Here is a 70,290-nt window from a genome sequence, read left to right as displayed (position 1 = left end):
CGGGTCCGAGTACTTTCAGCACCAGGTTTATTAAGGTCATGTTGTTGCACTCAATAAAATCACCATCCCCCTCATGGCCTCTGCGCACCTCGAGCAGCTTTAATAACTCTGCCACCTGTTGAGGATTAAAGGTTTTATTGTTATCAGCCAGTAAACACAGCCCGACGCATGCTAGTGGTCTGCCTCAGCTGTGTGTGTGTGCGCGTTCATACATGATATCCAAACTTGTGAGTTATTATCAACTTCTCCAATTTTTTTAATTAAGCAAATTAATGTATTGGATTAATTCATCTGATTTTCAGGTTGATACATATGGTTCGTTGTCATTTTTTTATGTTGCATGTAACCTGTCCCATGGGCATAATTATTATGTGCCAAATCTAGGTGTGCTGAGATGTGCGGTACAACCTGTATGCAGTGCTGTGAAAAACTAAGTGCTCCCTGTGATTCATTACATCGTAGAACTACTTTTAATTGTTTTCTGTATGGATTTATCAGTCAGTCACATTAATGTAGAAGAATTCTGGCCCACTCTTATTGCTTGTTGCTTTATCTTTTTTTTTCTAGGTTAGATTTGCTGCTGTTCTTGGGATCATTTGGGTCATGCAACAGAACAGACAGCTAAATGTGGCCTCACATTTGGCTCTAGTACACTTTGGTATACAGAGGCATTCATGGCTGACTGAATGACTTCACCGTTACCGTGCGTGACACTTGGAGGGATATCATGCACAGCCATATCATGCACAGCCATATTTGGCCATATTGCTGGGTTTTTTTTTATTATTATTTCTCTGAAAACTGTATTATGTGATCACGGATTGAATCTGTTGGAACGCGTGAGAAGACTAACTGTAGAATGATGGACTTCAATTGTTTGGAAATGACTTTATAGCCCATCTCAGACTGATGGGCAGCAACAATTGCTTCTCTGCCATTAATGCTTATATCTTTCTCTCATTGGCGTTTTGTTAACAAGCATCTGAATGCTTCACACCAGCAAACTGCCAACACGTCTGCTTTTATAGAGGCGCTCACACTTGATGATGAACAATTAATTAAGCCCATTTGATCAGCAGCACCTGGCTGCTATTTACCCTGTTATTTTTTTTATGGAAGCAGTCAGTGCAGTGAGTATTTTACGGGACTCTGTCATACAGTGTATGAGAAAATGTGTTCTGCGTCACAACCAAATAATGCGTCTGGGTTTTAATAACGGACGCTGACAGCGCGAGGCAATTGGAGCAGAAACAATCAGCTTCATTGCCCAAAGCAATTAGATAATTATATTCATAAAGATTTCCTCATTTCATCTTATCAAAAGTCTGGATTTGGTGCTTTCCTCTTTGAGTTGTGATGGGACAAGACCAGCAGCTGACATGATTTACAGCTTAGTTTAGGAGAATTTCTATTAAAGCATGGGAATACTCAAACAGAGAAAACGCAAAAGAAAAGCTTTACCGTCAAAATGAGGTGGCCTAACTTAGAGAGGTCCTTTGTTTTGAATTTAGAGTAGCTCATCCCCAGCTTGTCATTTTCTGGGTTCAACCTTTAGTTAGAAGGAGCATTGGAAGAAAGAAAAAGTTGAGCAATACACATATGAACAGGGTAGAATCGTATATAAATGATGTTCATAATCAGGCAGTCACCTCGGGAGCCGGTGCCTGGGACAGGGGATTATGTGAAACAGCTGTGGTACGGAGTAGACAAAGTTAACCACTTGAGGAATGAAGAACAGCAGCATTGTTTTGCTGAAGTGTCCCAGGATGCCGACTACAGCAAAGGTCATCCCAGCAAAGTAGCAGAAAGTATCTCCCACAAACACAGATGAAGGGTACCTGTGACAAAACAGATTACAATCACCATGCTAGAGGGGGACTTGCACATATAGCTCTTTGTTTTTGATTGCAGAAAATATATGTTAACTTTCCCGAGTTCGGTAGACTTATCTTACCAGTTGTGGTACATAAGCGCTAATGTGGTGAAGAAGAACGGTATCATGAAGTAGAGGGAGAAAACGTGGTCATCGCGGTAATCTCCTAATAATAAGAAGAAAGTGCAAAGAACCACATGTTACACAAAATATGTCCAGCTTCTGCACACGTGTGACGGGAAACGAAAACGCATACCGCTGAGCTCCAGAAGGTTAAATATGATGATGGAGCCCGAGATAAACAGAGCTTGGCCTGATTCGATCCCGTTGATGCCTGCTAGGATGTTGATGGCATTTGTGCAGAATACAGCAAGCATTCCCATGTAGACATAGTACAGGATGCCTGCAGAAGAAATGACGAAACACCATTTAAAGGAAGACTTCAAAGCAGTGAATCCAGACAAAGAACAGCGGACAACCACACAACTCACCCAAATCCAAGTGCAGTCCGAGCAGTGCTCTGAAGGGCTTGGGCACCACTATGACAGTGTTGCCAAAGTTGGTAAAATAGACCATGAGCAGTGGCAAGGAAGCCATGGTGGGAAGCAAGAGCTTGTGTCTCCACCGGAGGTTGAGCACATCATCGGCAAAACCAAGGAAGATCATGCAACAGATGGCTAGAAGTGCACCGATGAGCTGTACAAACTGGCAAAAACAACGCACACAAAGGTCAGACGTGAGGTTCAGACTGGAAAGAAACACGGGGTCATTGCACATCAGTGTACTCACCTCATCATGTGGGAAGCCCATGCACTGATCTCCAACAAAGCAGCTGAGGAAAGGCACTGGGATGAAACAGAAAAGGATGATGAGGAAGACAGTCCCACTGATGACTCCTTGAGACTCTGGACTGTAAAGAAAGGGGAGTGAAAAGGAAAACAATTTATTATCATATTTTACTGAATATGTCATTTAAGCTGAAAGCCGTGTAGCTAAAAGGACAGACAGGGAGACGACTCACACTTCCTTTTTGGATGTTTTGTTTAGATCCACTCCGTATAATCTGGCTGATATGAAATGATCTTTGAAAGCCGGAATGAGTTTCAGTGTGGCCAAGCAGCCGAGCACAGACATGAAGCAGTTGATGACCAGCGGAAGGACGGGTATGGGTGACATTATTTCGGGCTTTTGGCGAATTGGTTTTTGCCAGATCAAAATCACGTTTGTAGCTATTGTGACGCCGCTTCCCTGCGGGCGGTCGACGGATTGGCTCTGACTGTGATCACCGAGGTACGAGAAACATATCAAGCCATCATTTCAGAACAAAAGGCGTCTCTGTAATTCCACGGTCAAAAAAAATCCACAAGTCTATAAGTCCTCGAGTCACAGTGGTAATCCATACCATCTGTCATTACGACTTGTAAATTTTATTAGCTCTGCATTGCCTGGCTGTCTAAACTCCACGTCTGACATTAGTTCAACCGTTAAGTCACACAACATACAACGAGATGGGACTTCCGATTGGGGTTTTCAAAATAAAACGTTATTGGCCCATAACGTCTCTCTCTCGAACCCGTTTTTAACGCTAAAATGAGCTTTCAATAGAATAAAATACCTATTGTGTGTAAGTTTCAATGTTTGCATTATTTACAGAATATCTGAAATTTTGATAAGTTTTTGAGAGATTTCTGTATACTCTTATTGTATAAAGTATACAGAAAATACTAACTTTGACTTCCGACATCTGTATTGACGCGGAAGTGAAATCTTCTTCTTCGGTACATATTTTTTCGCACATACGTCATTTTTATGATAAAATTCTGCCACCTGTTGACAAAACAAATGCTTTCTCTCTTTTGTATAATGTATATTTTTCTTCTGTTGCTGTTTAGTAATATTGTTGTAGGCTATAGGTTATGTTGCATATATTTATTTCTTCTCTATTCTATTCATTTTGATATTATAATAGTAAAACCTTCCCAAGTGAGGGACTTATCTCATCATATCATATCTTTAATCAATACTGAAAATTGATTTCATATATATATATATATATATATATATATATATATATATATATATATATATATATATGAAATCAATTTTCAGTATTGATTAAAGATATGATATGATGAGATAAGTCCCTCACTTGGGAAGGTTTTACTATTATAATATCAAAATGAATAGAATAGAGAAGAAATAAATATATGCAACATAACCTATAGCCTACAAAAATATTACTAAACAGCAACAGAAGAAAAATATACATTATACAAAAGAGAGAAAGCATTTGTTTTGTCAACAGGTGGCAGAATTTTATCATAAAAATGACGTATGTGCGAAAAAATATGTACCAATTTATTTGAAACTTTAAATGGCCGAAATTGAGAAAAGCGAATTGGTACTGTCTCTTTCCTATCAGAAAAGAGACAAAGAAAATCTGAGAACATAAAACCAACTGCTGTATACTCCAGTAAAGTCATGCTACACACCTTCAGCAGCCACTTTTTATGTATGCATGTTCAAGTGCTTGTTAATCCAAACATCTAATTATCTAATCACATGTCAGCAGCTCAAAGCATTTAAACATGTAGATGTCTGTGAAGGTTCTCAGCCATCCAGGTCATTGTAGTCTAAGGAGCTTGAAAATAAAAGTATCTGGACTTCTTTAAGTTACTTGAAGATGGTGAAGAGTCCCCGATGTAGACATCACGAAGACAGCCTATTGAAGTTCAAACTGAGCATTAGAATAGTGGAAGAAAGGTGACTGAAACTGGTTGTTGGTACCAGATGGGCTGGTCTTCACAGTCTGGATTTCAGTCCAGTAAAGGACATTTTAAGGGAAACCTGGATGAGCGAATGACAAGCCTGCAGCAACTGTGTGGTGCTATTATTTCAATATGAAGCAAAATCTCAGAGAAATGTTTCCAGCACCTTGTTAAACCTGCATCATGAAGACTTAAAGCAGTTCTGAAGGGTTAATTAGTGTTACAATTTGAAAAATGTTTTAAGTGATCTGATTACAGTAAAAAGGTGAGGTGTGAGAATGACTTTCCTGATATGAGAACTGCACCAAAGCCATTGAGATAAAGTAGCATTAAGGGAAGTGAGAGATCTGTAGCTCTGAATGACAAATGAGCTAAAAACTGTTCTGATGAACTGTGAGATTCAGATGAGATTCGACACAATACAAAATGTCTTTAGTAGTGAAGTATATATAGAAACAACACATAGTCATTACTAGTATCCACTTGGCTTGCTGCCTGTATATTGGAGCTTTACCCTGGTGGAAGAGAGTGTTTGTTCACTGCACCTTCAGATCAGGGAACAGGTCCTGACTGTCATCTGCGCTTTTGTGCCGAATGACAGTTTAGAGTACCCAGCTTTCTTGGAGTACATGGGTGAGGTGCTTGAGAATGCTCCACCTGGGCACGCCATCCTCTTAGTGGGAGACAATGCTTATGTGGGCAATGACAGTGAGACCTGGCGGGGCATAATTGGATGTAACAGCCTGCCAGATCTGAAGCCCTGTTCTGTTACTGGACTTAACAAACACCATGTCCATAAGTGCACATGGCACCAGGACACCCTAAACCGCAGGTCAATGATGAATTTTGTAATTGTATCATCAGATCTGCAGTCATATGTTCTGGACACTCAGGTGAAGGGAGGTGTGAGTTGGTAACTGATCACCACCTGGTTATGAGTTGGATCAGGTGGCGGGGGAAGATGCTGGATAGACCTAGGGCGCCAAAACATAGTGTGGGTGCGCTGCCAACACCCAGCAGAGGTCCCAGGAGAGCTTTGACAACGTTCCGAGGGAGACTGGGGACATTGAGTCTGAATGGATCATGTTCAGCACCTCCATTGGTGAAAGTTGTGCACTGAGCTCTGGCCGCAAGGTGGTTGGTGCTTGTTGTGGTGGTAACCCCTGAACCAGATGGTGGACACTGGAGGTGAAGGGAACCATCAGGCCTCTGAAGTCCCACAGGCTAACCAAGCCAGTTAGCCTGTGGGACTTCAGAGGCAGCTGATAAGTACCGACAGGCCAAGCAGAATGCGAATTGGGCAGTAGCTGAAGCAAAAACCCGGGTTTGGGGGGAGTTTAGAGAGGTCATGGAAAAAGACTTTCAGACTGCCTCGAAGAGATTCTAGCAAACTGTCAGGCGACTCTATTATTTGGTGGTGGAAGAAATACTTGAGGAGCTCCTTAATCCCACTGACACTTCTTCAGTGGAAGCAGAGTCCGGGTACGAGCGGGACGACTCGTCCATCAACGGGGCAAGGCAACTGAGGCAGTTAAACAACTTCCTGTGGCAAGGCCACTGGAGTGGACAAGGTTCACCAGAGGCCATAGGTAAGGGTAGGGACGTAGACTGACATATGGTGCATATGAGTCTTCGCCATGTGAGAACAGCATACAGTAAACACAAAGACATTTTGCCCTTCAATGACTTGGTAACTGATTATTTAGAAACACAGAACCTGATTTTGTATTTAGCTGATGAAAGTCACAAAAAGCAAACATGCACTATGAAAAATGCCTGAGCATTTTTTGTGTTGACTGTCACATCTATTTTATTTATTGCCTATAGCACATTTAAAGAACAAAGGCTGTCTTTTAAAGCGACAGGCACATTTATATTCCTGGTCTCCAAAAACAAACACTATATAAGAATTTGAAAGGTGTGTTTTGTTGTATTAACTAATTGTGATTTAGTGCTAATTAGAATGGGTTCAGAATTTGCAAATTAATGCTGATTCACCCCATAAGTCATGACACACTACTCTCCCTAATCTGGCTTTATAGTTTAAAAGTATTAGTATTGGTATCAGCGAGACTGGCCCTGTGTTTACTTGGTAGCAGATCGATGCCAAGTAAATAAGTATGGCACAGTTCTACATTCAATTGATAACATATTTTTAGATAATGAATGACATCTATCCTTATAAAGAATTACTTAGAGTATGATTCAGTATTAATGAGAACATGTGCTCATTTTGCGCAAACAGAAATTCTTGCTTAATGTTGAGAAATGGATGAAACCAAAGATTTCCTCAATCCCCACAGTACAGCATCTGGTTTGATTTGACAAGGTAAGAATGACAAACTGTGTTGTAATGTTATTTTGTACATAGCCAAAGTTTTCATACACAAAAGTAGGATTACAAAATTGCCAAAATTGTTATTTTCTTACATGAATTGAAATGATATATTAAACCTTTAAAATTACTTTAAGGTAATAAACCACAAAACCGTGTGATATTTTAAAGCACCTTCCCACTGATTTGGATATCTGAGATAAAATGTATCTCCTCTTGTTTTTTTTCTCTCTTCCCAGTGTGATATTTAATTTAATATCACATACTGTTGGTGTGCTTGCATCTGTGTAGCAGTCTTTTATTTTGCATGTTTACATTGTTATAGTATTCACTGTTCTCTCTGGCAATTGATTGCGTCTTTTGACAGTAATTGCCATATTTGTATTCGTGCTTGAAACATTAAACATTTATTTAAAAAAAAAAACCTCCACACACAAACGCCGTTTTGTGTCCTCCTTTTATTTTGAAAGGTCCGACCAGCTTCCGTTTTTTTGATGAGTCCGTCCCCTGCAGCGCCACCTGTCTGCCGATGCTGTTGTTTGTTAAATCGTCGCCGTGGAGGGGTTGCGGAGGAAGGAGCTGAGACCAGCGGAGATTTTAAATGCGCCGGAGCCCGTATCGCACAGGCGGAGAGCTGGAGGCTTGTGTTGGGATCGACAGATGACAACAAACACACTGAAGCATCGCTAAGCGCTCGAAGATGGGACAGACACAGTTGTTGTTGGAAGCGCTCCATATCGCCATGAACACGGCTTCATTTGTTTTCGATTACCTGCAGCCTGCAGCTCGGACCGCTTAAACTTCAGCTTGGTATGAAGCTACGTTATGTGACTTTTCTGTATATTATTATTAGATATCGTGTAGATGTTTTATATACATGCATGGCGCAAACGCAGTAGTTTTTTTTAAATATACAGCCTAATCTTTAATTTAATTTAATACAAATTTTTATTTTGACCTAAAAAAAGAAAAAAAAAGAAAATTGGTTCTTGTCGTTATAACCACGGTGTAAATTCTCCATTACCGGTAATCAACGCGACCGTCTGTTTGCTGCCACTCGCAGGCTGAAAGCAGCTGATCTGCTCACCACTCACAGTCCTGTTATTTCCATCTGGAGCTGATGATATGAGAGGCTGCTGGAGGCGGTGATGGAGCTCCAGGAGTTGAGCTGGCTGTGCCTGGTGGGTCTCTTCCTCGCTTCTTTGGTCATCGTGCTGGGATGGTTGTTCCAGTACTCGCTGACTGTGTTGCGGTTGTGGAGAGCCAGGAAGGCAGCAAAGCGACACAGCCGAGACCCAGCCTGGAGGCAGCACCCCAATAAGAGCTTGGCCGGAGCTTTGTGGGGCTTCCTGCTGAAGCTCCGCTCCGGCCGGGATGGACGACCCACATCTGAGGCCGGGGTTAAAGGCTTGTTGACCTCTCTGTTCTCCTTCAAGTCCTTCAGGGAGCTGTTTCAGAGGACCTGGGTCAAGGCTCTGAACGAGCAAGCTTGCAGGCATGGGGTGAGTTGAAATCTTTAAGCTTTTAATACATCATATTTAACAAGAGAGCTGATTAAACATGATGCCAGTGTGTGTGCACAAGAGGTTACTCCATTAAGTGGAGGCATAAATAGTTAAGCAGGAGCTGATACAGTCGGTGTGCTCATGTGCAGCTGGAAGTGTGTGTGTAGGCAGAGGAGGTGGAGGTGTGGGAGTTGGAGTGTCTAATCTGTAAGAGGATGGGGGGCAGAGCCTTGCGTAACAGCTCTGATTTAATGCACAAAAGAGTGGAGACGCAAGAGCAGTCAGCACAGCCACAGTAACACCCACACCTCATAAAAATAGTCTTATACCCTCATGGGAAGAAGTAGATGTGTGTTTGATCAAATCGGGAAAGAGGCAGAATGAAAAGAATGGCTGTGTCACCCTCCCTTCAGCTCGTAACCTTGGCCATCAGTTAGAACGCAGCGTAACGCATCAATGTTTGATTCAGTGGGTTCAGCACTGGAGACAGCCTGCCACTTTGTGTCCAGTGTCCCTAAAGGTCTTTCTCCCTTTAAGTCGTTCTTTCATCTGTGTGAATCAAAGTCAGACGGAGGTGGCTCCTCTACACCCCCCACTTTTAAAACCGTGCGTGTTTATCGAGAGATGAGTTGGCGGGGAGTTTAAAGGGGTCAGACAAGATCAATCACATGCATTGCACATCTGCAACAAACAGCACTTGTTTTCTGATTCGTGAGGGTCACCTAACCTTTGTTGTTTGAGAGCTCATCTGCAGATGTCCAGAGTAAACATCTTCCATAGGAGAGCATTTATTCAGAAATAATACCATTAAAATTATTACAATGCAAGTATTTGGTTTTCTTTAAAAGATGACCTGTTTTCATAACCGAGTATTTCAGGCACCTTTTCTTGTGACCCCAGACTGACCTCATGAGTTGGGATCAGGGCCTCACCATCTGTTTCAGGTCATTAATGGCATTATGTGACAGATAAGAATCTAAACATCTAAATGAGAGCACAGAGCTTTGAAGACTGCTTGCCTTGCGTTTCTTTGAATTGGAGGTACAATCACAGCCACTTTATTAGGTACACCTGCTCAGCTGTATCTTATTATCTTGTTAGCCAATTAAATGGCAGCATTTCGGCATGCAGATATGGTGAAGATAGCCTGTTGAAGTTCAACCTGAGCAATCTGAGTGGTTGCTGAAGGTAAAAATGCCTTTTTGATGCCTGAGGTCAGAGGAAAATGGTCAGACTGCTTCAAGCTGATAGAGGAGTAGCAATAATGCAAATAGCAACTTGTAACAACCAAGGTGTGCAGAAGAGCATCTCTGGGCTACAGCAGCAGAAGACCACACCAGGCCACTCCTGTCAGCTAAGAACAGGAATCTGAGGCTACAGATTATATAGGCTCTGGTCTGATGAGTCTCAATTTCAGCTACAAAATTTGGATGGTAGGGTCGCAACATGAAAATCCATCCTCCACTGTATGAATGGGATATTGTCTTAGCACACTTTGAGCCCCTTAGTACCAACTGAACATCATTTTAATGCCACAGCCCATTTAAGTATTTTTGATGATGGTTGCTTCCAGGATAATGCACTATGTCACAAAGCTCAGAACATCTCAATCGGATCTCTTGAACACGACAATGAACTCACTGTACTCGAATGACCTCCACAGTCACCAGATCTCAACCCAACAGAGCGCTTTTGAGATGCGGTGGGAGAGTCACATCTTGGATGAGCAGCGGATAAATCTGCATCAACTGCTATCATGTCAACATGGACCAAAATCTCTGAGGAATGTTTCCAGCCACTTGTGGAATCCATGCTACACAGAATTTGGGCAGCTCTAAAGGCAAAAGGTGTATCTAATAAAGTGGCAGAAAAGTGTACCTTCTCTGCACTTTGTACATGTTTTGTATGCAGGAGTAAGTCTGTTGAGCTTTCGATACCTGCTTTCATATAACCCCGTTTTGTGCTGATAGTCAGAGGTCCCTGTGGTGTAGTGGATCGTTTTTCTTCACTATGTTGCTGTCAGCCGAGTTATCTCACTATGACCTCGGCTGGCTGATCTGCTTTGACCTTTGACACTCTCATTTACTAAGACACTCAAACGCTGAAGTGAACCTTGGGTGAGCCTTTAGTGGCAGTTTCCAGGTGCTGAGCGTGCTGTATTTACCTTCATAAAAAGTTTTATGATTTTACAATAATTCAAAGATAAAAAGCACCGTCACCTGGCTGTAATTGCTCATAGCTCATTTATAGTCACATGAACTGTGTGTGTGCGGTCTGTGACCCCTGTACCAACTTATGAAATGCTTTCAGACCACAGTGAAGGGACTTTGAGTTTGACTAGAAAGGTGCAGAAAAGGGGTGAATAAAGTGTCTGAAGTTCACTGGGAGGTGATTTTATAACACTGGGCAAGCAAGTCAGTGTTGGAGGACACAGAGACGAGCTGGCTGTGTGTGTTTGTCCATGGGGTGTTTAGTTTGTGAGCCGAGTGTGTGAACCAGAGCTTCCCGAGTTCATTCATCACAATAAAATATCTGCTAGTCATACTGTCTGCAAACACAGCAAGCTGTTGTTCTAAATGTGTCTGGGCCATATGCAAATCAATGTTAGTTTCTTAATGAACCTTTGAACATTACTCTTAAGTACCAAATCACCAGTGTGCCTTGTTTCAAAGATAAACCCACAGGATGTAATCTAAGAAGCAGTCTTTGTCTTGAAGCTTAAAGGGCACATGCTTCGGTCTCCATAGTGTCCTTTTTACCATCAACAACAGGTGCATTGGATGTGACACTATTCAATTGTTCATTATTAAGTAGCATCGTGTTCTATTAGCCAGTTAAGTGCGTCTTAGCTGTATTATGTTCACCTCCCACGTAAAAACCAGACTGGAAAAACCTGCTGTAAGGAGCCGCGGCGATACGGCAAGCATTAAGTGGCAAGAAACTTGTCGCCTCGCATTCTTTGCTTCTCGCATACAGCGAGGCTCTGCCACCTGCCAGGCAGGTTTCTGTGGCCGCTCTGAAAACAGACACGTGAACATATATTACGGTCCCAAAGACTCATATTCTCCTCGGACGTGCATGATTGTGTTTCTACATCGGGCAAAACATGAGCTTCCCCGGAGGAACACAGCACCGGGGAAGTGGTGCTTCAGTGTCATCGTGGGGATTAGTACGCAAATCCTTTATAGCATTAACCTAAGTACTTTTCCGGCACTTAAGATTGATGGTGACAGAGGTCTTTAAATAATTACTATGCTGAAATTTATCCAAATAAAGGCAAGCTGACTGAGCATGCAAGGTCAAGTTGGAGCAACAGAAAGGGTTCATCAAACCTCCTGCCAGTCTGCAAGTTGTATTTTTATGATTTATTCTTTCCCAATAATTATTTTAATATATATGTACTAACAGTCCCCGAAAATTCCTGTGGAGATAAGCCCCAGTTAGCACTGATGGTCCCATTTCATCTGTTAAAAATGACCAGATTAACAATGTTTCTTTCATTCATCACAAAACTTCCTTCCTGTTGTATTTTATCACGAAGTGGATAAAAGAGGTGGACCATCATACATAAACTGGCATTTGGATGTCATCCTGTTGTTTCTTTGGAGCCTGATTATAGACTTTGAAGGCTCGAAGTTAACAAACAACCTCACAAAGTTAAATGAGTGAGGAATAAGGTCACTGTCTTATAGCTTCTATACAGCTGAACGTCTTTTTGAGAGTCAAAGAATCAAAGCTTAAGTCATTTCCGCAGCTTTATTTTCAGACCTGGTGGTTACATTAATTTTTTTCATACAGTGTATGAATTTTATTTACATTACCTAGCCAGGACTAAACCCCTGTTTGCCACTCACACACACAGCTATGAGCTGGTGGCTCTGTTGTGTACCTCACTTGAAGTCAGGAAACAACAAGTTTGAGAATGTGCCTCAGCTTAATACAGGAAAAACTGGTTTTATACTCAAATTATGAAGTAAAATAGTTGAAATGACAGGCAGTGTGATCTAGCCTGCTATTGTGACCTTACCACATAAAGTTTTTAAGACTTTGCTGCTCTCGATTGCGAAAGCTGATATTTTAGATGCAGGTTTTTGGTTTGATGCCACATTGAAAAGAGATCACTGAAACAAAAAGTGTCTTAGGGTCTTTTTTCCCCTGATATCTTCCTATGTGTCAGTGACGCGACTGTGCAGTTTTGAACATCCCTCATCCCGGACGGCTGACTCTGGCGTGCTTGTCGATATATTGTTGACTACAGCGGGGAGTGATGTAAGGCCAGGAATCCTTTTGCTGTTTCGCTCATTTTCAGTGTTGTCATAGTGCTCTGTCCTTGTAGCAAAACATTCCAGAGGGCAGACCCAACCCTGACCCTGATGTCCGGCATTTGAAACAGCATGATGAGACACACACACACAAAAAGATTCAGAGGGCTGAGTACTGACACCGGGGTTTGGGCTTGTTACATAAACTGCAACAAATGCCTCATCCCTTTGTAGTGAGATTGCAGGATATTGAGGCAGCTAATGAGGACTTATTTAAATGTAATATGACTTGAAAGTACATTTGTGCTGCAGAACGGCACAGCTCAGAATGCTTATACTACCCAAATAGACCGTTGTGTGAGGAGAGAAAGAAGCTAGGCATTTTTCTTTTGCAGATACTTAAAGCCATGAGGTTTGATTTTCTGTGTCCTACACAGTATCTGATATAGATTAGAGAAGACGATTGCAAACCCAGGGTAAACAGGTGGAGCACCAGCCGTGCTTCATTCTTCTTCACGGTTTCGAAGATACACAGTCTACCTCTTGTCTCAGTAACTAATACTTGTTACCACCAGCTCCACCCCACCCCTTCTCACGCTTCGTCTGTCCTTGTAGTCCAGTGAGGGCCCCAAGGCTTCATTACAGCTCATTGCTGCGATGTTAACAGAAGTACGTCATCTCTGATGTCAGATTCTAGTGATTTTTACATTCTGCACAATAATCTCGAATGCTTACTTCTAACACCGACTATAACTACGTCTGATCTGACATGAATTGCGTAGCATGGTTTAATTTAAACATCGGCAGCAGCATGTCTGTGTTTTTGGTCTCTTCCTGTAGCTTTGGGGCGTATTCCCATTATGCAGACTCAGTTCTCAGTTGTTTACCCAGCAAAAATGTCCTGTCTGTTGAAGTATTTACAGCGTGAGCCTCTGGATATAATCTTGCCTCAGAAGAAATGACTCGATATGGAGCTACTCAGATGTCTCTGGCTGGATTAGTTTGTAGAGGAGTCTTGAAGGACTGGACTGGTCGGCCGCCCCAGACGTGCAGATCATAAGGCATCAGCAGCCTGTGTGTGCAGCTGACACATGCTGTCAAGCCATCATTACTGAGTGGTAGTGGAGGACAAAACGAGCGTACATCTGCAGGGAAGGAAGCTCCCTGTATATTCACAATCTGCAATTATAAAGAGTCTGGTGAATAGCTTGAGGACACAGTTCACTTCTTCTCCCTCTGAGAGCTGCTGGTAGATGATTAATGCCCTGTGATTATTCTCAAGTAGGTTCCTTCTTAACAACAGGGGACATTAAACACTCCGCGCTGATTTGATACCATAGTGCAGGAAACCAACCTTTTCATCCTTTAGTCAGAGCTAATGATGAGCTCCATCTTCACCAGCCAGTTTTATTTGAACAGCCAAAATCTACTATTACGCCAACTTCTTTCTGAGGCTATGACTCAGCATTTAAATAGGCTCAGCTAATATCCAACATGTAAATTTAATAGTACCTGAACAAATTCTGAAGTGAAGATGGATTACTGGATACTTAAGGCACTACTGTCTTTCCAGATTCACTGTAACTTTTTACAATTCTTAGGTATACTTTAGAAAAAAAACGTTTAATGGGACTCGGTGCAGTCATGTAAAAAGCTAAGAACACTCCCTGATTCAGTAGTTTCTAAAAGAGTCTATAGCAGGAATAACTTGCAGCACTCGTTTTTTTTTTAATCATTATCACTCTCTCACATCACTCTTGAGGAATTTTGGCCGACTTTGTACAACTGCTTCAGTCCATCAAGGTTTCCAGGCATTTGTTTATGCGCAGCTTTCTTTAGATTGAATCGATTTGAGGTCTGGACTTCGACTTGGTAATTTTCTTTTTTCCCATATCATTACCCCTCCATCACCGTGCTCGGCAGTTGGTATGAGGAGTTTGTGCTGATATGCTGCATTAGGCGTTTTCCAAATGTGGCGGTGCATTTTGAGCAAACGTCTCATCCAAAGTTCACGAAATCTTGTGGTTTGTTCAAATGCGGCTTTGCAAAGCTAAGCTGCCATGTTCTTTTTAAATAGGAGAGACATTCTCCTGGTAACCCTTCCAAACAAGTTCCAAACACACTGGTTCAGTCTTTTTCTAGCTGTACTGTCATGAACTTTTAACATTTAACATGCTACCTGATGCCTGTAGAGTCTGAGGTGTAGTTCTTGGGTTTGTACGGTCTGAGCATTGCATGCGCTGACCTTGGGGTGAAAATGCTGGTATGTCCAGCAAAGTGTATTTGATTAGCAAAGTGCGTTTGATCAGCAGCACCTGGCTGCTGGTTCCTTTCTTAATTCCTTAATTCTTTTACAGGACTACTGTGAAACCTGTGAAAGCTTTCACATGGTGGGTGTTGGGTTGTTTTTTTTTTTGCCAGTATTAACGGACACTTCACCAGGGCTGCCCTTTGTGACGGACTCTGTTTATAATTTTTATATGGCTCGAGGGTTGGAGACCAGTGCACTAATCCACGGAGCTGCCTGGGCTTAAATCACAATTGTGGTCCGCCATGAACTGTAAATTCAATAATGCATTTGTTCAGCACTGCCTTTTTTTTAGCCATATAGCACTTAGGAGAGTAACTATAGAAATACGTGAATTGTACTATCATTCTTTTAGTATTAATAATAGTATTAATAGTAACCCAAGCTTTCACATGGTGGGTGTTGGACTATGGCTTCCCTAAAAGAGTAAAAAAAAGTAGTGACTGGGTGTTAAATCCTAGTGGCTAGCATGTTAATCTCACATGCTAGCCATTTGGTTTTAGGAGAAACTTCAAGAACTCCCTCTCTTTGTACTCCCACTTCCAGATTTATAGCTTGTGGGATAATGAAGCAATAAAGCTGTAGAAAAAAATAGTAGACAATATAAAAAAACGATGGTCTTTTTAATGGCCAACAGGGAGCGACTCCTCTGGTTGCTAAGACTTCTAGGTGTGCCTGCTTGCTCTATTATGTCAGTAAAAACCTCAGCTTAGTGGCTCGTTTCAGGTATGTTAAATAGAACATGAAGTCCATTTTGTAAATTCAGTTCAATTCTAACATTTAGAAAGAACAATTATCTAGGATCAGCTTCAGCTAATTAGCTAATGGGCTTACAGTTTCCTTTGTTTCTCAGTCAGATACACCCATAACCTGTCACATCCAATTTCACATCACTAAGGTGGAAATAGAAGAAACTACTCAGATCGAGGCTTCATAGCAAGCAGTGGGTAAAGTCCCAGTGGCTCCATCCATCTTTTATACTGTCTATACAAAAAATGCTAATTTTAGCTGCATTATTGATAGAAGAAGTAGAGACAGTAGATATAGTTCCATTTGTAGAGCTAACGGTTGTCTGTCTCTCCGTGTCCATCATGGTCCATCATAGGGCTGGACGGAGAGCTGTCCAAGGTGTAGCCCTCTGGCTGTTTTTAGTATGGCAGCATGTACGCATTCAGTTTGTTGACATTGCCCTCACACAGACCCTGTCTGTTATTTTGCCATTTTGAGTAATTACATCAATAATAATTTTCATGTATGCTTTTTCCTGTGCATGAACATTGTAATTTTCCAATCGTGCACCTTGTTATAGCAGGAAGCTCAGATAACATAAAATATAGGGAAGGAAAATGAGGGTCATCAGAAGCCATGGGGGAGTGTATTTCTGGTTGACCCACATGCTTTTCAGAGGCGTTCAGCCAGTTAGACCCAAAGGGGGGGACGCTGACAAACCTGAAGTGACACTATGGATGTCCTCAGGAACTGTCTCTACCCAGAAATACCCCTCACATACACTCTGTTGAGCAGAGGTGGATCACAAGGACAAATCAGCGGCCATGCTACTAGCACTGCTCTCTCCATGACAAAATGAGGTCTGTAGCCTCTGCCAAGGAGGATACAAAACACCACAGTGCAGCAGATGGCTCCTTATAAAGCCAATGGGTGTAAACTCCCTGGAAGGAAGAGAAACCATAAACCTACTGCTAATTAGATATTCTATTAACTTGCTAAAATACAGTAAACGATAATGGCTGAATATTTTCCCATAATAATTTTTCAGGTGCATCTTACAACAAACCCAAAAAAGGATAGTGCTGGAAAAAAGATAAGAGTAGAAAATGATTTTTAACCGAAATCATGAACAAAGCTGGAGCGAGCCAGCCTTCTTTTCCCTATGAATGATGAGTGATTGACACATGCTGGCAATATTTTGCTGCCATGTTTACTGGAGTCATTTGGAAAAGAAAAAAAATGAAATTTGTCAGTTTCCTTTCAACACGGATTAGCAAGTTTGATGCACACAAACACAAATCTGTGCTGTAAGTGCAGTTTGACTCGCCAGAAATCTGACTCTGGATTCAAGGGTGTCTTTTTTGTTTTCTGGTGGCGATCAAAGTGTGATGTCCTCATTTCACTCCAGGCGGCTTTGTTGCCTGTCTTCTTATATTTACTCTATAATTACACCAGAAGCCACCTAATACAAGCAAAATGTTGTAAAAGCAGTCTACAAAAATGGACTTTGCTGTGCTTTCCTCGTAATAATTTCTGCTAGATGACTCCGTTTAGTTCCACGGCAAAGATGCTAATGTGCCCGCCTGCAGCGACACAGACAGGGTTTAAGCTGTATTTCTCAATCTGATATATCATATTTGCTCTGCACTTTAATCCAAATGAACAGTTGGGTGACTGAGCAGTTTTAGAGGCTCCAGCCAACTGAAGTAAACACAGCCGGTTGTACGCTGCGGTCATGTGACTGCAGTGTTAGTCCAGGGGAACCTACGTAAGCTTGCGGCATAGCACTTGGCTTCCTGCCCTTCTGGCTGCAATAAGTGACACACACACACACACAGACACACACTCGCACGCACACCACAAACTTTGTTATATCATCCTCCCACCTCTGCCCCGCCTCCGCTGTTGTGTTTGATACACATTGGACTTGGACCTAGTGGAACATATGCTGTGACAATAGGGGATTTTGTTTTCTCGCGCTTCTCAGTTAAAGCTGTCCAGTAAAACAGATCTTCTGGCACACACGCACACATAGTGATAGTAGGTCACCGCCGTGCCCGTGTGATTCTGCTGAATCTTTTCTTAAAACCGAGTTACTTCTTCCTCTTGTTAGGGCTGTCCTCCACACAGGAAAACGTGCCCGGCTGTAAGCTCGAGTAAGCACCGACTTGATAAATAGATGCTGCTACGAGGTCTGAGACATGGGGTTTTCTCAGCAGCCAGGAGCATTAAATCTCCCAACTTCTGAAGGATTACAAAAAAGGATTATATAAATGTATTATTAACACAATTACCACTACATGTGTTGGTTTTTTTTGTCAGTATTTTCGGACATTTTTCATCTGAGCCCACTAATCCATGCAGCTGCCTGGGCTTAAATCACAATTGTGGTCGGCCATGAACTGTAAATTCAATAATGCATTTGCATGCATTTGTTCAGCACTGCCTTTTTATAGCCGTATAGCACTTACAAGAGTGACTATAGATACATGTGAATTCTACTATCGGTCTTTTCACTTGCACTTTGGAACTTAAACACAAGAAAACGATTGCATAGTAATCGTCGTGGTTACTACAGCTATAAGGAACATTTGGGCTTCTGCAAAGACAGTGCGGTTGCTTTAACAGGGAAGTGTACAAACAGGAACAAACAGTAGTTCTTACTTTTTAAAGACTGCATTGGATGAGCAACATGTGAACGACACAGTCACTGTCTTATGTGAGTGTATCTAGGAAGAGCTATGCGAGCAGATACTGTTTAAATGCATTAAATACCAGGATTAATTAGCAGTTTACTTTATGATATGATCATATAATGCTAGTCAGCTGCATTAAAGGCTGTATCCCTGCACTGTTACATCTTTTGTCATCTCCAAGTCTCTTTTCTCTTTCTCGTGTGTAATGTTTGGGACATTTTTCTCTTCCTCTGTCTCTGCCAGAGCTCCATTCAGATCACTTTTGACAGCAGCCTCCAGATAAGTGCTGCCTCTGCAATAGAAAGCGTGAGCTGCACTGACCAGTCAGCAAACCGAATGGTTAGTAATCTTTGCTTATACCTGTGACATCAGGAGCAGTGCATTTTGAGTGTATGTATGCATGAGTATTTGTCCTCCTCTCTTTTTCTTTTGCAGATTTTGCACTGTAATTGTTCAGTAGACAGGGTCACGTTACCCGTGACGGTCACCCAGCAGTCGCCAGTTGCTATTTCCATGGACACCTATCAGATCACTATAGCACCTGTGGTGGCAAAGGTACCTGAAGCACTGCACCTGGATTTTAGCAATTTGTACACGGGAGACCAGACCTCTAAAAAAACAAATGTCAGAGCGTGATTTGCATTGTTATTCAAATGTGAAAATTTACACAGACAGTCGCATGTCATCTGTGCCCTCATTGCAGTGGTCATTAAATGTGAAATGTTTTTCTGTTACCTGATGCATTTTAATGTAAGACAATTATTTATTAATGACAATTTGCTGCACAGAGAATATCTATTGTTATAACTGCCTGTTACTATTTTCTTACCGTCCCTGCCCCCCCTGCTCCGTCTACCTCCATCAGGTTGTGGCGTGCCTGGAGGAGGTGGAGGATGAGGGGCTGCTGATATCCTGGAGTCTTTCCAAGCAGCCGTCGTTTTCTCTGACCGTGTCTCCATGCAAGCTGCAGAGACGGGTGGGAACGCTTATCGCTAATGGCACTAATTTGATGTCACTGCTGTCAGTGACTGTCACATTTTTCAAATTAAAAGCATGCATGTGTTATTAAAACAGGAAACGCACATTAAAAAAATTTCCCGTAGCTAATTTGTCTTCTTCGTAAATCAGCATGCGCTGTTTTGCATGCAAGTGACTTTCCATCCCATTAAACCCAAGATTAGTCACGAAGGAAGTGCCGTCCTTTAATATTGTTATATAAATGGGCATGCCATTAAATGCCATTTGTCTGAGGAAGTAACAACGTTAATAAAATAAAAAGGAAACAAATACTTAGCACAAGACATTGTGTTGACTAATGACATCCACCATACGGGAATATAAAAAGCCTGCTTTATACGGCGTAGCAAGCCCAGCGTGGGTGAAGTATCAAGGCTGGTTCAGCCCCCCAGAGGTGAAAATGCTCTCAGATTAAAGCTGCAGTAATTTTTTTCCTCTGGGATCCTGTTAGAATTGAGATGAAATAAATAAACCCTCAATTTGTGGCTGTAGTTAGTTCGGTTCAGCGGGTGTTGGTTAACCATCACTGAGTAATAAGTGTACTTTTTTTCTTCACAGTGCACTGTTGGTGAAGCAGACATAGACACAATTAAGGGTCTGATAGAAGATACTCTGTTCAGCACTCAGCCAGCCATGGTCCTAAATCTCAGGACGTCCAGTCCTTTGGTGAGAAATTTACTGCCTTTAATGAGACAAATTAACTAAAAGATGTATAGATTATATAATAAAATAGATGATGTACTTAAAGCTGTTTCACTGTTAAGCTCTCCACCCCCCTTTCTGCACACTCCCAGGCCCCCATGGACAGTCTCTCAGTGGGATTGAACTCTGTATCCCAGAGTGTCTTGGTGAGACGACTACTCCTCCGGCAGCTCAGGGCGACCTTAAGTAAAGGTCAGATATTTTCCCCCAGCGTCAGATCATTTCCGCACAGCTTCCTGCTGATTACCGAAGTCTCACTGCGTCATTGTGTGTTTTGCAGGTCAGTGGTCTAAATCAGGGGAGCTGTGCTGTGTCGTGAGCCTGGACCAACCGTCTACAGAGAGAACAACCCGCTTCCTGCCTGTGCCCAGCAGTGCCAATGCTGCACTGGAATGGAGTGAAGATATTACTCTGTAAGCTGCCATGTTAGAAAGCAGATTCAGGGTGTAATGATTGTGATGCATTTGCAGGTCACCTATTGGCCTCATTTGCAGCCCTCGTTTTATTCCTGCGCTTTGCTAGAGCAGCTTTGCATGATTCACAGTTTAAAATAATCCTCGTCTCTTCTGATTGGCTGCCCCTTACAACCAGAAGGTCTGAACAGTGCTGGCTGCTGTGCTCACAGCCGGAGCTCTTTCTCACAAATCCAAGAGTAGAAAGAAATGTCTGAAACTGGGTGTTAAGCCTGGTCTGAAGACTAGACCTCATTATGAAACTTTTGGTCAGGTTTAACATGAGCCTCCACCTCTGTGACAGCATATATAGCACAGAAAACAAGGTAAAGCATAACAGGTCAACATTAAAGCTTCTAGCTGTGAGTCCTACAAGACCACAATACTTTCTTCTAAACTCCCTAAAGTTGCAACAGTTTTGGGGATCTTTTATTTTATTGCTCCAATTCAGATTTAGCAACATCAGAATTTCTTGAGCCCATAATGTCACAGTCACAATCAAGTAGTTAAAATATTTGTATTAATATTAATGTTCCAGAGAAGTAATGGCTGTAGAAAGAAACGTATTTAATTGAAATAATAATACTTGGATAATGGAGTTTCACTGTAATGCTAACTCATTTGTTTCCTGTGTTTGAAGGGAGCTGGGCCCAGAAACCAAAGAGCTGAGAGTGAGACTTCTGGAGCGGAGTGGCAAACGGGAACGTAAGGCATAGTTCAATAGCAATTTACTACTGGCTGCTGCTCAGAAAGCTGATCAGCAGGAACATATTACAGCTTAAGCAGAGTCATCAGTGCTGAAAATGCAGTGTTGGCAGACTCACTGTCTTTGTTAGCATTTTGTGATGTCTGGAGAGGCTCGGTTTTTTTGGCCTCAGAACTACAGTAAAAGGAAAGACCTTTTTGCTTTTTGTACAATTTGTTTATATTCTTTTTGTGTTTAAATATGATTAGAATTCCTGCCGGGTCACGCCTCCATTGCTTTGGACATCCAGGGTAAAGTTCCCACTGGGCAGCACGTATTGTCCATGAGGTCCGGCCAAGACTCAACGCCAAACGCTGTCATCACCGCTGAGGTGAGTGACCAGACGAGTTAGATTTCTGTAAGAGTGTAGGGAGTGTTTGAAATTCTTACTTGTGCTTTGACGCAGAAGGAAGGTTGCGTTACGGTTTATTATCTAGATCTGGACTTTATCAAAGATTCCCAACAAAAGAGGCAGTGTTGTGTAACAGCTGATACAAAATCCATTGTCATTCTTATAATCGCTGTGTCAGATCTCTTGTAGACTTTCCAGCAGCCAACTTGTTGCTCTTTTTTTGGCTTTCTTCTAGTTCACATTGTCTTTAAAGAGAGAGAAAATGAGAATAAACGTGCTTTGTCTCTGTGGAGTAACATTTCATTTGGCAAATTCTGTCATTTCTTAATAACTTAATTTCCAATTTATATATAGAGCCAAAGCACAACAACAGTCGGATTAAGGTGCTTTATGTAAGACCAACAATCAGGCAGTCGTTTTTGAGCAAGCACTATGTGACAGTGGGAAGGAAGAACTCCCTTTTAACAGGAAGAAACCTCCAGCTTGTGCACTTTTTGTTTTTTTTTCCCTCTTCCAGCTGTTGTACCAAGAAACAGAGGAGCCTAGCAGTGCCCACAAAGCTCTGCTACTTCGCTCCTCTCTCACCCCCACCAAGAAAGTTGACGTGGACCGAACCATCATGCCAGACGGAACCATCGTCACCACCGTCACGACGGTCCAGTCCCGACTTAAACTCGATCGCAGTCCAGGTGCGTTTGACAAAGCAAAGCATGTCACCAAACCAGGCAGGGCAGGTGCCTGATGAGTTTTTTTTTAGTAGTGTCAATAATAAGAAATGAAATAGCAGCGTTCCCTTTCAGGTGACTCCCCGTTGCGTTCTCCGTCTAAAGTGGAGGTGAATGAGAAGAAACCCACCGTGCTGCCTGATAGCAGAAGCAGCAGCAGCCCCAACACGAGCAGTGAGTTCTACCCTGAAAACCAGATTTGTTTTACATAACAGATGCAAAGTAGGATAAGCAACACGCAGCAGAGTAACATGAGTCGAGAGGAATGCACTCTGAGTACGCATCGTGCGCTCTGTGCAGGTAATCCTTTTCAAAAGCATCACATAACTCGCACACGGGCTGGAGTTACGTGCTGTTTTTGGTGCACCGGGAAGCTAATCGCTGACACAAAACAGATAAACAGATAAAAGATAAGCACAAACTTATACGTAGTGCAACAGCAGTTAATTCAGCAATATATTTTAATAAAAATAGTACATGGTGGTCTGCTAGTATAGTGCTGATTTACATATTTGTGTTTTTGTTGCTCAGAGAGCAGCCGCCTCTCTAATGGCCTGGATCCTGTTGCAGAAACCGCCATACGGCAGCTGACAGAGTCTGCGTCCAGAGCAGCACGGAAGACACCGACGAAAAGGAGCACGCTAATCATCTCGGGCGTGTCAAAGGTCAGAGAGTGAAAAGGCTGTCTTTCTAGACACGTGCTTTGAGTTTGATTTGAAAACTTCGTCTATTTTGTGGTTATCAGTTACCTGTATAATGATTGATAGGAAATAGTCCAACCTTCAGTCTTTATATTAAATTAGCTGTAAGCCTTAATAACTGCTGCGACTGCTACTGGGAATCTACTGTAAAATACAACGAGGAGCCGGGCAGAATGAGTGTGATCTAAATTTAGTCCACAGCCCCCCCACTGGACCACTTTACAGAAGAATGAGAATCTTCTGACCTGATTTTTGCCCGAGAATCTTTGAAAACGTGTCAGGAGCGCTCGACAACCTCACTAAAAGAAAGTGTGCTGATAATCGTGTATATTTGAATTTAATCGTCATATACGGGGTAATGGCGTGTAATTTCAGTAGTGACATCTATTTCTCTGCTTCAGGTTCCACTCTCTGAAGATAACTGTGCATTATCAAGTGGCTACGCTGCAGCCATGGACGCAGCCATGCACGGCAACCATTACGGGTCAGGGCGTCACCATGACCCAGATGAAACCACGCCCTCTGACGTATCAGAGCGTCCTTCTGTGGACGATGTGGAATCAGATACTGGCTCCACTGGTGCCTTGGAAACCCGCAGTCTCAAGGACCATAAAGGTAACGCAGGCCGTCTGTGCTGTAAAGAATCAGAGGTCCAGTTCTCAGTAACGTCTCGCAGAAAAGCGTAACTGTAAAAACCTTATTCAGCTATTGAAATATTCTGTAAATTATTCAAATATGTTTCTTGTTTTGTCATTAGAGCAGAATTTCATGAGCAGGTTTACATTTTTTTCAGTCTCAAAGACGTTTTGCTTTTAGATTTAATTTTCATGTCTAACTGTTTTTTTATATTAATAACGGCACAGTGTATTTTATATGCAAACAAATATTTCATAGCCTTAGGTAACATCAGGACTTCAGGTTCAATTCACAGATTTACCACAGTCAGTTCCTCTGCTGCCCCCTAGAGGCCATACTTCAGCATGTACAAAGCCAAACTAACATGTGTTTGTTTGTAATTTAATTTATTTTTTTCATGCAATATAATTAAATTTGAATGGTGAGGCAGAGGAGTGGGAGAAGCAGTAATAAGTAAACTAAGCCACCCCACATCTCTTTATATTTTGCTTCCAAGGAGCCAGACTTTATTTTCAAAGTGCTTTTTAACAATAGTTATACGACCTTTCTGAAGGTCTTTCAAAGTTTTCTTTGGACGTTTTCTGCTTCTTCACTCATTTTCAGTCCAGTTCTTGACTGTTTTCAGAGGAATGTTTTTTTTCTTTTAGTTTGGTAAGCTACGTTACACTGACCTATGAATTGCTCAAGCAAAAAAAGGCTCCAAACTCTTGTCAGTGCTGTGTCTACACATGACAGAGAACTTAGAGAGCCAGTTTTAGATGATGTCTTCAGGCACTTTGTTATCAGCAGCCTGTCGCAAAAATGCATGGATTGTTTGTCGTGTATGTTGTGAAATAATTGAATTCATTTGTGAAACTAGAAGTAACTCCACGATGTGTTTCCTGCAGTGGGCTTTTTGCAGAGCGGGACGAAGCTGCTTTTCCGCAGAAGACATCGAGAGAAAGAGTCCTGCCTCAGCCAGTCCCACGAAGACATCTCCAACTTGGGCAATAACTTCACCGCCGCACCAAACATCAGCCGTAAAAAGTCTGGCAGCTTCTCCCGGCGCCTCATCAAACGTTTCTCCTTCCGCTCTTCTGGCAAATCAAAAGGCAAGGCCGCCAACGGAGGAGCAAGCGCACTGGATAACTAATTCTCGAGGCCAGCAGACATGGACACGAGTCATCCTGAGAGCGTTCTCTGTTATCACTACACTTCAGCACGGTCTTTGACAGGCTGAGCGCCCCAGGTGGGTTGTCAACTGCACAGCTTTAAAGGAGGATACCTCTGGGAGGGCTCCCCTCTGGATAGAAATTATTGCACTTTCAGGACAGAAGTCTCATTTAATCACATCGCTGACTCTGAATTGTTGTTAAATTTGAGGAGAAATCTGCTGCTCGGTGGAGGAGAGGGGAATAGCTACAAAGAAATGTTCCACGCTTCTGGGATTGTTGGACTGGCACTGGTGGTGAAAACGCTCCAAAACATTTTGATGATGTAAAATGCCACTATGCTCTTGGTTGCACTTTTGACTTTTTATTTTTTTTAACAGCAGATGTAAAAATGTGCTGGTTGTTAAAGTGTAATTTATTAATATGTTGGACTCATTAAACAAGTGCTATTTATTTGAACCCCCTACAACTAATCATCATAGCTGCATTACACTATAATATAGAGACATTAAGGTGTGTTTTCCATACAAATGTAATTTTCAACACATAGTTTAAGTAAGTTTAAAAAAAATGTCTTGATCTAGCTATAATGTCCATCCATGATTGCTTCGACATTGGTTTTAGAATAATGTTAAATGTTGTATTTTATATAAAAACCTGAAAAGATCATATTGTACTTTTACTTTGACAAAGGTGCTTTCTCTGGAGTATCATATCTTCACTTTGCTTTTGAAAATCTAACCAGCCACCTTATTTATCAAGCCAGAAGGTGATTTTTAGACTTTTGAAAGTCTCGCAGTCTTCTGTCGGGGGAAAACAGCAACGCGATCAGGCGTGCTCGCCTCTTCTCGTGCTTCTACAGAATTCATTGTTGTAACAGCTATCATTACTGTGCAGGACATGTTGTGTTAAATGCCTCAAAAGGGTTGCGGGTGAAATCGTTTGCAGAGAATGCTGCCATGTGATTAGTTCCTAATAATGAACTAATATAGCAAAGCATTTCCTGTGTGAACATTTGGGATTGTTATGATAATGTAATATTTTTTAGATATATGTACGTCACGCTAAAATATTTCTGCAGTTTATATTTAAAAAAGGAGATTGGTGTGTCTCAGTGTTCACTAATGCTGCGCTCAGGCAAAGCAAGAGGACTCGGTGTGGGTTAGAGTTGAAATACGGTACTCAGGGTTTTAATGAAATCTACTAGCAGCCACAGGTTTTAAGAAAGCATTTGCATACTTTGAAGGCAAATAGATCCAGTATGTGAAGTTGTACATAGGTTTTAGGGCCAATTGAGTCTTGTCTGAAAACATGAAAATAATCTTTTAACTGACTGCATTAACTATGAGACTTCAGAAAAACCAAACTTAATAAATGGTTGTTTTTTGAAATTATAATTTTTTTTAATAAAAGGATTTCGAAATGCTGAAGAAGAGAACAAAGCCTCTTCACCGTCTAAAGGCACATAAAGCAAACGTTATGAATAAAGATTTGTGGCTGTATTGTGAAACAAAAAGTGGCTGCAAAATTGATGACTTCTGTTATATTTTAAATATTTAATTTATTGCAAATAAATTATTTTTTAAGCATCATCTTTGTACCTGAGTCCGTTCATTGTATTTTCAATAACCCATAAAAGGTTCCTTTTTATGATGCACTTGCAGGTCTGTGAAGGCGCATGGGCTACAGCGTAACATTAAAAGAACATAACTTTCTGTACCTGCAATTAACTTACATGTACTAATAAGTTTGCTTTCGTGAGGCTCTTCCCTGCATTTCATTGTCTTCGCTGACTAGTGACACCAGAAGGGGCCCAATAGTTTTTGGGGACTTACTTCTGTGACTTTTAAACCCTAAAACACGCTGCGCCAAAAATTGGTCCACCCCAAGGATCGGGTTCCCCGACATAGTGTAGAGAGTAACATAGTGTACGCTGTTAAGTGCCAGGAAGATTGCCAAACAACCGCTGGCGAAGTGGATGGCACCACACGGAAGAGCTACCTGGTCAGGCCAGGACTCTGCAGTCTATTTACACCTACAGGCCAGTGGACCCTCTTTCAATGATGAGTACGTAACCATCCTGGACAGGAAGGAGCGCTGGTTTGAGCGGGGAGTCAAGGAGGCCATTTACGTGAACAGAGAAAGACCATCTCTGAATTGAGGGGCCTAACGGTACATCTTTCACCACCGTATAATGCTATAATTGCAGCCATTCCCCAACTCTCTGTGAATGGTAACCATGGCCATTGATCAGTGGGCTTTAATCAGTGGTTGTTGATCAATGGTCATGAGAATTTGCATAATAATGATGAAGGAACTGACCTCACAGCCCATTGTTCCTTCAGTGGGCTGGTTTCAGTCATTATGCAGATGTACTGTTTATAACATAGGTGTCAAACTCTGGCCCGCAGCCTAATTACGTTTGACCCGCAAAGCCATACCAAATTACTATTAGAGCTGGCCTACCGGTATTATACAGCTAATATATATATTGTTTAGTATTAAGCTTTGCTTGTTCCATATTCAGTTTTCCAGCAAAACTTGTTTGAGTCCATAAGAAAAGATTCATTCTTATATCTGGAGGAAGATTTTTTTTTCAATAAATATTAATGTTAGCCCGCGACTTTGTTCCAGTTTTGAATTTTGGCCCACTGTGTATTTGAGTTTGACACCCCTGCTAAGTCATTGTTGATTTTGTCTTCTAAAATGATGTTTAGAAGAGGACCTGAAAATGGCCAACGTTTGTTTGTAAGCTTAATTAAACAGATGTTGGCCTTGGATGCAAACCAGCGCATAACACTGTCGGAAGTTCTCCGGCATCCCTTTTTCAACCCTAAGAGTTCCCCTTGCATTGGCATGAGTGCTGAAAGACCACAAAACCCTGTGGTCTTTCAGCACCCATCAAACTTGAAATGCAAGAAATCAGAGAAAATCAACTGCAGTTTTCAAAACTCGGTTGAATTTTCTCAGCAAGTATTCGTCCACACGTCAGCCAGCCCTCCTTCAGCTCAGATGAGCTTGAAATAGTTGAAGGGAGCATTTTGGGAAACCACTACAAGGTAGAGGCTTTCCTCGGAGAAGGGGGGCTTTGGTGTTGTAGCCAAATGCCGTGATACCATGACCAACCGAGCTGTGGCTATTAAGGTGAACAAGAAGGACCCTGATATTCTGCAACAGGCAAAACTGGAAATTTTCATCCTGGAGCAGCTGAGAAGGTTGGATCCAGATGCCGCCAACATTGTTCAATGGAACGGCTTTTTCCTTGACAGAGAGCGTGTTTGCCTGAAATTTGAACTCCTAGACCAATGCCTGTGGGACTACATAGGGGACCCGAATAACCGGCGTCTCCCCATAAGCGAAGTCAGGCCAATTTTAGGTCAACTCACAAATGCTCTGTCCCACCTGGGTTCTTTGGGAATAGTGCACGCTGACCTCAAACCTGGAAACATCATGGTTGTAAATCGCTATGAGTCTCCAGTCAAAGTCAGACTTATAGACTTTGGCCTCGCATGTCCTGCGTCTGCAGTGATGCCTGGTGACCGTGTGGGGACGGTTGGTTATAGTGCACCTGAGGTTATGCTTGGCCTTCCTTATAACGAAGCATGTGACATGTGGTCTCTGGGGCTGGTGGCTGTGGAGCTTGTTACAGGGGTGCCACTCTACCCTGGAAAAAAATATTATGATGTTTTGAAATTCATCATAGAGACTCAGGGTCAGCCGCCAGATCATGTTCTCGATCCTGGCGTGTACACTGAAGACTATTTCACAAAAGACAACTACAACCAACAACGCTGGACATTTAAGACCGCTCAACAATTTAAATACGAGACAGGATATGAATCTTTGGAGACAAGATACATAAAACTGACACGTCTGGATGACCTCGAACAAATAATGCTGTTTAGACGAGGACCAGAAGATGGCCAACGCTTATTTGTCAGCCTAATTAAAGAGATGTTGGCCTTGGATGCACACCAGCGGATAACACCCTCTCAGGTTCTCCGGCATCCCTTTTTCAACCCTGGCCTCTCCAACAGGTTCCCAAGTATCAACATGAAAAACCATACAGAGTCAATCTCCAGCATGGCATCTTCCACCCTGGACAAAAGTGATAAAAACACAAACTGGGGTTGGAAAAGGATATTAACAGCAAATTACATGAAAATTAATTAAGCTGCTCCAAAAATGATCACTTTGGCTTCTTTTTTTTAAATTTTCACTCCCCCCACCCCAACCAGTCGTGGCAGAGGGCTGTCCCTTCCTGAGCCTGGCTCTGTTGAAGGTTTCTTCCTTTTTAAAGGGAGTTTTTCCTTCCCACTGTCGCTAAATGCTTGCTCATAGGGAAATCTTCTGATTGTTGGAGTGGCCAAAACTCTAGGGGAAGTAGCAATTCTTGTGAAAATTTAAAAAAGAAAAAGCCTACCAATCTTCAAAGCGCAGCAGCGGACACCTTACCATCACATCAGTCCTTCAATCAGACCTAAAACACCACCTTTACAGAAATAAATTCCATACAAATTGGAAATAAATTGTTGTTTTTGATTGTTTATAAATATATAGTGCTACCCTTCAGCCTCCTAGTAGACATACCTGTGTTATCCCCAACTCTTTGTGAATGGTAACCATGGCCATTGATCAGCGGGCTTTAATCAGTGGTTGTTGATCAATGGTCATGAGAATTTGCATAATAATGATGAAGGAACTGACCTCACAGCCCATTGTTCCTTCAGTGGGCTGGTTTCAGTCATTATGCAGATGTACTGTTTATAACATAGGTGTCAAACTCTGCCAAATTTGGCCCGCAGCCTAATTACATTTGGCCCACAAAGCAATACCAAATTACTACTAGAGCTGGCCCACTGGTATTATACAGCTAATATATATATTGTTTAGTATTAAGCTTTGCTTGTTCCATATTCAGTTTTCCAGCAAAACTTATTTGAGTCCATAAGAAAAGATTCATTCTTATATCTGGAGGAAGATTTTTTTTTCAATAAATATTAATGTTAGCCCGCGACTTTGTTCCATTTTTGAATTTTGGCCCACTGCGTATTTGAGTTTGACACCCCTGGTTTATAAGATTGGGGAAATCTTCAGTTAGCTGAGACTGAAGAAGTCACTTGGATGAGTGATGAAATGTTTCTCCCACTGAAAACGCTACGTCCAGATGAACAGAATTTAAACTGTTGGAGACACATGTGAATACATCGAAGAACAACTTGGGTTTAGTATCTTACCCAGCTCTTACAGTGAAAATGATTAAACCAATGGCATTAAGGCACCAGTCTTCTAATATATTAGTAACAATATGTAACTTTCACTTCTACAATTACTATTGATATTTCACACACACAAAATATACATCGATTAGCTTGTCTTGTGTGACATTTCATGCGGTCTTGGTGGGTGGGGGTTGCCTGCTAGCGTGGGGGCCCCAAGTAATTGCTTAGTCTGCTAATGCTGCTTGCTGGCTCTCAGTTATATGTTTTCATCAAAATCAAATTTACTTGAAAAAGTACACAAAAGAAATGTGGTTCCAGCTATGATTAGCTAAAAAAGGTCTGACCAGATACGTGCATGGCATATAAACCAAACTATACACGGGACACATAGTGCAGAGTAAGGCACTCACATACTGTATGGCTATTAAACCTGTTCTTAGTTTAAATATCTGAGGATGATAAAGATGGGGACTGCTGTTGTTAAGTTTGAGAAGAGCACATTTCCTCTCAGACCTGCAGTAGAAGGCACTCAGGTCAATAGGTCTTTGTTTGGATGCAGTGGGGGATGGTGTCCTGTAGTTTTCCAAAGTCTTGCAGGCCTCTCCATACCGATGGTCATAAGATGAGAGCCCCTTTACAGCATTTTATTCTTTAAAATAAGGGTAGCTTCTTTTTGAAGCGGTTTGGTTTTCAGTTTAGTTTTTATTGCTAAAAATATTTGGCTTTTGTTTAGTATTAGATTTATTTATTTATTAATAAGATTCTTGTTAGGGGAAATATTTAAGGAATTCTGAATAGGTATTACAATTGGAATACAAAAAGGTCTACTTGAAACTCACTTATGTAGACACACTAGTCGAAATAAATGTGTATGTATAACTATTACATGCATGGACGGGTGGGAACATTTGACCAATGAGTAAATCTAGAAACATTTCCTGTTGGTACACAATAATGTTGTATTTTTTTTTACTTCAGTTAAATTATTAGTTAAAAACAGCTTTATATTTTGGTGTAAAGTTTAATCATTTTGGCACACAGATCTTCGATGTTATTTGCCACGTGGTCATACTTCGTCCAGGTTTTTGCACTGGTCAGCGCGTACGAAGCTTGGCTTCCAATACACACACATCAGAGGGTTAAATGTTCCATTTAACTTTTACCGCAGAGCTGGTCTGCGCGCCAAAAAATTTAAAGTTGGAGGGAAGATAATCGATTGGCTTTCTGGCTCCTCCTTTTTTACTTTTGACCCACTGACAGAAAGCAGTAACAGTAACAGCCAATCGACCGTGCGTCTTCCTTTTAGGCTCCATCGTGATTGTTTACAAACCAGGAGAGATCCACCAATAGTAATCAATTTTCTCTCACGACGTTTCTCTCAGGGCCAATCAGATAACAGCACTTTTATTCCAAAACCCAATGGCAGGTTAGGGCGGGACAAAGCGTGAGGTTTATATAGAGGCTGCGATTTCTTCTTCATCACTAGCAAACCGACGACTGCTGTGGTACGATTCCGAAGAACTGTTTAAATAACCAACAATGTCTGGAAGAGGTAAAACTGGAGCAAAGGCACGTGCCAAGGCTAAGACCCGTAGCTCTCGCGCCGGTCTGCAGTTCCCCGTCGGCCGTGTCCATCGTCTTCTCCGCAAGGGAAACTACGCAGAAAGAGTTGGCGCCGGGGCCCCAGTTTACCTGGCCGCCGTCCTGGAGTACCTCACCGCTGAGATCCTGGAGTTGGCCGGCAATGCTGCCAGAGACAACAAGAAGACTCGTATCATCCCTCGCCACCTCCAGCTAGCTGTACGCAACGACGAGGAGCTGAACAAACTCCTCGGTGGCGTGACCATCGCACAGGGAGGCGTCCTGCCCAACATCCAGGCCGTCCTGCTGCCCAAGAAGACCGGCCAGTCTGCACCGAGCTCCGGCAAAGCGGGAAAGAAGGCCTCCTCTCAGTCACAGGAGTATTAGCTTGCTAGCTAATAACTCTTAACACCCAACGGTCCTTTTAAGGGCCACCCACTCCTAATTGAAAGAGCAACTTTTCCTGATTATTGCTGTCTTGCATCCCCTTTCGCATGATTTTTATTTAATAAAAAGTCTGTTTTGTAAGCACTGATGTATTCTGCTGATTTCAGGCTAATTTATGCTACTTGCTAGTTTTGGAGACCTGCTAGCCTGGCCGGTTGAGCTGAATTTCAGACTAGTGGTCTCTAACCCCACTGATTATACCGTGAGCTCGAGAGTTGTAATATAACACTATTCATTTACCAGGGCTTTGTTCCATGACCGGCGGTTAACAACAAACAAGGAAAACAAAAATGGCCTCCACTTATCAACATTTACTGCAGGTACAGGGGCCAGAGCCTGAAACACCGGTTGCATTTCACCTTATTAGTAGCATGACTGAGCAGCTTTTGTGGTGGTTGATTACAAATTACTTTTGGTTTGGCAGAAAGGGCTCTTTAGTATGCATTTGTGGCTGAAATAATCTGTGTAGGCATATTGTATTATATGTATTACGTATTTCCATCTAAAGCAAAACATGCTACAAATAACTCACCCTAATCTGAGTTTCAGCTCTCAAGTGTTCATATGCACAGAGCAGTTTTAAATTTGTATCTATTTTGAAGGGTTTCCTGCACCACAATGACCAACAGACCTAACAGCCTCAATGACTATTTTTGGAGTAATAAGTAATATCACTGTAAAGTGAAACGCACCCATTAGGAGGGGAAGATTATTTGCATACATGCTCTTTTTATCCTGCATTAGTGTTCCTTGGGTATATGCCTGAGAAATTGGAGCTCTAGTAACCCATTTCTAGAGTTAAGGTGGGGTGTTTTACCATTTGTTTTGTATTTGCTTCCACCTTTATCTTTGCGTATGAGCAACCTGAATAATATGTTTGTTTGTTCAAAGTGTGGTTAAAGCTTGAAAAACATGCCAACGGCTCATTCTCCTTAAAGCTCCAGGTGTTTCCTCGTTACATGTGAAGAAACCGGCAGCTGCAGTTTACCAGCACAGTGACGTCTGACCCAGTATGCACAGCTCCTGTGCAGCAGCCGTACCACTGAGAAATAATTTGAGTGATATATTTCATTATTCCGAAGCACAGAATAATTAGATGTTAGGCAGTAAATTATCTCCACATAGATCAGGGGTGACAGACATGAGGCCCGGGGCCAGAACTGACCCAGCAGACTCCTGTCCGACTCACTGGACAGCTTTGGAAAATGTGAAGAAGGGTGAAAATGTAGTACTTTTAACTGTGTTTTCATACGTTTTACACTATCTACTATAGAAATTTCAGTTTTACAATCCACAGTTTAAAAAACAAAACAAAAAAAGAGACATTTTCTGTGAATTAACAACACTTTTTTGTTTTGTATTTACAGGACAGTCGGGGACTTTTCCTGCAGTTTTACACTTTTTTTTTCTTTCTAACATTTCTAACAATTTAAGTACAAGAATTCATTAAGTTGCTACAGCAGCATTTCTTTATCATGTAGAAAAACCAAGTCATACTATTGAAATCAGCCAGTTTTCCCCTCATATAAAGATATCTTAGGGATTAAATGTGTAGTTAAACTCAAAAATTTCTTTGGAACAAAAGTTGGCTTGCAGAATGAGTTTGACATCTTTGCCATAGATCATAAGCATTTATGAGCATTGATTGAAGGTGTCTCAAATAGTGCATCACAACAAGACACCTGCTAACAGACAGTTGTTCATTCTGCTTTTCAAAGTGCTCAAAATACCTTTAATTCCCCATCAAGGAGAAAAAGCATTTGGCAGAAATTACACCAAACTTTCAGTCAGTGGAAACATGACATCTGGAGTGTAATTCCCAAATGCTGCCACCAGGGGTCACCATGTGATGTTTGAAAAAGTTCACAAAATGATTTGTGGCATAAACTGTGATTGTTGCCCATATGTGTTTTTATTTAACAACTATTGAAGACAGATCACTGTCTGTGCTGACAGATGTGCACCATAAGCCATTTCATAACACGGAGGAAAGAAAGGATTTCAACTGTTACATAAAATAGTACGACATCTGAAAAAACACAGCAAAGCACTATTTTAAAGTGTCATTAGTATACGCCCAGCTATAATACATGATTAATCCTTTTGTGGGATCCATAACTGATAAAATGATTGGTTGTTTTATATCAGAGGTGGGGATGGATTACGTATTTTCTCATTAAACCTCAGTCGTGTGCAGCTAAACTCACCCGTAACCTTTCCACAGGACATATTTCAGTCTGCTTTGAGTGCTTTATAGCGGCAAAAGCAGCATGACGCACCAAGTTTGAGCCGAGCCCAGGACAGGCTGAACCAATTACTCGGGCTTGACAACGTGTCCAACACCAACATCCAGGCTAAAAATTCCAGCTCAGAAGGAAAAACCCCGGTGTCCACTGGCTGTTATAACTATAATTTTCTGAGTTGACATTTTCACAGTCTCTAAATTTACTGGTGATGCTCTTTTCAGCTGTTTGTGGCAAAAAAAAAAAAAAGATCTCTGGTAAAACAGTCATTTTGGTCGTTTCATGGAATTTGTTGGCTTTCCTTCTGCAAGTTTTGAAGTTTTGATTTTCATTATCCACAAAACACCTCGTATGTTAATTACAGTTTGGTGAAGCTGTGACTGGAACAAAAGCAAATATCTAGACTGAAAAGAAGGGTTTTTCCAAGTTCATGGGTAATCTTTGTTTATACAGCATCTGAAAAGTAATAGAGTTTAGATGTACTCAAGCTGCTGTGAAATAAACAACTATATTTGTCTGAACATGAGAAAATCTTGGTATAAACAACAAATCTGTGAGAAACAAAGTTATACATGGACACAGAAGGACCTGCTTAATGAAGGGAAAGAGGAATGATGAGTGGGAAGAGAAAAAAAAAAGAGGGCTGGAAAGAGGGGGGTTGGATCTGCTACAATGATGTTCAGACGCACCGAAACATTCACTTTGAACGTTACTCAACAGCAGCGAAGATGCTCGAGAAAAGAACTGGAAGACTTTTCACATGAAAGCTTGGGAGGATGCCATGTCTTGTGTTTTTAATCTTTGGACTGAATCATACTGCAGAAGAGGAGATGTTCCTTTCGAGCTTGGGTATGGGAAAACAAAAATATTTATTTGAGTGTTTGTATGTGTGTGGAAGACAGAAGGGCATCACCAGGGTTTTGCGGCAGGTTACGCATCTTTGCATTATCTTTAAAGGCAGGCTTTTGATTTAACTGGGAGGCATGAGCAGGTGAAAGTCATCTGACAGGGAGAAAAATAGGGGCCAAACCCTGGTGGCTCTGAATGGACACTTTAGTGTGTGTGTGTGTGTGTGAGAGTTCTCAGGCTGTCTTTGGCGAAATAACAGTATGGTGAGGTATTTCTCCGACATGCCAGTGAGGTGCAACTGTGCCTGAGTGAGTATAGCTTTCTTGCTTTGAGGGAAATTTGCTTGTTTACATGTAAATAAGTATCTGATGAGTCCATACAGACATACTAAAAAAGCTGAAGAAGACAAGTGGACAGATGTCACGCGTGAAGACAGTCCATTGGTTTTGTGGGCAACTCAAACTCTTTTGTGGTAATGTCTCTAATTTCCTGTTGTTCACTTCGTTTGGCTTTGTGCCTTTTCTGAGCATCATTTGACTAATCACATGATTTGAGCTGGTACTGTTTTTTCTCAGTGTGACTGGATTTGTTTCAATTTAGCCAATCAGGAGGTTTGAATGGCATTCTTGTGTGTGTGCATTATTGCTGTACAGCAATAATGCAGCAATGTTCTGATATTATTCCAAAAATGAGACCCAGTGTTTCCCATAACTCTACAAACACTTTGGGCTGCAGATGTTCTGTGATCGCTCCACGATCACCGCCTCCTTCTGGATAGTATTTCCTGTCCTGAGCTGAGCCTCGCCAACCCCTCAACATGTGGCATCAGAATAATTACAGGTTACATTTAGGTTAAGGTTTGTCTAAAAGGAAATGTTTTGTTTTGTCCTGTCAGTGTTAAGGGAAGGGGTAGGATTTATGCTTGGTCTGAGAGGAAGTAAAGAGCGAGACCCTCAATTTAAGGCAATGAAATCTGCGTTATGTGTAAGCTGCTTCTCATCTAGCTTCCTACACAGCCTGCATGAGTGTTGACTGCCTGAGCCCCCACTTGCATAATTGTTGCCATCTTCACTGTTTCCACCTGCAGCCTAATGTCATCCTGCAGAGACCTGCAGACATCTGTTTCACAGTGTGTAACTGCAGGGTTCACAAGCTGACTGATCCAAACCTCCTACAAGACAAGCAGTTCAGTATCTGTGGGAAATCACACACTCACAGCATAGCTTGTTTTGGACTTTTATTATTATCATCCCAGAGTGCTCACAGCCAGGCTGAGATATCACTGCAGACAGTTCAGAAAGACTGAAAAGTTCATCTTCAACTTGCTTTGCCTGCCTGGACTTTTGTGCATCTGCAAGCTACTTTGCAACCCACCTCCCCACCAACTCCACTTTACCTGCTTTGTCTGACTTCATTTATATACTTTCCTCTATGAGAATTACACTGTGGTACTGGGCAGCATGGTGGCACAGTGGTTAGCAATGTTTTTCCCCTGCCTTACATAGTTCAGTGACATGTTGTTAGTAAGGTTAGGTTAACTACTGATTGTCAATCGGCCATAGGTGTGAATGGTTGATTGTCTCTCTTTCTTAGCCATGTGACATACCTGTGCAGGGTCAACCCCACCTGATGCACCATGGCAGCTGGGATAGGCTCCTGCAATCCCGAATTGGATAAGTGGAAGCAAATGGATGGATGGTCTTTAGTCTATGTTTTAATAATTATTACTATCGTCATGGCAACTGCAGAACTGAAGAAGCCTCTCAGATGAGAGGTGAAAGGTTTATTCTTTCCAAGCTCCTTAGATTATCTTCATGGTAGTGCTCCTTGATTAAAGTAATATATTGATATCCACTTGGGTACCTATCTATATAAGTAAGTAAGCAGCTATCTATTCTGTTAAAGAAAGATATGTGGAAACTCCTTGGCCCGCTAGATAACTGCATTCACCATTTATCTTTCAGATGTTCCATTTCGTTAAATAATAAAGACTGCATTGTATTTAAAAATCACTTCCATCTGCTTGTTCACATGGATGGACAGCTATATGGGGATTTCCATTGTAATCACCATTTAAAGGTCATTCAGTAAACTTTACCCCCTCAGCTGTAGCCTCCACATGATCGCTGAGGACTCAAAACACAAACCTTATCTGCAGACCTCTGCAGTCTTCAGTCCATCGGGTTACTAAGCTGCCTCTGTTTGTTTGTTTTCATTCTCCTCAGTGAGTCATCATCCGTCTCACTTCCTCCCTCTACTCTCTGGCCGCCGACCATGGGAAAAGCCTTGAGAGATCAATAGTGGAGGCTTTCTCCCACTCTCTTCTACTCTCTCTGTGTTTGTCTGTAAGCCAAATAGTTCCTGTGGGACGTCTGAAAAGATGCTCACATGTGTTCGCTCACTTCCTGTGGACCTTTCATATCGCTCTGCTCCATCATTACACAGTGGAAGCATTGTAATCCACCGTCGTCCATTTAGTTAGCGTTATCATAAAGTGTTGTTCGACAGTTTTCCAGAGTGGAAACACTTCTTTTGGAGTTCGTTGCATCAGCGGTCCAGAGCTCAGAGCAGGAAGTCAGAGGACACAAGGTCTTTTCCATCACCGCCTCCTACACTTTATGTTATTTCCTGCATGGGTTAGACTGTTAACACCTGCTTAACCCATAGACACTTTTAAGGAGACAGCCCCGCCTTGTGTGATTGGGTGGTGCGGTCCATTTGAACTTTCATTTAATGGAAAGCTTGTTGAGAGCCTGAACATTTCAACCATTGGGGGCGATCGTGGCTCAAGAGTTGGGAGTTCGCCTTGTAATCGGAAGGTTGCCGGTTCGAGCCCCGGCTTGGACAGTCTCGGTTGTTGTGTCCTTGGGCAAGATACTTCACCCGTTGCCTACTGGTGGTGGTCAGAGGGCCCGGTGGCGCCAGTGTCCGGCAGCCTCGCCTCTGTCAGTGCGCCCCAGGGTGGCTGTCGCTACAATGTAGCTTGCCATCACCTGTGTGTGTGAATGGTTTGATGACTGGATATGTAAAGCGCTTTGGAGTCCTTAGGGACTAGTAAAGCGCTATATAAATACAGGCCATTTACCATTTAACCATTCTCTCAGCAGGATGTGAACTCTGTGCAGAGCTAATTCTGGAGTGTTCTGAAACTGCATGTTCGGGTGTAGTTATTTACTCATAATTGCCAAAAAAAGGAGAAGCAATCAATATGGAGGAATTGGGAGTATGTTTTGGAGGGCAGTGCCTGGTTCCCCTCTACTGTTTGTAACTGTAATCTGATGTAATTCTGCACCGGGATGGGCAGGAGAAGGGGTTGGGAGGAGGGAAATAGCAGAGGAACTCAGTGAGTGAATGAAAAAAGCAAGGAGCTAGACATACACAATAATGTGGACACTGCTCTATGTGCTAGCAACTGTCAGGCAAACCCATGGACCCAGCTTTTGTCTGGACTTAGCGAGAGTAAAGAGATGGTAAAAGCTGCCTGTCTGTCAGTGAAGTAAGTAAACACTTGGCTGTTTTCACCAGCACTGTTGTGCTAATATCTTCTCTTTGTAATATAACTCTATTTTATTTCATGTTTTTTATTGATCATTCCAGCTGTTAGATTTTCTGTGTATTCCTCAGATTTTTCATTGTTCACTCTAAACCAAAGTCATTTCTCTTTAAAAGTGGCAGCCCAGTCTGTGTGGCAGGCAAGTATCTATTTTCAGAAGCTTGTGGCAGCTCTGAAGGGCATAACTGCCTCCATAATGACAGGTTACTATGCGAGGGCCTGCATTCGCAAGCATTAAAACTGTTCCTCTGCCTGGGTGTGTACGTTAAATCACTGAGGCTTTTCGGAGCAGGAGCATATGTGTTTGTGTGTGTGTGTGAGTGAGGCAGACAGAGGCACATTAGCCTGCCCACTCTCCTGTCCTGTGTCTGACTGCGTGGCTCAAAGAGGCCCAGTGTTGACAGGCAGTGGGGCTGACAGCAGAGGCGCGAGGGGTCCTGTGTCAGTGACGAATAGAGGGGACGGTCTGTTCTTCGTGTCACTGGGTCCTCTGAGATTCGCACACTGGACGCGATTGTCAGACGTATGCGGTTTCACCCAGCAGCCTTGCCTGGAGTGACATCAGACGCAGACTGAACGCCCTGTTGTGTAAAAACGCCGTGAGCTAAACTTGGAGCACGCTGGATATTTAAATGTTTTTTAATTAATCAGTGATGACAACATAGGCCGACAAAGAGCTCAGGCCCTTAAAAAAGTGTCTGTGGGAATGACGTGTCTTCTGTGCACTATAACAAACACCGCAAGACATGTCACAGAGTTTAAACCGAATCATTCAAGCACAGTGGCACTGGCGGTGTTGAGCTCTACTTTGAAATGTAAAACCAAGAGTCAAGCACGACACACAGCAGCTCTTCATCCTCGGGTAGACACAACAGACATTAGATAGTAAGGTAGTTGCGTCTACTCTAGTTTTGCTTAGATGCCCAGAATGCAAAACAAGTGATAGTGAAAGATGCGGATGGGAGCTTTTAGTGGAAATATGAGTGAGTCATCCGGGCTGCCTATGTGTTTGTGCGTGTTTGTTTGAGCCATGTCTAGTCCTCATGGCTTGTTGTAGCTCTCCTGTCTGACTGGAGGAAGACGAGCAGACAGCCGGCTCTAATCTGCAACATGTTTCTGCAGACAGTTTGGACTGTTTGTTTGTAAGATCACGGTGACTCACCACAGCCAGACGAAGCAGTCATCTGACCCCTGATGAGTAAAGCACCTGCAGAGCCAGCTCAAACCTTCTGCTATGTATCCAAAGCACATCTCACATAAAATCTGTGGTTGCTATTGTTGTGTTTGTTGCTCTAATTCTCGAACGTTTTTTTTTTGTTTTTTTTAAGGCTGAGGCATAAATCAATAGCAGCTTTCTTGATGGATTGCTCTGTGTTTAGTTCTGAAGAAACAATTACTCTGTACAACGGTTTGGTCACATGGGCTTATAACTGGGACAGAAGGGTTTCTATGGAAAGCACTGTTCTCATTGTAGTACAACTGTAGTAGCAGTATTCCCAGTGCTCCCATTCATGCCCTGCCACTCTGTCTCTGCGCTTCAGGACCTTCATGAGTCGGATAACTCTGCCAGTCCAGCCGACATGGACCGCATGAGCAGGAATAAAGTGGAGCATGGGCGACAAACGCACCAGGTCTTACAGGTGAGGCATTTCTTCCTGCGGTGCCACTGACTATTTATAGCAGACACAAGTTAAGTTAAATTGTAACTTGTTTTACTAGCAGCATCTGTTGTAAGTCAGCTTTATTCAGCATTACTGAGAGGTTTACGCGTTTAAAAGCAGGAGCATAGCAGTAATATCAGCTTCACATCCATTAGTGCAAGCTTTCAGAGCAAGCATATCTGGTTTTATAGCACAAGACTAAAGTGTAGTAATGTAAGTGTGCTTTTGCTCTAACTTTTCTGACTTTCTTTCTACAACTCTTTATTTTTAACTCTTTATTTTTTAACAAATACGTCTGACTTTGCCAAATAAAATCAGTCGTTATCCTATTAAAATGATCCCAGTGTCTCCCAGCTGCAGACTGGGTTGGGCTGTGCACGGATTTATTTCCAGCATCACAAAATGTAGCTGACTATTGAACTAATGCCATGTACAACACATAAGAATTTGTCCATCTGTAAATCTTATTCATGGGAGAGAAAAAAAAAAGCCACATTACTGGGTGAGGCCTGTAGTACAATCCAACTCAGGCTTAATTACATGCTATATGTTATGTTGTGACACGCTGTTTACTTCATGCATACAGATCCAAATATTACCCACTACTATTGTCTTAAACAGATCCTTATGCTGTGTAAAAATAACTCTGATGATGTTTTATTGTTTTAACAGAGCACTCCGCTCGACTTGATTGAAACAGGCAAATCCCTCAAAGTCCAGGCAGAGCGCCCCCACCTGGTCAGCCTGGGAAGTGGACGCCTGAGCACAGCCATCACTTTACTACCACTGCTGGAAGGTCACAACCCTTATGTGTGTGTGTGTGTGTGTGTGTGTGTGTGTGTGTGTGTGTGTGTGTGTGTGTGGTTTTGAGAATATATCTGTGTGTTTGGTTGACAGTTAGGGTCTCAACTGGAGAATTATAATCATAAGTGGAGTCTACTGTATTTTACTGACACTTCCTTAAATGGAATTGCCAAACGTGAGGCAATTGTTCTTTAATAAGTAAGCAGCACAGAATGTCAAGAGTAATGAAATGACAGTGACTGATGACACACTAACTTCTGAGCGTGTTGTTGTTACTTGTACTGAGGCACACTTACAAATGCTGCCTGTGATTTCCTTGCACCATTTGTCTCTGTCTTCCCCCGAGCCTTAACATTTCACAGGAGAGAGAGGAGAGGCTGTGGCACCCCAGAGAAAAGAGGGGATTTGTGTGTGTGTGTGTGTGTTCCATTTCCTCTGTGCTAAAATATAAATATAGTATGTGTTTGTGTCAGGCTATATTTACTGTACCTACAGACAAAATGTAACTGATAACCTAAGAACAACACACCAGGGTCAGCAAATGGGTGTATTAATTTCCACTGATGAGATCCCTGTTATCTGTCAGGCTAAACACACCTCCTGAGACCTACACCTGTTATTTAACATGAGTTCATAAGCTGGTTCCATTTGTGACTCAACTCACATCATCACTGGCTTTGAACTGCAGGTCTAAAAATGTTTTACTAATGTATTTCGAACCACATGACTCTCCAAAATTATTGACAGATGTTTTTCTTTCTTGTTGCAGGGAAAACCACGCTGGGCAGTGAGGGGACAGATATCCCCCTGCAGGGCCCCGGCATCGCAGCTAAGCATTGCTACATTGAAAACCAGGCAGGCAACATCACCTTGTACCCATGTGGAAACCAGTGCTCAGCAGATGGCGTTCGCCTCACCAAACCTTATCGGCTTACTCAAGGTAGCACCGTCACAGGCTTAAGTAACTAAAATAACTGCTCTTTACCCTGTTTACCACTTTTACCAAAATACAAAATATAAACCTGATGGTGACAGATTGAGTAGGGCAAACAGTTGCTTTTGCAGAGCCGCAATAGAAAATAAAATGTTGAGTATCCAAATGTCTAAATTAAGGCTACGTTGATAAAAACACTGCCAGGCGTCATGATGACAAAACAATTCCAAGCCCTTCCGGTAACATGCATAGTTGCTATAAAAAAAAAGACATTACAGTCCCACCCCCCTCAGTCCCCTCTCTATAAGATCCAAGCCAGCAGCTACACCAAAATGTCATTTGAAGCCGGTATGTGTGGAGGCAGCAGCTGCTGAACAAGAATACTTCAGGCTTTGCTTCATTCAAAGGACAACTGAAAAAGACGAGTACTCGTAAATGGAGGAAATGGCTTTGTTTATACATCATAAGGAACAATGATGCGGGTCTATGGACTCTAAAGGATCAGCTACATGTTAAACTTCGTGTGGAATATCAGTACAGGGATTATTGAAAGACTCCAGAAATGCAAGCTACTGATGAGGAGCTGATTTCACTTACCGGTTAATTACATGTAAGTTGAACTAGTCAGCTCATGTTAGTTAACAAGTCAAAACTTTGTTTAGGAGGTTCAAACTCTGCATTTCATCATCAAAAAAGAAAGAAATCCTTATTTTACCACCTCATCTGGTGGTTTGCAATCACACCTCACTCACCTTCCAGTGCACCGATTACTGACAAAGGAAAGCATGAATTGGTCTGCATACTGTAGGACACATGCAGTGGTCTGTAAAAAGTATAAAGTTGTAAGATCTAAATTAAATTATAATGTTTGGGAAAAAATACATAGATTAACAACAGTCCAGTTTTATTGCTGTAGATTTATTGTGATATGAATGATGTTGACTCTTCTAAGTGGACAGCAAATAAAGTTTTGTATGTCCATGGCCGCCTCTCCTGGCAGGGTGCATGCTGTGCTTCGGTCAGTCTGCCTTTTTCCGTTTCAACCATCCCGAAGAGGCTCAGAGGATGAAGAGCATGCTACCAGAGGGGACCCGCGGGCTGAGCGCCACAAAAACTCCATCTGGTAAAGATCCCATTTTAATGATTATTAAATGCAAACACCATTCCAACATTTCCTGTGATCCTAATATAATCTTGTTGCAACAACTGTGTGTACGAGGGTTGCACAGTTTGCTCAGCAGCTATTCTGGGCAGAGCAAATGCTTTGGGCACACAAACCACTTTGGAGTCCTAATTTCCTGCTGTAAAAGTCAATCAGTTCCTGTTAAAGTTGAATAGGTGCCTTACAATTTGACACTGTTTAGTTTAAAGTGATTAAGAGGCCGGCTGTCTGGGTAGAATGACATTCAGACATCAAACTTTAGGTGGTTGCCTTTTTAAAATACCCACAGATCAAGGCTTAGATCCTTGTTAGTGAGATTTTAAGCAGTAAACAAAATCTGACTGAGATACTTGTTGCAAAAGCGAAAAAGTCAAACATTTTCAGCCCTGCTAGTCTTGACGTTTGACTGAAATATTATTATCTTTGACAGGATGCAGAAATAGCTTGTTCAGAGCTAATTATCTGTGGCCTACATTGTGATCTACTCCACTTAAATCTGTGGTTCTCGCTCAGTGTGTGACCTCGTTGCACAAAAAGATTGCTGTAATCTTTTCTTGCTTTTAATATGTCAGCTGTTACACTTACATTTGTGTTATGTTATACTACTCTGGCCCACCGCCTACTGTAACTGCTGCCCTGTGCTCTAGGTGATATTTAGAATCTATTCTCCTCTGACCTTACTGCTCTGGCTGTCAGTGCCTGAACAGTAAGAGCCGCCACACCCTGCCCACTGTGTTCACTCTTTCCTGACCAAACCCTGATTTCATCTGCTCTGAATGAGGTACATGGCTGTCGACGTATATTTAGCTGCTTTGGATCCCTTTAGGATTGCAGCACAGCTAAGGAGCATCCCGACCACTGGTTCATACAGGAACCTATGGGCTCCAAGACATTTATCACTATTAAGCCACTATGTATGAATGTGCGTGTGCAACAACATGCGCAGGCGGGGTGTGTTTTTCCTTGTGTGGACTGACCCTCTGTGTCCTGCAGCCGTCCTGAGGCATGGTGGAGGTCAAAAGGACAAAGATGTCACACTGAGTGTTTATGTGTTTGCTCAACTGTCTTCTCCCTTTATTCAGCAGGAATGCTCATGCACAAGTGTTTCTGTCTTCCTCCTGCAGACCCCCATAAGGCTCTGAATGGGAACCATGACTCCAAAATTAACAGTATGGCAAAAACCTTGCAGGACTCTTTGGTGCTCAAGACTTCATCATCACCGGGGATTGGTAAACATCCCGTTCCCCCAGACATGGTCAATGGAACTAGCAACTCCAAAATAGATGTCTCAATTTATGAGAACAGCAGCAGCTTCCTGGGCCATAACCTTGACAGCAAAACACCTGCCCGGTTACCTCATACCAATCACACCCCTGTCCCGCATCCACGGCCCTCACTCTCTGTGGCTGCAAGTGGTACCAGTGGAAGTCAAAAGGCCCAGGAGAGTCCAAAGCCTCTGAGGAACGCAAGGGCAGAGGCAACATCATGCCCCACACAACATATCAGGGGGTCAGGACAGAGCGCAGAAAACTTAAGCCAAAGCCACAAACCATTATCCATCAAGTTTTACCCAAAGACTCCGTCAAGCCCTCAATTAAGGGGTTCCACCCAACAGAAGAGATCCCAGAGCCCCTTGCGAGAGCAGGTTCAGTCTCTTTCCCATGTAGACATATCTCAAAGGGTCATTACTCCAGACTCGTCTGGGTCCACCGCCCTGAGGGTGCCCGGCAGAGGGACCTCAGGATCGCAGGGTTCGGCTCTGCCCCTTCCCTCACAGGGCTTCAATGCTAACCCCATCCTAGAGAGCCCCCAGGGCAACCGCAAACTCACGACTCCTTCAAAAGCAGAAGTCATGCGGGCACTGTATGCCCAGAGTCCATCACCACTCCCTGGGCTGGAGAAGGAGCAGGGAAGCAGGCAGTCAAGGCCTGCGCCAGGAAATGCCATGGTCTCAAGCTTAGGCTCTGCATCTGGCTTGTCTCCTGTCGCTAGCCCTCATAGCGTAAGAAAGAATTCTTTTCCGACTGCCAAGGGATCATCCGGCAAGGACCCAAATCTTCCAAAACCATACACTCGGGAACGTAAAAACAGCATCTCTGAGATCAGCGACAATGAGGATGAGCTGCTTGAATACCATCGCTGGCAGAGAGAGGAGAGGCTGCGTGAGCAGGAAATGGAGAAACTGGTAAGTGAACATCAATACTGGTTTGCAGTTGTGGAAACAAGTATAAGTGCAGTGTTCAATCTCTTTTTAGCAGTGTTTGAATCTTGTTTGATTGTAGAAAGGAAATAAACGTATTTGGTTTATTTTCCACACTATGAACAGAGATCTTTAGCTTCATACACAGCAATAAAAACAACACAGGACTATGAATGAAGACTAAGACTACAGGGATAACAAAGTGTATGACTATAAAGGGCATAAACACAGTTAAGTAGAAGAGGCTCTGCTGGCATAGCAGACTCCATGTCTGCTTTCATGTCTTCTCTAAATCCTGTTGCATACTTCCAGCAGCTCATCTCCTCTGAGCATTACTGGAATGGTCAGCCCATGTGGCCCGAGTGACACGGAGTGAACATTCTTCCAGAAGTGTTGGGGTCCAGAGCGGAGAGTCGGGCTGGTTATTTACCAAGAGAATGAGCTGCTTTTACTTTCAAAGCTATCTGCGCTCGACTCAAGGTTCTTTCCTATTTGTACCCACACTCGATCACAGATCGTATACTTGTAATCCATCTTCAGTGTACTCCTCACACACACCTCCCCCTACCCAACCCCCATACATCAGCCCCACCTCATCCTGCCGGCTTAGTGACAGCTGAAGCGCCCACCTCAGCGGCTGGTCGCTGCCTGGCCTTCATGTCCGCACTCTATTTAAGGACCCAAAGGGTTTCTGGTAACAAATAAAATAGTTACTACTTGAGCGACTCTAGAATTGTGTTGAGTCACCTGCAGTGTCATGTGTACACAACGTTGTCTACTACCCAAGGAGTTAAAGAACAGATATTTCTTGAACTAAGCGTGTGCTGATTCGTTTTTTTCCCTTGTGATCTATATTTGAATTTATTTCTTTATAAGCCTGTCTTGTCTGGCAGCTCTTGGAATCAAAATTGGGATCTGAATTCACTATTGTGTCAAATATATTTGCTTTTCCAAAATGAGCACTATATACTCTCTTTAGGCTCCTCTTGTTCATTTTTGTTATTGTTCTTAAGTGCAAGTGTAATATGGCAATGCCGGGCCTGACAGGCATGAAGAAAGAGTAAGAAAAGGGCCGAGAAAGCAGGTGAAAAGACAGAAATAAGAGGACTTTACATAAGTGGAAAATCTATATCTATGTGTATATATATTTTAATTTAATTCCAGTATTTGACTTTAGTTTTTCACAAGCTAAAAGCAGTATCATTTGCTGTTTTGTCAAACACCTTCCTATGCAGAAGCTTTATGAAACTTTACTGAGTAATAGCACACATATAGAAATCATATGTTCTGACTCGACCAACCACTTTGTGACCATTTTAATAGGCAACTGTAATATTAACTAATTATAGTAAAGTCAGATAATAATTATGTAGAGGTTTGGCTCATTAGCTTATTTGCATGAAGGCCAGTGTGGGATAGCCGGACTCTGATCAGAGGTTAAAAAGTTTTTTTTGGCTTAATTTGGCAGAAAGGTTGGAAAAGTGCCTTAAGTGTAAACCTGGGTCCTACTAAGAATGAAAAGTTAAATTATGAGCTTTAGCAGTTTCTAGAAGTTTTTTTATTTTTATTTTTACATTAATTTTCCGGGGGCTTTGAGCTGGGTTGCCATGTGGTGTTTAGCAATCTCGCTTCAAAGCCAGTCCTGGGCTCAGACCTGCCTGTTATTTTTCTCTCGTTTCCCTCAGTATCAGTAACTGCATGGGTTTTGTCCACGTGCCCTGGTTTATTGTCTGTTAGGTAGATTTATAACTTGTTTAAGCAAGAATGGTTGTCTGTCTTTGTGTGTCAGCCCTGTGATAATCCAGCTCTCTCCCAGTGTCAGCTGGAGCAGTGATTCTCTCCTGCCCTCTCGTTTTTACCACACAGTCTTGGTTCTTTAGTAGAATGGCGCTAACAAACCCCACTGGCATGTAGAGAAACATTTTCAGGGCCTATAAAACGTTCTTGTTTTTTAGTATCATAATCTTGTATTAAACCCTCAAACACACAAATTGCAGACCTGCTGGGACAGACAAAAGGAGGATTTCCTCTCAGTAAAATACATTCCTATATTTGGCAAGCCACACTCTTGGCACAGTTGGCACAGATGCAGAACCCACCTATATTTATAATATTGCCTGCACTTTAAAACCCTATTCTGCAGGTTATCTCTCAGGAAAAGCAAAGGGCATTGTCAGAGAGGAAGTAATGCAATAGAGAATTTAATTTTAGCACCACTTCCACTGAGAAGTGGCCACAGGGTATTTTTGAGAGAGAGCTGGAGTTAATTGAGAAAGTTTCCTTTATAAGACATGAAATTCATGCATTTGCTTCGTTGGTTATAGTAACAACTCATACAGTCACGTGGAACAGAAAAGTACACACTCGTTCAATATGAAATCCATTGTTCTACAGTGAGGAAGATTATTCACAAGTGTAAAAACATTCAAGACACTTGCCAATCCTCCCAGGAGTGGAGATCATTGCAAAAATTACCTCATGGACAATTATTGGACAAAATATTATAAAATATTACAATTATAAAAAACAACCAACAAGCATGGCTTCTGACAGTGGTCCTCATTTACTAATATGTGTGTGGAAATGTTGTTATAAAGTGCATATGCTAAATTTTCTTCAGGTTTATGAAATGTGGGCACTCCCCATTTTTTCTTTATAATGAAACGCATTTACCTTTAGATGAAGCAGACACTGTGGTGAAGTGGAGAAACTGGTCGCTTGTTAATGAAGTTAATGAAAATCTAGATTCTCCAGCATCTGGAGATCTGAAAATCTAAGATATTTATGTAAATACATATTTTTCAGAATAACTGTGCTCCATGAGACAACATCTCAGAGGTATTAAAATAATTTGTATTGTGCCTACTGATGCAAACTAAGGGTGAAACTAAGTAAGAATTAATGTTGAATATTCAACTTAAAACCTGCTTTACTATGCTCACTTGTATTAAAAATGTAATAACATATAGCTTAAAATAATTAGCGTTACAATCTATTAAACCATTTTATGGTTTATGTTGACTTTATATCTATATATTTAGCCCCTTTTCCTAATCTAGAATGTCATTTCATAGTTTTCACAGTACTGCTTTTTCCCCTCAGACAGTCTGAGGGGTAAATCTTGCAACAACAGAGCTGGTGGTTTTAACTGGCTGATTTTTTTTATGTAGCAGACAAAAGCAGAGTACAGGAAGAAGCACATTGGGTACAATTGTACCTCGTATTGCCAGACTCCTCGCTGGAATGATGATTACATACTCCACATCATTTTAGTATTAAAGCAAACATGCTATTGTCTGCTGTAATGAGAGACAACACTGGGCCACAAGTTCAAACCATGTGAGATGATGCAGTAGGCAAAAAATAAGTTTGTAAAAAAGTGCAACATCTACCGCAATACATTCATCCAGCACACACAGATCTTGCATTTTTGGGATTTCTTAGTTACAGCAGACTGTGTTTTCATAAACAACTCAAGCAGCTCAGACAGGTTTGACCAAGAAGCCCCCTCCCGAGAGACAGTCTGCATCAGCTTCAGCCCTGCTGCTATCGGGTTACTGTTGTCCCATGCCAGCGGCAGAGGGACAGCTGCCTAAATGGGACAATGTCACTCAAGGACACGAATCTATACAGTGATCTCTAATATCAGCCGTGCTTACATTTTGCATGTCTTCTAAAGGAGCGACAGAGACTGGAGACCATCCTGAATTTGTGCGCAGAGTATAATCATGAGGACGGCTCTGTGGAGCTGGGGAAGAGTGGTCTGCTGGGTGCTGGTAGAGGACTTTGTTCAGACTCGGGAGGGGGGATGGCTCTCCCGGGAGACGGCCGAAACCAGAGGGTGAGAGAGAACGACGAGGAAATCCAGAGAGAGGAGTCTAGCAGCACAGAGAGCACGCACCAAGAGGTAAAATACACATCCTAGTGTTAAATGATGTGGCTGATTTGAATTGTGTTATTTTTATTAATATGTAAATCTGCACTCAGTGTGAAGAGCTGTTAGCTGGACAGGAGGAGATTTACCTGGAGGAGGAGAGGAACAGGATCCTGGCCAGGGTTGATGATTTGAAACACAGAGTCAGTGAGCTGGAGCAGCAGCTGCAAGAGACCAAACATGAGGTCAGCAGGCACACATGTACACTTTATAACCATTAATGAAATATTTCACCTTTTAGCTTGCGTGCTCTTAGATCAACTCACCAATGCAGCAAGAGGAGCAGAAGCTCTTTATAGTATTTGTTTAACTTGCAGACTCTGACTCCATATTTGTCTGTAGGTGGAGATGGAGCAAGCCCTGCTGCAGGCAGAGTGGCGGGCAGAACAGGAGCAGGTGGAGGCTGAAAATGAAATAATCTCTCAGCTACAGCTCAAACTCAACCAGCTGGACAAGGCCACCCAGAAAGAGAAGGACAAGGTGGGTGGAAATCCAGTAGGCGTTGATTTTACATGTACAAACTGCACGTGAATAACATGTTCTTGAATCTCCGCGTCTGAACACGTGAATCTCACTCATTCATCATGAATATGCAAATATTCTAGATACACTAAAATCTACATATAGACAATCTTGTCAGCTGACTTGCACTGCTTATGTCGAAAACACAAGAGACACATGCACACATCTGTTTAAAAAACACAGAGTAAAAGAACAACTTGAAGTCTTGCCGAATGTGATCAAAAGTGCTTATGAGATATGCAGAAGCTCTTTTAATTATATTTAATTACATTTTACCAAATGCTCTAAACATCTTAAATGCATAACACCTCTGCTTGGCCTAACCTCTGGTTCCTCTAAATCTTCTCTAACTTGCCTTGATTACCAGTTAGCCTCCAAGCCTGACTGCATGAATTTGAGTTACCCGTGATTTTATTTTTCTCCTTGGTGTTGTACGTGTGTCTGAATGTGGGCATAACTGTGTGCACGTATGTGTGTGTGTGTGTATTTCTGTGTGTTTTTAGGGGAGGGCTAATGTGTCGGCTGAGCGGAAGGCCCTGGAAAAGCAGAGGAATGAGTACAATGAGCTGAAGAGGCAGTTTGATAAGTGCCCCTTGTCTCTAAGGGAACAGTTACAGGAGCAGCTCAGCAGGGTCAGTGTTCTCACGCAGCCCACAGGCTGGCAATAGTGAGTTATAATATACAGAATACTGCAATACTGCACAGAAGCGACACTGACTCTGTCTTGAAGCACTCAGAACTATTCATAAGTCTGTGCATTTCCTCATTTTCTCTTGTGCTTCATCAAATACACCAGGTTTATCATGTTAATGTTACCTGTAATCGTCAGTGCACAAAAGGAATCTCATTCAGCAGGTTTTAGTCTGCTGCTTATTTGCTGCCATTCCCTCATTCTGGATGCTTGACAATGTCAGTCTCAATTAGTAATAAATATTAATATTATTAACAGCTTTGCTCTAAAATGTGCTTGCCTTCTAGTAGAAAATGAGTTCGAAAACCTTGAGTAATTTTCACTCAAACCCAATTTCAACTCCAGTGAGTCGCCTTGCCTGTACCACTTTTGTCAATGAATTCAAAGAAAAGACTAAAAGAAAGCAGGTTGTTATACTCAAAGAAAACTCCCCAACCTTGCTACACATGCTAGTCAGCTAACGAGTTGTAAGTTGTTTAAACTGTTCACTTACGTCTGAGACGTTATGCTGGGAGCCCTCAGTAGCCCAGCCAACCTTTAGTGAGCCAGGAGCCCCTTCTATTGGACAGCAACAATGTTTAGTTGCTATCCTGCAAGAAAAGAAGGCTGCCAGTGCTAACATTGCTAACTTTAGCCTTAATTTAGCTAACCAATATGGCATTGTGTGTGGGTATGTGCAAAGTTATGTGTGGAAGTATCAGCAGGATTTAAAATACAGTCAGGTTTTTGAAGAATGTGGTTTAATAGTCCATGTCCATAAAAACTATGCTACATGTTTTCTCCTGTATGGTCAACTAGAAAATGACTTTCCAGGAACATCGACAGAAAGAACCATTACTTACACAAAAGTAGGCCTTATTAAGTACAGTATTAAATAAGCAAATAGAAAAGGTTAAAGGGGCAAAGACAGTTTCTGTGCTATGTTTCTTTAGCAAGTGGTGGTCAGTGAATATTTTCAGCTGCTGATTGATTTGCGGCAGTTTATTCCTTAAACTGTATTTAACAGATGCACCTAACCTACAGGTAACACTGATTCCTTTATAAATTCCTGTTTCTGAAGCCTCTGCTTAGGAGTTTTAGGTGGTCCTATCTTAGATTTTTGAAAGCAGGCGTAAAGGAGGTAGCTCGCTGTGAAACAAAAACACACTGCATGCTGATACATTAGAGAATTGTTTACCACAAAGCAGCTCACCTAAAGCATACATTGTCCTTTCTGAATCTAATTGGGGCTGTGTTGTTGTATTTTGTATTTACCTAGTGATTGAGACCATAAAAACTTAAGTGACGTGTTTACTGAGGTTATGGATCATGTGAGCAGAAGGGTAGTTTCCGATAGATATACTTTACATGAAGTTTGTTTGTTTTTGCAGTTAGAGAAGTCACCTCCTGCTGGTTTTTGGAAATATTGCAGGTTTAGACCAGAAGCTACATTCATCTTTTACATGCACTGGATTGCTGCCAGATAATGCATTGGCAAATAAACAAACATGTTGAAAATAAAAAGAAATGTGTCACTCAAGGGAGTAACATGTGCCAAGTTGTGAATACATAGTTTTTTGGGTTTTTTTGGTCTTTTCATTGTCATTTTATTAACAAAAAAACTACATAGGATATGACCAGCCTCACCCTTTAATAGCATTTCACAGATTTCAATAAGTCCTCTGTTTGTGCACAGAAAGCTGAAGCTCTGGAGTCTGGGACCAAGCAGTTTGAGGAGCTGGAGTTCTGCCAGCTGGAAGAGGAGAGCCGTCTAGAGGAGAAGAAGGAAGCTCAGAGCTCACAACTGCTCCAAGAGCGAGCCGAGTATCACTGCAGCGTGGCCAAGAGGAAGGTGGGGATACATGGCAGAAAACATGCACAGTTTTTGTGTAGAAGCTGACCTCCAGAAGAAGAAACTGGTTGTGTTGATTTGCAGGAAAAGATGGCTGCTCTGGAAGCTCAGGTAAAGCAGCTGGGGTTACAGGCATCTCAAGACTGTGAAAGGCTGGCAAAGGACAGGACAGTGACTTTGCATCTGTTACAAAAGGTTAGCCTGTCACTGTTCAATAACCTACTCTAAAGTGCATTGCGTACACATCATATGGTGATTCAAACATGCAATTATAACTTGCTACGCAACACCTGAATATCCATGTTGGTTCTGGCTTTCAGGAACAAGACATGCTGTGCGCCCTGGAGAAGAAATACCACACGCTGACAGGAGGGAGAAACTTTCCAAAGCCCGGTGGCAGCATGAAAGAGGTGAGCAGGTACATGCGAAGCATCACGTCACAACCACCAGTGGTGTCTGAGCTGGAGGAAAATTACTGCAAAGTGGAACTTCTTTTTACTCAGGTCAACTTTTTAAACAGGAATTGCTTCACATCAGTGAGCCCGACCTTATTTATGTGGATGGTTCTCCTCATAGTCCCTGTCCCTCCTCTGCCTCCTTCTCCTCCTCATCCTCTCACATCCCCTCCCCCGAGCTATATCCTGTCAGGCTACAAGAGGTAAATCTCGAGAGAGCCTAACAGATCCTAACTCTTGTGTTTCTGCAATTTAAAAAAATGGGCATGACGGTGTGTGGTAGCGTTTACTGACAAACAGCAGCGAGCTTGCAGTGTGTTTGTCAGTAGGTCAACTTTCTGCCTTTCTCTACATCTGCCCTGTGATTGTTTGAGGCTTGCAAGACGAGCTTTGGTGGTTAAACTGTATGAATGTTAGACATTCATTTCACAGACAGTGGGGTAGTGGAGTGTGTTGAAACATCGTCGGGTTTGCTTTGTGAGTCTTTTGAATTAAGCGAGTGCCGCTCCTTCAGCCTTCTTCTGCTGTGGCTGTCGATGCAGGAGTACCTCAGGATGTCTGATGTCTATAGGATGTATGGAAATGCTTCTCTGCAGCCTCACTCTTCCTCTCCTGCTGCTCTCCACTGCCTCTCCCTCACTGTAACTCCAGCTTTGCCAACTGAGGTAGATCTCTTTTCTGCTCTTTGCAACACTCTGATATGTTTCTCTGATAGGTTATAGTACTAAAACCAAGCAAAGTATACTAACATTACCTCCAGATGTCTTTCCTCACCTTCTGCTCTCTGCTCATGTTCCGATTTGTTTTGTGTCTATGTCATGCTTCTATGTCTGTGTAAAGGAGTACATCACAGTCAGTCAGTTAAGTCAGATCTTTGGGATGCAGCGAGTCGATCCCTCCGCTTCCTCCTCCTCTATGCCAGCATTCCAACTCGCCTCCTCTGAATCCACCTTCTCATGCCATACAACTGCACGTGGTCCTTCCTCCTTTCTCTCTGCACAGGTTTGTTCATTTGCAGCCATCCACCGAATTGCTGTGATCTTCGTTTCTGTCCTAGCTTGATATTATCACAAGGACTAGCCGGTAGTCTTTTCTACCTGCCTGATGCTTCTGTTAATGATGCTGTTGCTCTGCTGCTCCCTTTTTCCTTTGCCTGAACGCTTTACATCACCGCAGAGCCAACCTGAGCTGAGCAGGAATGCATTGCCTCCTCTTAATCTTGAGCGCTGGTACCAGGAAATCATGGCAGCTGGAGAGCCTCAGCCATGCCCTCCACCACTGCCTGCAAAGTCTTTTGCCACACGCAGACACGGGCAGGTAAATTCACTTAAGCTCTCCAGGCACCTTTTAGAGTCTTGCTAAAGGGCACTAAAGCAATATAGATGTCATTAGTTACGCCACTGTTCATATATTTAAGATTAGAAAGCCCTCTAGTGGGGAAAAGGGTTAAGGTAACAATCAATGCTTTCAGACAACATATGAGCTAAATTAGGATGGGACAGAACAAAACATTTATATACTTAATTTAATGAGTCACAACACAAAACACAAAGTACACCATGAAAATCAACATCTTGTTCAACTGCAGGTCACAAAATGCTAAACTGAAATCAAAGCATTCTACATTTATGAACTTATTGAGTAAGCGGTTTTTCCTTTCTCAGCTGTCAAAGTCCAAATCAGAAGGTGAAGTTGGACAGGTTTCATCAAACAGAAGCACCACGTTGTTGCCACACTCCAGTGGTGCTACACAGGAGAAAAATGCTTCCACAAAGGTCAGTTTCACACAGCTGAACTGTAATCAGTAAACTGTAAAGTCTACTCCACCTGATCCTTTTTATGTGTTTCTTAGGGGTTGCACTTAGCGCTGAGAGAGATGTCAAACCCACTGGAGATGGACTCCAGGAGGCAGTTGGCTTTGCCGAGCAGAGGTAACAGAGTCCATCAGTCCATGCATAGTCTCAGCTTGTGTGTCCACTGTCATGATAAAGACTACAAGGTGTGCACTGCAATTCTGAGCTACAAAACGTCCTGTAGCCACATTTGCTGTATTCTGGGATGCAGCAAGGTACATCTAAAGGTTGCAAAGCAATTAACCATGAAGGTGTAAAAGCTCCCTTATTGTTTTGCGGGTGCCCATAAATTGTTTGTACGCGCCTTAATGTGCTAACTGATAACCTAGAATTACACCTTCTCATGCAGGTATTTTAATTTTTCTCTAAATAAAACAAACAATTAGAGAAAACTGATGAAGGCCATAACGTTTAAATTGCTTCAGAACAGCTCTTCACAAACCAGTAGGTGATGTCACAGTTGCTATGTCCATCTTTGACTACAGTTTATGGTGGGGCTGTGTTTTTCTGTGTCCTTGCTGTCTGGATGCGATTTTCATCTAAAAGTAGCAATGACCTGTCACCAGCAGTAGAGGGTGGTGTAAGTCTGTCACACTTTACTCTGTGTCCTCTCTGTCTGCACAGATACATCTCCCACAGTCCATCACGCCATCTTGCATCACCAGCTGCCACCCAGTGGCAACCAGGCGTATGACACCCTGAGTCTGGAAAGCTCAGACAGCATGGAGACCAGCGTCTCCACCGGCAACTCCGCCTGTACCCCAGAAAGGTGAGAGGCTGGCTCTGTTTCCATGGGAACACTCAAGTCTGCCCTGTCTCTCAGGAGAAGGGTCACTGCTGCTTTGTTCCCGTGACAACATGTTTTCTTACACGCCTGCTCACGTGTCTCCTAGGTACACTGACTGTTGCTATACCAGCCAGCTCTAGTTTCCAGTTATTTTGTGAAGTTTACTGATGTTAATGACTGTGTCTGGCTCTCCTGCTGTTTCCAGTGTTTGTTTCCACGCATGTCTGTTTGCTTTTTGCTTTTTGTCATCAAATGCTCCTTTATTCTGTGTCTTGTAGTGCCTGTGGCTTAGAGGCCCAGAGGATAGAAGAGATGGAAAAGATGCTGAAGGAAGCGCAGCAGGAGAAAGCCAGACTGATTGAGAACAGAGTGAGTTCCCAACTTTTAGTTCTGACATAAAAAAAAGGCTCCATTTTTAACATGGCTGAACATCGGAATCCTCTTTATTTCAAAAGCTGGAACAAACAGTCACATCCATTAATCGTAGGTAATATTGGTTTAAATAATCAGCTGTTTTTGCCATTTTTTAAAACTAAAAATCCTTAAATCACATATGCGGGAGTTATTATAGTTTTTACATTTTTATATTGTTTATATATTTTTTGTTTCCAGATAAATTTTTTTCAATTCAGTTATACTGTTTTTACTGTCTAATGGTCTAGTTCGTTTTTTTTTTATTAAACAAGATTGTTAGTTTTCCCATACACCCAGTTTTTTTTTTAGTTTAGTTGTCTTTATAGCTCCAATAATCTTGCTTACACTGTTGCTCAAAAACAAAAACAAAAAAATCAGTGTCTGTCTTCTTAGCTGCTGGAAATTACATCAGTTTAAAAAAAATGTTATTATGTTCAATTGCTGCGTAAACAAAATGATTATTTGATAAGAAAATAATTGGCAGCTGATGAAATTAATGACAACAGTATCAGTATTTGCAGCCCTTGTTTCAGCTGACAGACCTGAAGCAATCACCTCCTCTCTGGCATAATAAACACTGCACAAGTGAAGTGTATTTATGCTATTTTTAGCTATGAGCATGTAATCTATCTGCAGTATGAAAGTAACAGTAATTAGTGTTTGTGACAACTATTGAAACATGACTTTGCAGCCAGGGAAACATAATAATTCCTGGTTATAGCTGGAGTCAGTCCAGTGCTGTATGGATAAAATGACTACATTTATATGGAGATTTTTCTAGTCCTGTTTACACTACAAGCCATGTTCCTTTTGCCTATTACACACAAACACAATATATCAGGAGAAATTTTTCTCTGGAGTCACTTCCTACCAGCTGCAGGCTGGAGGACGCGGATAGTAAACTGCAGCCTTTGTGATCAGTCATTAAAGCCATACCAAAATTCTGAATATCACAATAGAATCCTGAATAATCAAAACAACGTTGATGCAAAATAATTACACAGTCAGCTCTGACATATTGTATCAAAAAAGAATCGCATCTTACACTAAATTAAAATAGTTTTTTAAAAAAAGTACAGTTCTTATGATATCACCGATCACAGATTTTGTAAAATAAATAAATGACTGCAATCGCCAAATATTCCAGTTCCACTGAGAGTCAACACATTCCAACTTTGAGCTATTGCAAAACCTCTCGTGTGGCTCTCGCTCAGCAGATAAAAACCTGATCAAAGTGATCAAAGTGATCGGTGAACTTCAGATGTGGTGAAATGAAGTTGTAATTATTGTGTTTACCTTTGTATTATTTCCTCATGTGGAAATAAAGTAGACCCATATGTAAGTTTCTGAAAGCTGCAAAGGATCATTTTACATCAGCAAAGCTTACTTTTCCATACACAGACTTAAGGGATATATTTTACAAAACCCTGGATTGGGACTTGAATTCTCACGAGCATCTTCTGACAGTCATTTTCTTTGTATTGCAATATTTGCCTACCATTAACATATTCTCCCCGTCTCCCTTTTCCCCATTATTTTTTCTTCTCTTCTCTCCATCTGCGTCTCTTTCTCCTGCCCCGACGCTCCCAGGAGAGGGAGGTGCAGGCTCGGCGGCAGATGTTAGAGGAGGAGCGGAGGAGGCGAGAGGAGGCCGAGAGGAGGCTTCAGGACGAGACGGCCCACAGGCAGAGGCTGGTGGAGGAGGAGGTGAAGATGAGAGAGAAGCAGTTCTCCCAGGTCAGTGGAACAGAAGGAGGAGACGGGCGGCGGGAAGAAAAGAGAGGAGAGGAGACGAGAGGGGAGGAGAGGAGAGGAGGGGTTAGGAGACTTGGGGGAAAGGATGAGAGACGAGACACTAAAGAGAGGCTGGGTATATATGAAGATCAAAGATTGTCAAGGAAGGGAGAGACAGGGGAAACAATGGAGGGGAGGGTGGAGAGAGAGAGAGTGGAAGAACAGAGGGAAAGTTATTATTGGAGGTGGTGTGAGAATGATATACACATAATTCAAGCTTTAATCCCGGCTGATTATCAGTGTTTATCGGCGTCCGTCACAGCAGACTCGATGAGAAACACATCAAGATCAGGCTGTTGTGAGCTGCAGGCTTTGATCTAGCTCCGGTAATGACTATTTTTAAACGAAAAAACGATTAAAAGTCAAACTACAAACAGTTATCACCCGGCCTGCCTATCAGCATCAAATTTGCATGCATGAAACAGCTGTTTCAGACTGTACACTACTTCCTCAGTGCAAAATGTTACTGTCAGACAATGGTAGCATCCATCCAGTGGGCGATTTAGCAGCTAAGCAGCCAGATATTTCTTTAGGAGTTGGTAGACAGCTAAAAAAAAAAGTAAGTAGTGGATTTGCCAGGCGGACGATCATGGTGCCAAATGAATGCTAATGTTGCCTTGAGTTGCCGCAGCAATTTCCTAATGTTGTAAACCTGCTCAACATTTGGCAATAAACCCCTTTCTGATTCTGATTCTGATTCTGATTCTGAGTCTTCTGGATGTGCAAAGAGCCAACTATGTGTCTGAACACATTTAAGTTTGATTTATTTATAAAACCCAATATCACAAATTTCCACACACAAATCTTCACTTGGGATTAAACAAGTTCCCTTCCAAAAGACCTTTAATGATAACAGTATTTAATATCACACTGTATTGTTTTAGGATTGTGGTTATAAAAATCAGATAAGCTGCAGGTTTAATTCACAATGACGTTTAGTTTGATCTGAATTCAGGAACAACAAAAATGTAGTATAGCCTCACTCTTAATATTACTAGTTTATTTATTTATTTAGGACAGTGCATGTTAATGAACATAAATGTAAAAAAAAATTACATGAATGTAAGCATACCAGATTATAGCCAAGGGCTAATTTCCATCTGTTGTCCTTAAGCATAAAAAATAGACATAATAATTCATAAAAATTCATCATTCATTCATAATAAAAACTCCATCACTAAACTTACCATCCTGTTCCCAAATAAAACATTAAAACTATACAACTCATACATGATCACACACTTGATTTGTCCATAACCAGTTTTTAACCTTTGCCTTAAACAAATTGAGTGTCGAGCATTCTCTAATGGGTTGAGGAAGACTGTTCCACAGATGGCCTCCCTTGACAGAGAGGACATTCTGCCCAAATGCTGTCCGTCTGTGGGGTATAAACAAGTCTCCTCGGATTGTAGCTCGAGTGGTCCTGTCTGAGCTTTCTTTATGCCTAACGAACTGCTTTAGTGGTGGTGGAGCAAGGGAGTGTAAGACTTTATATATTAAACTCACTCTTTTAAGTTTCACTAAGTTATTGAAGTTCAGTAATTTATGTTTTTTTAACACATGACAGTGGTGGTGGGAAGTCGGTTTTTTGTCAAGTAGTTTTAAACTTCTTTTATAAATGTTTTCAATAGTTTTAAGTGTTGTTGGACAAGCAAGTGACCAGGACGTCAAACAATAGTCCATATGAGAGATGATCATTGAGTAAAAATAAGTTACTAAAATATTGATTAGTAAGCAAATTACCAGTAAGCACGTGTATTCAAAAAGTAGGATCTTGTTTCCTCACAGCTTCGAAAGAAAATCTTCCAGTTATCTCATGAAGTCTTGGGTCACAGAAAGCAATTCTGCTGATTATTTCCAGAATTTTAAAAAGCAGCACTGACGCAGTGTCTGGGTTTTCTTTACAGGCCCGTCCAATGACGCGCTACCTGCCGAACCGCAAGGAGGAGTTTGACCTGCGTGCCCATGTGGAGTCATGCGGCCACAACATAGACACCTGCCCCTTTGTCATCCTCACTGAAAAAATGTGCAAGGGCCACTTGGTGAAGATGGGCGGCAAAATCAAATCCTGGAAGAAACGCTGGTTCGTTTTTGACCGTCTCAAGAGGAACTTCTGTTATTACGTGGGTGAGGACTGAACGAGGAGAGGTTTTCCCTCAAACAATGGTTAATTTTATTTTATTTAATTATTGAATAACATCACAAGAAAGCCGAGCCTCAGTTATTTAAGTCTTTTGCAAGAGAGGTCTGCGAACAGAGCACATGTATTCAAGATAAAGAGTCAGACGAAACCATCATCACTCTCTAGATATGATTTTAAAAATCACAGAAATGTTTGAAAACTAATATCTCTTTGTGTTGCAGTATATTATAGCATTAAAGTACACCGGTATTTCCAGCTCAGAGTTGGCAAAGTGGACTTTTGAAGCTCCTCTGTCCTGTGATCTAGTGCTCCATTAAGTGTGAATTCAGCTATCCAATTTATAATGAAGCTTTTCTTCAAGTGCGCTCGTTCAGTTTCACACACGCAGTGAACGCAGGCGCCCTCAAGGTACTTTTAAAGATAAAAAACTGCTCAGAGAAAAAAAAAACTGTGAAAAAAGTGCACAAAGGGGAGGTATAGTTAAAGACTATTTTAAAACTTACAAGCTCTTCGTTAGAGCAGAAATAAAAAGAGACACACCAAGACATTGCATCACATAAAAAAGTGACTGACAGAGATAGAAAACACAGCTTTCAGTATGCCATCAAACTCATGAAACCATTAAAAAATATATAATGGCTGTACTGGCATGATAATGGTACAATGATACAGTCCAGTCACTGCGTACCCTCTTAAGCTTTATACTTTCTGATTAAATTCCTGCCCTTAAAGATGATTTCTGGTCATGCAATGGTAGATTTTTTGTTCACTCATACTGTCTTCCAGTTGTCTTGCTGTCCATATAAGATGGAAAACAGAAACAGAGACACGTGAGGCAGTCCTCACTGATATGCACTGTTACAATTAACATGTTTATTCATGACTTTTTTAAGCTTCTTTTTACAACTGGCAGGATGTTTTAAAAGATGTTTTAGAGGTTTGAAAACGGCATGGAGTCACTCCTGAGTGGATCACAGCACCATTATTCATCACTTTGTTTTTTATAAAACATTTTTGTTGACTCCAGTTTTTCAGTTTCTTTTAAAATTGCAGACACAGCGTGCTTGTAGGATCTGTCCAATCAAATTACACTTTGTCTTTCAAAGTCCACTTCAGTATCTTCACATGGCACTTCAAGAGCAACTAAAGTGAAAAACTTTCATCCACCCTTTCTTCTTGCTCCCGCTGAGCTCTGTTAAACACTACTCAGTGCTTTCATCACCAACAAAACTTCACAGCATGAAGGACTAACAGGATGACTCTATGTCTCTGCAGAAGGATCACATTGTGTCAAGTTAGCCTCTAGCCTCATTCACGGAAAAAACTTTCAGCATTAAGTGATCAAACTACCCTCTGTTCCTTATTTGGTAGAAAGGTTCCTTACTGTACAACAGACCCTGACCTGATTTATCCAATTCACCCCACAGCAGTGCAGAGGCTCCTCTGAGAAGCACACATGAGTGTAAAAGTGTCCCAAACACTTCTGTGTTGATTCACCTGCAAGCGACTGCTAATTAAAGCCGCTTCTAAGTGGAGTTCTTCGCCTCGTTCCTGTGCGTTGAAACTGAAGCCAGTTTGTAATTGGCGTCTATCACACTGCCCTCTGAATTCGAATTGAGAACAGTTCGTTTTCTGAATAATTCACAAGCGTTTTTGAGCCATTATTTTACAGTCAAGTTCAAAATAGAACCCGAGTGTGTTTTCATTACCCCCGTTCTCTTTGCTCCTCTCGCTCTCCCCACTCACTTGCCTAGCCTTTTCACCCCCTCACTCCTGACGAAGATGATGGTGATGACGGTGATGAAATAAGATGCAATACTTTCTCTGGATGTGTTTTTCTTGGGGAGGAGGCTAGCTCCTGGCTTGTTCGTGACTAATAAAACGAAACTCACATTTCAAAAACATTTATCTCATTACTAAGCAGATTTGACTTTATGGAAAAGGAAAAGCAAGAAGAAGTGCCGGACGCATTTCAAAAGACTGCTTTTAATTGTTGGTGGATGTTTGGTTCTCAGTTGGGCACTCCAGTTTGCATGAAAGAGACTGAATGAAATAGACCACTGTTTATTTGAACAAGACTGGAATCTAGAAACTCTTTTAGCAGATTTTATTTGAAGAACTCCTTCACACTCAACGGCGAATAGTTTAGCCCCAAACTAGAAAAAACCATCAACTGTATCTGATGAGCTTCATATGCAGGTTTCACTTAGTGATTTTAAAACGCTTAAAGCCATCCTGTGGGTACAGAACACAAATCCAAAGGACTGGACAGAAGGTCTGACCTGCTTCAAGGGAAATGTTGAACAGAAGGATCAAATGTAGTATTCAAAAGAGACTTTCCTTTTAAGATTTATAAAAATTCTTAACCTCGCCAGGAGGGGAAAAAAAAGGAAAACACAGAGACAATCCAGAAAGTACAACTGAAGAAAACAAGTCAAATTAATAGGATGGTAAAGACTTCAGGCATAGCTTGAAATAGACTCCCACTTTTAATTAACTTTTACTCTGATACGGCGCTGCTCATACCTATTCATGGATTATGTGTTGCTGGGAAAAAAAAATTAAACACCTTTTTCCTCATTTTTGCCTGATTTCTCCATCTAGATTTAAGTTATAGGACTAAGATAAGAGAAAAGGGCATCATTTCTGTGTAAGGTGATCCAATGCAACAAACAAACCCCACACTTTAAAAAATATCTGGCTTTTACTAATAAATTGCTTTGAGCCTTTGAATTAAGTTCTATTAAGTCAAGTGATTGTTAAAAAGAAAGATGGAAAAATGTACCAAAAACGTCATAATAACAAAAAGGAGAATCATGCACATAAAACCCAAGGACTCAAGGAATCAACATGTACATCTACACTGTGAATTTCCCATACCTTTGTATTTATGGTGTATTATGGTTTTATGTAATTTTATAAAATCAGCAACAGCTACAAACTCTCAGTTTCGGGCTCCATTCTGAAACTATGTTCAACTTAAATATAAATTACCAACAGATTAATTTCTGCGTTTTAGAGTGAAGACAGTCTTAAAGTCACACTAGTGTAGTTTTTTTTTTACAGTTCAGTCTTAGCTTGAATGAGTTGCTATATCATTTAGCTTTTATGCTCCTTGATCCTTCAGCCATCCGCGTTTCTGCTGGGACTCACAGTGTACTCACCCCAGTTATTTATTTTATTTATATTTAGTCTTTCCTATATTAGGATTGAATGGCTAAAACATGAAAAATAGACCACATATTAAAATGTGAAATGTATTTTGTCACTGAATGTCTGCCCTCGTCTTCAGGTGAGAATAAACGCAATCGGTCCATTCATATTATCACCGATGTATCCTTGGCTGATTCTGCCGTAAGGCGCTTGGGCTGGCAGAGGTCTTGCATCAGTACAAGATGTAATGTAATGTCTTTTAATATATTTATTTTCCTTTTCTCTCTCTCAGACAAGCATGAGACCAAGCTGAAAGGGCTCATTTACTTTCAGGCGATTGAAGAGGTTTATTACGATCACCTACGCAGCGCCACTAAGGTAAACACTCCTTTGTCCATTACTTACAATTCAGAATTTCATTGACTACTCTATAATATTTTGCATGCATGATAATCAAGTATAAATTCATGAAAGGTGGATTTGTGTGTGATGCGCTAAACTCCAGAACAACGCTTTATACGGCGTGTTTTTTAAAATCGCAGCCATCATTTTTAAGTACAGATTTTAAATTAGATACATTACTTTACATTATGTTACATTATTTTAACAAGCAATACTGCCTTTAAAAAAGAGACTGCAACTTTAGTATAAAGCAACATTTCTGTATAACTTACTTTTCAAAAGGCAGATATAACAAATATCTGCCTTTTAAAAATTTCAGGGGATCTAAAGGTTCAGATAAGACTGGAATATTTTTGTCATTCTGTCATTATTTCAACTTCTCCCACAAAAAGTTCACCATGCTCAGGTTGTTTTTCTTTTAGTTTACTTTTTGTTTGAAACAGACTACAGCCAGAGTTTGGTTTAATTGTTTTAACTCACTTTTATATTTTTTGTTGTTCTGAAAAACGTCTGGAAAAAGCAACAGGTGCAGCTTTCAGTTTTTGCTCGATAAAATCCCCCTCCTCTTTGATTTCACAGAGCCCCACTCCATCTTTGACCTTCTGCGTGAAAACTCACGACCGGCTTTACTATATGGTGGCCCCGTCCCCTGAGGCCATGAGGATCTGGATGGATGTCATAGTAACGGGTGCAGAGGGCTATACGCAGTTCATGAGCTGAGGGACCACTGGGTGAGCGATCTGGTTGATGTCGGAAACCGAGCGAGCACCCAGACACCTGCGAGCCAACCTGAGCTGCTCCCTGCCGCAGCCGGGACTGGAATCAAACAGCTTGACAGCGTGTAACGGATGGACTTTTAAAGGGATGAATAACCTTGGGCCAGATGCCTTTGAGCAGATGAGGGCTCACTCATGACAAGGGTGCATTTCAGTGATTATGAGAGTTGTATTTATCTTTCACCAAGCTGTGTGAGTAGAAGAAAAAAAACACTTTGAGTAGCCTGCCAGTAGATTCACGAGGGACTTCTCAGCAACATCAATCACATTCGAGTACCAAATGTACTGTTAATATTTACAATACGATACTTTATTCTTACTTTATATAAGCTCAACCTGTTTACACCTTTGAAGCCGATCTATGCATGCAGTTTTATCACTCTAACCTTTTTGATACATTTGTACTTTTTCCCTTTGTTAACTTTTCTCATATTACAAAATAGCCTCTCAGTATTAAAAAACAACAACTATACAGTAAAAACAACTTACAAGCAGCTACTCTGAAATATATTATTGAGACGCATATTATCTGGTGCCAAATACTTGTAATGCTGTGCAAGATTTGTTCTTTTTTTTGTTACACAAGTGTTAATACCACTTTATGTATTGTTCCAGGAGCTTCTCATTTAGGCTAATAACACAGCTTTAATATGTCTGTATTTTACATAAATACCCTATGTCAAGTTAAATTCTAATAATATGATTTTAATAAGAATCATAAATTATATAACAGGATTGTAAAACTACGTGTAATAAACAAAACTATATGATGTATCTTTTGTTGCTTTCTGCCTCATAAAGCACTACGCTGCTGACAAATTGCCTAAACTGGATGCATTCAGTTAGCACTTCTTCCTTAATTAGCGTGTCTCCCACACAAGTTAATTACCAGCTTTCTATAAATAAAAACCCGCACGCCCCAATTTGTTGCTTACATTCACAAAGGTGTTCATTTTTAAAACGTTACAACGGGTCTATTTACATGAAAACAATCAGGTGGTTTAATGAGTTAAATTGGCTCGTTAACTCTGATCAAGTACAAAAGAAACACTGAAGCCGTATTTTTTGTGTTTGTATTTTTGGGGCAGCGTAATTAATTATATCGCTCACTTTGCACTAGGTGGGAGACATGGAAATGAAAAAAGGAAAAAAAAACATGAAGGGAAATTACATGCGACTTTACATGCATGATTCAATATTAAGAAATTTCAAATCACGTAATGTAAAACCATGTTCATGAAGTTCCCACAAAGTAAAAATTCCTCACATCCACACAGCGGATCTTCTCGTGTTCAAATTTTCTAAAGGTGCAAGTGCAGATTACTATTAACCTGTGACAGGGCGGTATGATTAATTGACTCCAGGGACCAGGGGGATATACAGCAGATGTGCAGGTAATCAGGGAAACACACCTTGCTGCTGACAGGTACTGATTCGATTCAGCACTTGAAATGTTAATTCTTAATTTCTTGGTCTGAAGTGAAAAACATGTTGTGTGCAGCGATGTCGACTGAAATGAGCACCCTCAGTTTAATGCAGCCAATGATTCCTACTAATAACTGCTGCCGCTTCACTAATATCATTCACACCATTTGCATTTGGCTGACCTTGGGAGAGATTTTCACACATCGTGCCATTCAGTACTTCTGAGTCTCTGCTGTGCCCAGCTGAATAATAAACAGATCTTTAAGAGGGCAGCGCTCGCTCATTACCGTGGTGACGAGCAAGAGTGACACCCAGCCTTATTGTTGGTGAAATATTAATGAACCAGGGGGTGATTTCCCCACACTCTCCCGCTCACACTGGTCTTTTTCCCAAGGCCTTTATCACACAAATGAGAGCATCGACGCTGTGAATTAGCAAAGGTCTTACACGATTTTGTCAATATTAATAGGAGATATTAGCCTCGTCTCAAGACAACCGAAAATATCTGACGAAATGAAAACATCTGTCAGCTCAGGGGGAAGGTTTTTTAGCATCTCCTGTCAAAGATCTCCGCTCTCACATCCTTCACAACACTTCAGCGCAGGCATTTGTAATTTATAAGTTTTCATATCCACATGTGAGTTCGGATTAATTTAGGAGATTAAAGCGAAAAATCTCCTGCCCAACCCCTAACACACTCCCCCCTCTGCACACACGCAGGCTCAGACATCACACATGAAAGCATCCTTCACTAAATGCATCTGATACACTGGCGAAAGTTGCACTCACAGTGTTTACTGCTTTGAAAAAATCATCTTCGCTTTCTTTGAAGGGGATGTAAACCGACAGTTATTAATTCAAAAACAGGCTACACAATAGATACAAAGCATTCGATTACATTGTTGTTGTTTTTTTCTCTCTCTCCAGATTTCACAGCACGCACAGCACAATGTGTAAAAAATATCCAGAGGGGAAAAGCGCCAATGTTGACCTAATGAGGACAACAAAAACAGAGACACACCACAACGGCACCCCCACTGTGGGGTAATAATTCTTTGTGTTCTGATAACTAAATAAAATCACACTTTACATGTGCATTGATTTTTTGATAATCTGAGATATAAAAGAAACTGTATATTCACCCATAGGTAACCCTTTTCAATTGCTTGCTAACCCACATATCTGATGAACCAATCACATGGCAACATCTAAATCCATTAAAACTTTTAGACATGGTCATGAGAGCTTTAAGTTTAAAGTGAGCATCAGAATGAGGAAGAAAGGTGATGTCAGAGGAAAATAGCCAGGTTGCTTCAATCTGAAAGGAAGGCAACGGTAGGGCTGTGCGATATGACCAAAATCTCATATCCCGATATAAGAATTCTATCGTCCCGATAACGATATAAATCACACAAATGTAACATTTTCTGTAAATTCTGTGAATCTCGGGCAGCTCGACTTGCGTGAAGTGTTTCCAGCTGCGCGTCATATAGCTGGAGTCGAGTGTTTTAACAGATGCATGAAACTACACATTTTGAGTATTGAGTATTGAGTGAGTATTTATTACACGGCGTGCTGCGGGGAAAAGCCTGTTCTAACGTTTAAGTCTAAGGTTTATTTTTTAGCACCTGATGGCTCTTTTCTACTTCTCATCCGTAAATAATCTGCTCTTTCACGTGATTCAAGTTATTTTGAAAAGTCTCAACAGGATCTTGAGCTTTATTGTGAAAGGTTTGTGTGGAACATAAGGACACGCGGTGGTTTTACTGTCGTTGTTGCTAACGACAACGCATAAAAACAGGCACTTGTCCGTCCGTAGTGTGGTTATATTAAATATAAGAGAAAGAGAGAACTTTAAGAAATTAATATAGCCACTACAGTGACCATCAAAACGATGAAAAAATATTGCCGTAAACAGTTTATTTTGCGACACCACGAAACAAACGATAGCGTAAAATGAAACGATAGACGTCTTTATGTCGTCATCCGATATATATCGTTATATCGAACAGCCCTAGGCAACGGTATCTTAAATAACCACTAATTAGGCAGATGGGTTTTAGCAGCAGAAGACCACGCTATGTGCCACTTCTGTCAGCTAAGAACTGGAAAGTGAAGCTTTAGTTCACACAGGCTCATCAAAATTGGACAATAGAAGTTAAAAAAAAAACAAAAGAAAAAAACTTGCCTAGTCTGATGAGTCATGTGTCTGCACTTCGGAGACACCACAGAGGCCCTAAAGGAAATATTTGCTGAAGGTCATCTAGTCCCATCCACATTCCCTCCTTTAAAACAGTGGCCACAACTTTCAATCAGAATTTCCCTATTTAACAGACATTACACGTCTCCCACCATAACGGACACATAGATTTTGGTTCCGTTTATCATAACTGTCATAACTGGTAAGGTTTTTGGACCCATAAGCAAGCATTGAGAGAGGTACCAGCCTCACTAGTTTTATTACATAAGAGGTTTGAGTGGGCAGGTAGGCGAGTGTCCACAAGTGAGTTTTCTTGCAGACAGGTTTTCTTTTCACAGAGACTGTTTGTTCCCCTGAACAAGGGAATGCAGACGAGAATACCAGAGGGGATCCAAAGCAGATGGAGAAAATAGTCAACAAGACTTCCTAGAGCTAGACTAGCTATTGTACTGCATGCTGTAACAAGCTGGTGATGAGTTGATGAAGAGCTGGTTCTTTTATGCACAGGTAACTCCTGATTGAAAACAGGTGTGCCAGCCAAGCTCAACGGGAAAAGTGAATCGACACACTCAGACAGTAAAAAGGGAGCGGGTGAGAGAGGGAGCTTGAAAAAAAATGCACTGCAAAGAATACAGAAATGCACAAAGAGAAGGAACAACAGGAGGAAATACACTGAATACTGCAGTGTAAGCTCCAAGACATGGGGAAAAAAAAGAAGAAGGGTTGCAAGTAATGTTTGATGAAGCACTACAAAGTAACACTGAAATGCAGAAAAAAGAAAGAGAGGGAACAACAGGAAGAAACACAGAGAGAAATGCAGAGTATTCTCCAAGACTCCGAGAGGAAAAATACAGAACTGTGAGTATTTTATAACAAAGCAAAAGACAAAAACACTGAAACAGAGGAGGAGAAGGAACACCTGGAGAAAATATGGACCGATATACAGTTTAGGTTCTGAGAAATGGTGACATGCATAAAGAGAAGTGATGATACATAAAAAGCGTGCACTTCAAGAAATGCTGAGGAAAAATCAGGAATTAGAAGGCAAATGTGACAAAGTACAATAAAGGAATAAAGACATGCATAAGGTGAAAAAAAAAAAGAGAAGGAAGTGATATATAATGATGTGAAAGAATCGTATGAAGCAGAAAAAAATAGAAAAAACTGAAGAAACTGTAGAAACAGAATGAAGAAACCATAAAAACTGGTCATGTTGTAACAGTTACGGTTAAATTATGCCAAAAAATATCAGCATCATAACCACTTTTAACAATGTTTAGAAATATTACTGATGAAAATGACCATTAAGCAGTGAGTAAGAAAAACTGAATAAGTTAAACTTTGCGTGACATGACTTCCCGTATTAAGGTCAGCTGACAGGTTTAAGTTGATACAATGTAGCGGTGTTTCAAGAATAATTCAATTTAATTTGAAATGTTCTGCACCTCTAGTAGTATTTTCACTACCTTAAAACAGGCTCTTTAGTGCTATTGCAGGTATGAAAAAAATTCTTTTTAGAAAGTCAAGCTATTACATCACTCTTCATCAACAGGAAAATATACACATACCTGGAACACGACATAAATTAAATATGCTGCTGCTCCGATTTTTAGATGCAGAATTAAACTCGCTGGTCACTTGTTTTTCTTTAAAGGTTCATTTGCTCAACTAAATGTTAACCCACATATTTAACCAGCCAATTACATGCAAATCAATGCATTTAGGCATGTCGAGATGACCGAGACGACCTGCTGAAGTTCCAGCTGACTATCACAATGAGGAAAAAATGTGATTTAGGTGACTTTGACCGTGGTATGATTATTGATGCCTGATGGGCTGGTATCAGCATTTCAGAAACTGCTGATTTACTGGAATTTTCCAACATCTCTCTAACCATCTCTAGGGTTTACAGAGAATCATCTGAAAAAGAGAAAACATGCAGTGAGCCTCAGTTCTCTGGGTAAAAATGGCTGGTTGAAGCAAGAAGGCAGAGGAGCACAATCTGACTGCTTCAAGCTAATAGAAAGACAAGAATCACTCAAATAACCACTTGTTACAACTGAGATATGCAGAGGAATATCTCTGAATGAACATGCCAAACCTTGAAGCAAATGGGACCGCAGCAGATGTCAGTCAGAAAACTGAAGCTACAATTTGGATTTTGACAAAATCAGACAACAGCAGATTGGAAATGTGTTGCCTGTTCTGAGGAGTCGTAATTTCTGCTGCCACATTTAGAGGGTAGGGTCATAATTTGGTGTAGACAATGTGTTAGCGTGGATCCATTATGTCCTGTT

At 41.5% G+C, this 70,290-nt stretch overlaps 5 protein-coding genes across 14 annotated transcripts in view; 4 read left to right on the top strand and 1 right to left on the bottom strand.

The window, feature by feature from the left end:
- Positions 1 to 3,385, bottom strand: part of dpagt1 (dolichyl-phosphate (UDP-N-acetylglucosamine) N-acetylglucosaminephosphotransferase 1 (GlcNAc-1-P transferase)) — a 4,501-nt gene extending 1,116 nt beyond the window's left edge. The window contains exons 1-8 of the mRNA XM_005922158.2: positions 2,895 to 3,385; positions 2,663 to 2,783; positions 2,365 to 2,578; positions 2,130 to 2,276; positions 1,955 to 2,039; positions 1,650 to 1,838; positions 1,462 to 1,549; positions 1 to 115 (exon numbers count right to left, since the gene is read on the bottom strand). The exon at positions 1 to 115 is cut by the window's left edge and continues 41 nt beyond it. Coding sequence (XP_005922220.1) covers positions 1 to 115; positions 1,462 to 1,549; positions 1,650 to 1,838; positions 1,955 to 2,039; positions 2,130 to 2,276; positions 2,365 to 2,578; positions 2,663 to 2,783; positions 2,895 to 3,049 — 1,114 coding nt within the window. The 5' untranslated portion in view covers positions 3,050 to 3,385. The remainder of the gene's footprint in view (positions 116 to 1,461; positions 1,550 to 1,649; positions 1,839 to 1,954; positions 2,040 to 2,129; positions 2,277 to 2,364; positions 2,579 to 2,662; positions 2,784 to 2,894) is intronic.
- A 3,910-nt stretch (positions 3,386 to 7,295) lies between these two features.
- Positions 7,296 to 26,547, top strand: c2cd2l (c2cd2 like). 2 transcript variants are annotated; one of them, XM_014333537.2, is made up of 15 exons: positions 7,296 to 7,786; positions 8,040 to 8,478; positions 18,720 to 18,815; positions 18,912 to 19,031; positions 19,342 to 19,452; positions 20,052 to 20,159; positions 20,288 to 20,387; positions 20,476 to 20,608; positions 21,288 to 21,352; positions 21,602 to 21,723; positions 22,262 to 22,433; positions 22,545 to 22,643; positions 23,040 to 23,134; positions 23,572 to 23,785; positions 24,694 to 26,547. In XM_014333537.2, the coding sequence occupies exons 2-15, from the start codon at positions 8,125 to 8,127 to the stop codon at positions 24,936 to 24,938; spliced, it is 2,034 nt and encodes a 677-aa protein (XP_014189023.1). In that variant the 5' UTR covers positions 7,296 to 7,786; positions 8,040 to 8,124; the 3' UTR covers positions 24,939 to 26,547. The 2 variants fall into 2 exon arrangements, with proteins under 2 accessions (XP_014189023.1, XP_014189022.1); XM_014333536.2 differs by having other exon boundaries at positions 7,297 to 7,786; positions 23,001 to 23,134.
- Positions 26,548 to 27,804: 1,257 nt separating this feature from the next.
- On the top strand, positions 27,805 to 29,564 carry LOC121814537 (homeodomain-interacting protein kinase 3-like). The gene has a single exon (XM_042220854.1). The coding sequence runs from the start codon at positions 28,075 to 28,077 to the stop codon at positions 29,128 to 29,130; it is 1,056 nt and encodes a 351-aa protein (XP_042076788.1). The 5' UTR covers positions 27,805 to 28,074; the 3' UTR covers positions 29,131 to 29,564.
- A 2,077-nt stretch (positions 29,565 to 31,641) lies between these two features.
- LOC102304443 (histone H2AX) lies at positions 31,642 to 32,288 on the top strand. Its single transcript, XM_005922156.3, has one exon. The coding sequence runs from the start codon at positions 31,719 to 31,721 to the stop codon at positions 32,145 to 32,147; it is 429 nt and encodes a 142-aa protein (XP_005922218.1). The 5' UTR covers positions 31,642 to 31,718; the 3' UTR covers positions 32,148 to 32,288.
- A 2,824-nt stretch (positions 32,289 to 35,112) lies between these two features.
- phldb1a (pleckstrin homology-like domain, family B, member 1a) lies at positions 35,113 to 65,142 on the top strand. Of its 9 annotated transcripts, none has more exons than XM_005922151.3 (25): positions 35,113 to 35,299; positions 40,394 to 40,492; positions 41,186 to 41,309; positions 42,087 to 42,257; positions 43,252 to 43,374; positions 44,538 to 45,598; positions 49,293 to 49,520; positions 49,601 to 49,732; positions 49,890 to 50,027; positions 50,573 to 50,701; positions 52,436 to 52,591; positions 52,676 to 52,786; positions 52,912 to 53,001; positions 53,112 to 53,249; positions 53,589 to 53,711; positions 53,887 to 54,048; positions 54,223 to 54,363; positions 54,711 to 54,821; positions 54,899 to 54,977; positions 55,524 to 55,668; positions 55,965 to 56,055; positions 57,691 to 57,837; positions 59,802 to 60,021; positions 63,483 to 63,568; positions 64,172 to 65,142. In XM_005922151.3, exons 2-25 carry the CDS (start codon positions 40,433 to 40,435, stop codon positions 64,310 to 64,312), a joined length of 4,107 nt encoding a protein of 1,368 aa, XP_005922213.1. In that variant the 5' UTR covers positions 35,113 to 35,299; positions 40,394 to 40,432; the 3' UTR covers positions 64,313 to 65,142. The 9 variants fall into 9 exon arrangements, with proteins under 9 accessions (XP_005922213.1, XP_042076782.1, XP_042076783.1 ...); XM_014333528.2 differs by lacking the exon at positions 35,113 to 35,299 and adding an exon at positions 38,392 to 38,795; XM_042220848.1 differs by lacking the exon at positions 50,573 to 50,701 and having other exon boundaries at positions 35,114 to 35,299.
- The last annotated feature ends 5,148 nt before the right edge of the window (positions 65,143 to 70,290 follow it).

This window comes from Haplochromis burtoni, unplaced genomic scaffold (assembly GCF_018398535.1).
Source record: "Haplochromis burtoni strain Fernald_Lab_line unplaced genomic scaffold, NCSU_Asbu1 Contig_56, whole genome shotgun sequence".
Taxonomy (NCBI): Eukaryota; Metazoa; Chordata; class Actinopteri; order Cichliformes; family Cichlidae; genus Haplochromis; species Haplochromis burtoni.
This window is presented reverse-complemented; position numbering and strand designations above follow the sequence as displayed.

What these genes read in the sequence shown, in the direction of transcription:
- LOC121814537 (XM_042220854.1), top strand. Translation starts at nt 28,075, where the DNA reads ATGACCAACCGAGCTGTGGCTATTAAGGTGAACAAGAAGGACCCTGAT.
- phldb1a (XM_005922151.3), top strand. Translation starts at nt 40,433, where the DNA reads ATGGACCGCATGAGCAGGAATAAAGTGGAGCATGGGCGACAAACGCAC. An exon ending in CTTTGCATCTGTTACAAAAG is followed by an intron (nt 52,787 to 52,911) that starts GTTAGCCTGTCA and finishes TCTGGCTTTCAG; the next exon opens with GAACAAGACATGCTGTGCGC. An exon ending in CTCCAGCTTTGCCAACTGAG is followed by an intron (nt 53,712 to 53,886) that starts GTAGATCTCTTT and finishes GTCTGTGTAAAG; the next exon opens with GAGTACATCACAGTCAGTCA.
- c2cd2l (XM_014333536.2), top strand. Translation starts at nt 8,125, where the DNA reads ATGGAGCTCCAGGAGTTGAGCTGGCTGTGCCTGGTGGGTCTCTTCCTC. An exon ending in AGCAAGCTTGCAGGCATGGG is followed by an intron (nt 8,479 to 18,719) that starts GTGAGTTGAAAT and finishes TGTCTCTGCCAG; the next exon opens with AGCTCCATTCAGATCACTTT. An exon ending in TCATCTCGGGCGTGTCAAAG is followed by an intron (nt 23,135 to 23,571) that starts GTCAGAGAGTGA and finishes TCTCTGCTTCAG; the next exon opens with GTTCCACTCTCTGAAGATAA.
- LOC102304443 (XM_005922156.3), top strand. Translation starts at nt 31,719, where the DNA reads ATGTCTGGAAGAGGTAAAACTGGAGCAAAGGCACGTGCCAAGGCTAAG.